This window comes from Ovis canadensis, chromosome 23 (assembly GCF_042477335.2).
Source record: "Ovis canadensis isolate MfBH-ARS-UI-01 breed Bighorn chromosome 23, ARS-UI_OviCan_v2, whole genome shotgun sequence".
NCBI lineage: Eukaryota > Metazoa > Chordata > Mammalia > Artiodactyla > Bovidae > Ovis > Ovis canadensis.
Genome location: NC_091267.1, coordinates 1917978 through 1987795, shown reverse-complemented (window position 1 = coordinate 1987795; position 69818 = coordinate 1917978).

Genomic DNA, 69818 nt, shown 5'->3' with positions numbered 1-69818 from the left:
AACCTGAGGATTCCTCTCCAGTGCTGACATGGATCTTGGGGTACTTCTGGAGTCTCCCCAGGGGAATCAGTCCTCGTCTCGAATGCGGGCATGCACTTGCGCTTTCCTCCAGAGCGGTAGCAGCAGTGTCACGCAGTCCGCCGCGTGGATCAAAGGATCTATGGTTTTCCCTCGAGTCTTTCCCACGAGGCTTTCCCACGAGGCTTTCCCACAGGGCTGTCCCACGTGCACACGTGGTGGGAGTCGATCCTCGGCTTGAACGTCAAGGCAGTGCAGGGAAAACAGGTTCCTCTGGAATGGACTGACACATCTGGGGGACTCTTGGAATGGTGGCATGACCCTGGAGTTCCTCTCGCCTTTCCTGTGGAGAGCGCCTCCTCTTGAGATGCGACGGGAACGCCGGGAATTCTTTCCCTACGAAACAGGGAAAGGATCCCTCATATCGAGCTAGGAGGCGGAAACGGGGCTCCCCTGGATGTGTGCGGGACACCACGTGCTTCCTCTCGAGTGCAGACGGGTATGTCGGGGAACTTCTTGAGTTGCAGCAAGGGTGTGAAGGACCCTTTGGAAGTTCCAGTGGTTAGATGTGATTGGCCTCGAGAAGCCTCAGCGGAAATGGGCCTCATCTCGCCTGGAGGGCAAAACCTCCTGGATTTTCTCGATTTGCGGCAGGTGCTCTCGACTTACGACGGGGACCTCAGGGACCCGCTCTGGTGGCCTCAGGAAAGGCCAGTCCCCATGCGAGTTCCTCGGGGGCCTCTCGGGATTCCTCTCCCGTCGATGCCGGGGCCTAAGACCTTGTGTGGAGTCGGGGCCGGAACCTGAGGATTCCTCTCCAGTGCTGACATGGATCTTGGGGTACTTCTGGAGTCTCCCCAGGGGAGTCAGTCCTCGTCTCGAATGCGGGCATGCACTTGGCTTTCCTCCAGAGCGGTAGCAGCGGTGTCACGCAGTCCGCCGCGTGGATCAAAGGATCTATGGTTTTCCCTCGAGTCTTTCCCACGAGGCTTTCCCACGAGGCTTTCCCACAGGGCTGTCCCACGTGCACACGTGGTGGGAGTCGATCCTCGGCTTGAACGTCAAGGCAGTGCAGGGAAAACAGGTTCCTCTGGAATGGACTGACACATCTGGGGGACTTTTGGAATGGTGTCACGACCCTGGAGTTCCTCTCGCCTTTCCTGTGGAGAGCGCCTCCTCTTGAGATGCGACGGGAACGCCGGGAATTCTTTCCCTACGAAACAGGGAAAGGATCCCTCATCTCGAGCTAGGAGGCGGAAACGGGGCTCCCCTGGATGTGTGCGGGACCCCACGTGCTTCCTCTCGAGTGCAGACGGGTATGTCGGGGAACTTCTAGAATTGCAGCAATGGTGTGAAGGACCTTTTGGAAGTTCCATGGTTAGATGTGATTGGCCTCGAGAAGCCTCAGCAGAAATGGGCCTCATCTCGCTGGAGGGCAAAACCTCCTGGATTTTGTCGAGTTGCGGCAGGTGCTCTCGACTTACGACGGGGACCTCAGGGACCCGCTCTGGTGGCCTCAGGAAAGGCCAGTCCCCATGCGAGTTCCTCGGGGGCGTCTCGGGATTCCTCTCCCGTCGATGCCGGGGCCTAAGACCTTGTGTGGAGTCGGGGCCGGAACCTGAGGATTCCTCTCCAGTGCTGACATGGATCTTGGGGTACTTCTGGAGTCTCCCCAGGGGAGTCAGTCCTTGTCTCGAATGCGGGCATGCATTGCGCTTTTCTCCAGAGCGGTAGCAGCAGTGTCACGCAGTCCGCCGTGTGGATCAAAGGATCTATGTTTTTCCCTCGAGTCTTTCCCACGAGGCTTTCCCACGAGGCTTTCCCACAGGGCTGTCCCACGTGCACACGTGGTGGGAGTCGATCCTCGGCTTGAACGTCAAGGCAGTGCAGGGAAAACAGGTTCCTCTGGAATGGACTGACACATCTGGGGGACTCTTGGAATGGTGTCACGACCCTGGAGTTCCTCTCGCCTTTCCTGTGGAGAGCGCCTCCTCTTGAGATGCGACGGGAACGCCGGGAATTCTTTCCCTACGAAACAGGGAAAGGATCCCTCATCTCGAGCTAGGAGGCGGAAACGGGGCTCCCCTGGATGTGTGCGGGACCCCACGTGCTTCCTCTCGAGTGGAGACGGGTATGTCGGGGAACATCTTGAGTTGCAGCAAGGGTGCGAAGGACTCTTTGGAAGTTCCAGTGGTTAGACGTGATTGGCCTCGAGAAGCCTCAGCGGAAATGGGCCTCATCTCGCCTGGAGGGCAAAACCTCCTGGATTTTCTCGAGTTGCGGCAGGTGCTCTCGACTTACGACGGGGACCTCAGGGACCCGCTCTGGTGGCCTCAGGAAAGGCCAGTCCCCATGCGAGTTCCTCGGGGGCCTCTCGGGATTCCTCTCCCGTCGATGCCGGGGCCTAAGACCTTGTGTGGAGTCGGGGCCGGAACCTGAGGATTCCTCTCCAGTGCTGACATGGATCTTGGGGTACTTCTGGAGTCTCCGCAGGGGGGTCAGTTCTCGTCTCGAATGCGGGCATGCACTTGCGCTTTCCTCCAGAGCGGTAGCAGCAGTGTCACGCAGTCCGCCGCGTGGATCAAAGGATCTATGGTTTTCCCTCGAGTCTTTCCCACGAGGCTTTCCCACGAGGCTTTCCCACAGGGCTGTCCCACGTGCACACGTGGTGGGAGTCGATCCTCGGCTTGAACGTCAAGGCAGTGCAGGGAAAACAGGTTCCTCTGGAATGGACTGACACATCTGGGGGACTCTTGGAATGGTGGCATGACCCTGGAGTTCCTCTCGCCTTTCCTGTGGAGAGCGCCTCCTCTTGAGATGCGACGGGAACGCCGGGAATTCTTTCCCTACGAAACAGGGAAAGGATCCCTCATATCGAGCTAGGAGGCGGAAACGGGGCTCCCCTGGATGTGTGCGGGACACCACGTGCTTCCTCTCGAGTGCAGACGGGTATGTCGGGGAACTTCTTGAGTTGCAGCAAGGGTGTGAAGGACCCTTTGGAAGTTCCAGTGGTTAGATGTGATTGGCCTCGAGAAGCCTCAGCGGAAATGGGCCTCATCTCGCCTGGAGGGCAAAACCTCCTGGATTTTCTCGATTTGCGGCAGGTGCTCTCGACTTACGACGGGGACCTCAGGGACCCGCTCTGGTGGCCTCAGGAAAGGCCAGTCCCCATGCGAGTTCCTCGGGGGCCTCTCGGGATTCCTCTCCCGTCGATGCCGGGGCCTAAGACCTTATGTGGAGTCGGGGCCGGAACCTGAGGATTCCTCTCCAGTGCTGACATGGATCTTGGGGTACTTCTGGAGTCTCCCCAGGGGAGTCAGTCCTCGTCTCGAATGCGGGCATGCACTTGGCTTTCCTCCAGAGCGGTAGCAGCGGTGTCACGCAGTCCGCCGCGTGGATCAAAGGATCTATGGTTTTCCCTCGAGTCTTTCCCACGAGGCTTTCCCACGAGGCTTTCCCACAGGGCTGTCCCACGTGCACACGTGGTGGGAGTCGATCCTCGGCTTGAACGTCAAGGCAGTGCAGGGAAAACAGGTTCCTCTGGAATGGACTGACACATCTGGGGGACTTTTGGAATGGTGTCACGACCCTGGAGTTCCTCTCGCCTTTCCTGTGGAGAGCGCCTCCTCTTGAGATGCGACGGGAACGCCGGGAATTCTTTCCCTACGAAACAGGGAAAGGATCCCTCATCTCGAGCTAGGAGGCGGAAACGGGGCTCCCCTGGATGTGTGCGGGACCCCACGTGCTTCCTCTCGAGTGCAGACGGGTATGTCGGGGAACTTCTTGAATTGCAGCAATGGTGTGAAGGACCTTTTGGAAGTTCCAGTGGTTAGATGTGATTGGCCTCGAGAAGCCTCAGCAGAAATGGGCCTCATCTCGCTGGAGGGCAAAACCTCCTGGATTTTGTCGAGTTGCGGCAGGTGCTCTCGACTTACGACGGGGACCTCAGGGACCCGCTCTGGTGGCCTCAGGAAAGGCCAGTCCCCATGCGAGTTCCTCGGGGGCGTCTCGGGATTCCTCTCCCGTCGATGCCGGGGCCTAAGACCTTGTGTGGAGTCGGGGCCGGAACCTGAGGATTCCTCTCCAGTGCTGACATGGATCTTGGGGTACTTCTGGAGTCTCCCCAGGGGAGTCAGTCCTTGTCTCGAATGCGGGCATGCATTGCGCTTTTCTCCAGAGCGGTAGCAGCAGTGTCACGCAGTCCGCCGTGTGGATCAAAGGATCTATGGTTTTCCCTCGAGTCTTTCCCACGAGGCTTTCCCACGAGGCTTTCCCACAGGGCTGTCCCACGTGCACACGTGTTGGGAGTCGATCCTCGGCTTGAACGTCAAGGCAGTGCAGGGAAAACAGGTTCCTCTGGAATGGACTGACACATCTGGGGGACTCTTGGAATGGTGTCACGACCCTGGAGTTCCTCTCGCATTTCCTGTGGAGAGCGCCTCCTCTTGAGATGCGACGGGAACGCCGGGAATTCTTTCCCTACGAAACAGGGAAAGGATCCCTCATCTCGAGCTAGGAGGCGGAAACGGGGCTCCCCTGGATGTGTGCGGGACCCCACGTGCTTCCTCTCGAGTGGAGACGGGTATGTCGGGGAACATCTTGAGTTGCAGCAAGGGTGCGAAGGACTCTTTGGAAGTTCCAGTGGTTAGACGTGATTGGCCTCGAGAAGCCTCAGCGGAAATGGGCCTCATCTCGCCTGGAGGGCAAAACCTCCTGGATTTTCTCGAGTTGCGGCAGGTGCTCTCGACTTACGACGGGGACCTCAGGGACCCGCTCTGGTGGCCTCAGGAAAGGCAAGTCCCCATGCGAGTTCCTCGGGGGCCTCTCGGCATTCCTCCCCCGTCGATGCCGGGGCCTAAGACCTTGTGTGGAGTCGGGGCCGGAACCTGAGGATTCCTCTCCAGTGCTGACATGGATCTTGGGGTACTTCTGGAGTATCCCCAGGGGAGTCAGTCCTCGTCTCGAATGCGGGCATGCACTTGCGCTTTCCTCCAGAGTGGTAGCAGCAGTGTCACGCAGTCCGCCGGGTGGATCAAAGGATCTATGGTTTTCCCTCGAGTCTTTCCCACGAGGCTTTCCCACGAGGCTTTCCCACAGGGCTGTCCCACGTGCACACGTGGTGGGAGTCGATCCTCGGCTTGAACGTCAAGGCAGTGCAGGGAAAACAGGTTCCTCTCGAATGGACTGACACATCAGGGGGACTCTTGGAATGGTGGCACGACCCTGGAGTTCCTCTCGCCTTTCCTGTGGAGAGCGTCTCCTCTTGAGATGCGACGGGAACACCGGGAATTCGTTCCCTACGAAACAAGGAAAGGATCCCTCATCTCGAGCAAGGAGGAGGAAACGGAGCTATCCTGGATGTGTGCGGGACACCACGTGCTTCCTCTCGAGTGGAGACGGGTATGTCGGGGAACTTCTTGAGTTGCAGCAAGGGTGCGAAGGACCCTTTGGAAGTTCCAGTGGTTAGACGTGATTAGCCTCGAGAAGCCTCAGCGGAAATGGTCCTCATCTCGCCTGGAGGGCAAAACCTCCTGCATTTTCTCGAGTTGCGGCAGGTGCTCTCGACTTACGACTGGGACCTCAGGGACCCGCTCTGGTGGCCTCAGGAAAGGCCAGTCCCCATACGAGTTCCTCGGGGGCCTCTCGGGATTCTTCTCCCGTCGATGCCGGGGCCTAAGACCTTGTGTGGTGTCGGGGCCGGAACCTGAGGATTCCTCTCCAGTGCTGACATGGATCTTGGGGTACTTCTGGAGTATCCCCAGGGGAGTCAGTCCTCGTCTCGAATGCGGGCATGCACTTGCGCTTTCCTCCAGTGCGGTAGCAGCAGTGTCACGCAGTCCGCCGCGTGGATCAAAGGATCTATGTTTTTCCCTCGAGTCTTTCCCAAGAGGCTTTCCCACGAGGCTTTCCCACGAGGCTTTCCCACAGGGCTGTCCCACGTGCACACGTGGTGGGAGTCGATCCTCGGCTTGAACGTCAAGGCAGTGAAAGGAAAACAGGTTCCTCTTGAATGGACTGACATTTCTGGGGGACTCTTGGAATGGTGGCACGACCCTGGAGTTCCTCTCGCCTTTCCTGTGGAGAGCGCCTCCTCTTGAGATGCGACGGGAACGCCGGGAATTCTTTCCCTACGAAACAGGGAAAGGATCCCTGATCTCGAGCTAGGAGGCGGAAACGGGGCTCCCCTGGATGTGTGCGGGACACCACGTGCTTCCTCTCGAGTGGAGACGGGTATGTCGGGGAACTTCTTGAGTTGCAGCAAGGGTTTGAAGGACCCTTTGGAAGTTCCAGTGGTTAGATGTGATTGGCCTCGAGAAGCCTCAGCGGAAATGGGCCTCATCTCGCCTGGAGGGCAAAACCTCCTGGATTTATTCGAGTTGCGGCAGGTGCTCTCGACTTACGACCGGGACCTCAGGGACCCGCTCTGGTGGCCTCAGGAAAGGCCAGTCCCCATGCGAGTTCCTCGGGGGCCTCTCCGGATTCCTCTCCCGTCGATGCCGGGGCCTAAGACCTTGTGTGGAGTCGGGGCCGGAACCTGAGGATTCCTCTCCAGTGCTGACATGGATCTTGGGGTACTTCTGGAGTCTCCCCAGGGGAGTCAGTCCTCGTCTCGAATGCGGGCATGCACTTGCGCTTTCCTCCAGAGCGGTGGCAGCAGTGTCACGCAGTCCGCCGCGTGGATCAAAGGATCTATGGTTTTCCCTCGAGTCTTTCCCACGAGGCTTTCCCACGAGGCTTTCCCACAGGGCTGTCCCACGTGCACACGTGGTGGGAGTCGATCCTCGGCTTGAACGTCAAGGCAGTGCAGGGAAAACAGGTTCCTCTGGAATGGACTGACACATCTGGGGGACTCTTGGAATGGTGTCACGACCCTGGAGTTCCTATCGCCTTTCCTGTGGAGAGCGCCTCCTCTTGAGATGCGACGGGAACGCCGGGAATTCTTTCCCTACGAAACAGGAAAAGGATCCATCATCTCGAGCTAGGAGGCGGAAACGGGGCTCCCCTGGATGTGTGCGGGACCCCACGTGCTTCCTCTCGAGTGGAGACGGGTATTTCGGGGAACTTCTTGAGTTGCAGCAATGGTGTGAAGGACCCTTTGGAAGTCCAGTGGTTAGATGTGATTGGCCTCGAGAAGCCTCAGCGGAAATGGGCCTCATCTCGCCTGGAGGGCAAAACCTCCTGGATTTTCTCGATTTGCGGCAGGTGCTCTCGACTTACGACGGGGACCTCAGGGACCCGCTCTGGTGGCCTCAGGAAAGGCCAGTCCCCATGCGAGTTCCTCAGGGGCCTCTCGGGATTCCTCTCCCGTCGATGCTGGGGCCTAAGACCTTGTGTGGATTCGGGGCCGGAACCTGAGGATTCCTCTCCAGTGCTGACATGGATCTTGGGGTACTTCTGGAGTCTCCCCAGGGGAGTCAGTCCTCGTCTCGAATGCGGGCATGCAGTTGCGCTTTCCTCCAGAGCGGTAGCAGCAGTGTCACGCAGTCCGCCGCGTGGATCAAAGGATCTATGGTTTTCCCTCGAGTCTTTCCCACGAGGCTTTCCCACGAGGCTTTCCCACAGGGCTGTCCCACGTGCACACGTGGTGGGACTCGATCCTCGGCTTGAACGTCAAGGCAGTGCAGGGAAAACAGGTTCCTCTGGAATGGACTGACACATCTGGGGGACTCTTGGAATGGTGGCACGACCCTGGAGTTCCTCTCGCCTTTCCTGTGGAGAGAGCCTCCTCTTGAGATGCGACGGGAACGCCGGGAATTCTTTCCCTTCGAAACAGGGAAAGGATCCCTCATCTCGAGCTAGGAGGCGGAAACGGGGCTCCCCTGGATGTGTGCGGGACCCCACGTGCTTCCTCTCGAGTGGAGACGGGTATGTCGGGGAACTTCTTGAGTTGCAGCAAGGGTGTGAAGGACCCTTTGGAAGTTCCAGTGGTTAGATGTGATTGGCCTCGAGAAGCCTCAGCGGAAATGGGCCTCTTCTCGCCTGGAGGGCAAAACCTCCTGGATTTTCTCGAGTTGCGGCAGGTGCTCTCGACTTACGACGGGGACCTCAGGGACCCGCTCTGGTGGCCTCAGGAAAGGCCAGTCCCCATGCGAGTTCCTCTGGGGATTCCTCTCCCGTCGATGCCGGGGCCTAAGCCCCTGTGTGGAGTAGGGCCGGAACCTGAGGATTCCTCTCCAGTGCTGACATGGATCTTGGGGTACTTCTGGAGTCTCCCCAGGGGAGTCAGTCCTCGTCTCGAATGCGGGCATGCACTTGCGCTTTCCTCCAGAGCGGTAGCAGCAGTGTCAGGCAGCCCGCCGCGTGGATCAAAGGATCTATGGTTTTCCCTCGAGTCTTTCCCACGAGGCTTTCCCACGAGGCTTTCCCACAGGGCTGTCCCATGTGCACACGTGTTGGGAGTCGATCCTCGGCTTGAACATCAAGGCAGTGCAGGGAAAACAGGTTCCTCTGTAATGGACTGACACATCTGGGGGTCTCTTGGAATGGTGGCACGACCCTGGAGTTCCTCTCCCCTTTCCTGTGGAGAGCGCCTCCTCTTGAGATGCGACGGGAACGCCGGGAATTCTTTCCCTACGAAACAGGGAAAGGATCCCTCATCTCGAGCTAGCAGGGGGAAACGGGGCTCCCCTGGATGTGTGCGGGACCCCACGTGCTTCCTCTCGAGTGGAGACGGGTATGTCGGGGAAATTCTTGAGTTGCAGCAAGGGTGTGAAGGACCCTTTGGATGTTCCAGTGGTTAGACGTGATTAGCCTCGAGAAGCCTCAGCGGAAATGGGCCTCATCTCGCCTGGAGGGCAAAACCTCCTGGATTTTCTCGAGTTGCGGCAGGTGCTCTCGACTTACGACGGGGACCTCAGGGACCCGCTCTGGTGGCCTCAGGAAAGGCCAGTCCCCATGCGAGTTCCTCTGGGGATTCCTCTCCCGTCGATGCCGGGGCCTAAGCCCCTGTGTGGAGTTGGGGCCGGAACCTGAGGTTTCCTCTCCAGTGCTGACATGGATCTTGGGGTACTTCTGGAGTCTCCCCAGGGGAGTCAGTCCTCGTCTCGAATGCGGGCATGCACTTGCGCTTTCCTCCAGAGCGGTAGCAGCAGTGTCACGCAGTCCGCCGCGTGGATCAAAGGATCTATGGTTTTCCCTCGAGTCTTTCCCACGAGGCTTTCCCACGAGGCTTTCCCACAGTGCTGTCCCACGTGCACACGTGGTGGGAGTGGATCCTCGGCTTGAACGTCAAGGAAGTGCAGGGAAAACAGGTTCCTCTGGAATGGACTGACACATCTGGGGGACTCTTGGAATGGTGGCACGACCCTGGAGTTCCTCTCGCCTTTCCTGTGGAGAGCGCCTCCTCTTGAGATGCGACGGGAACGCCGGGAATTCTTTCCTACGAAACAGGGAAGGATCCCTCATCTCGAGCTAGGAGGCGGAAACGGGGCTCCCCTGGATGTGTGAGGGACCCCACGTGCTTCCTCTCGAGTGGAGACGGGTATGTCGGGGAACTTCTTGAGTTGCAGCAATGGTGTGAAGGACCCTTTGGAAGTTCCAGTGGTTAGATGTGATTGGCCTCGAGAAGCCTCAGCGGAAATGGGCCTCATCTCGCCTGGAGGGCAAAACCTCCTGGATTTTCTCGAGTTGCGGCAGGTGCTCTCGACTTACGACGGGGACCTCAGGGACCCGCTCTGGTGGCCTCAGGAAAGGCCAGTCCCCATGCGAGTTCCTCGGTGGCGTCTCGGGATTCCTCTCCCGTCGATGCCGGGGCCTAAGACCTTGTGTGGAGTCGAGGCCGGAACCTGAGGATTACTCTCCAGTGCTGACATGGATCTTGGGGTACTTCTGGAGTCTTCCCAGGGGAGTCAGTCCTCGTCTCGAATGCGGGCATGCACTTGCGCTTTCCTCCAGAGCGGTAGCAGCTGTGTCACGCAGTCCGCCGCGTGGATCAAAGGATCTATGGTTTTCCCTCGAGTCTTTCCCACGAGGCTTTCCCACGAGGCTTTCCCACAGGGCTGTCCCACGTGCACACGTGGTGGGAGTCGATCCTCGGCTTGAACGTCAAGGCAGTGCAGGGAAAACAGGTTCCTCTGGAATGGACTGACACATCTGTGGGACTCTTGGAATGGTGTCTCGACCCTGGAGTTCCTCTCGCCTTTCCTGTGGAGAGCGCCTCCTCTTGAGATGCGACTGGAACGCCGGGAATTCTTTCCCTACGAAACAGGGAAGGATCCCTCATCTCGAGCTAGGAGGCGGAAACGGGGCTCCCCTGGATGTGTGCGGGACCCACGTGCTTCCTCTCGAGTGGAGACGGGTATGTCGGGGAACTTCTTGATTTGCAGCAAGGGTGTGAAGGACCCTTTGGAAGTTCCAGTGGTTAGATGTGATTGGCCTCGAGAAGCCTCAGCGGAAATGGGCCTCATCTCGCCTGGAGGGCAAAACCTCCTGGATTTTCTCGAGTTGCGTCAGGTTCTCTCGACTTACGACGGGGACCTCAGGGACCCGCTCTGGTGGCCTCAGGAAAGGCCAGTCCCCATGCGAGTTCCTCGGGGGCCTCTGGGGATTCCTCTCCCGTCGATGCCGGGGCCTAAGTCCTTGTGTGGAGTCGGGGTCGGAACCTGAGGATTCCTCTCCAGTGCTGACATGGATCTTGGGGTACTTCTGGAGTCTCCCCAGGGGAGTCAGTCTTCGTCTCGAATGCGGGCATGCACTTGCGCTTTCCTCCAGAGCGGTAGCAGCAGTGTCACGTAGTCCGCCGCGTGGATCAAAGGATCTATGGTTTTCCCTCGAGTCATTCCCACGAGGCTTTCCCACGAGGCTTTCCCACAGGGCTGTCCCACGTGCACACGTGGTGGGAGTCGATCCTTGGCTTGAAAGTCAAGGCAGTGCAGGGAAAACAGATTCCTCTGGAATGGACTGACACATCTGGGGGACTCTTGGAATGGTGGCACGACCCTGGAGTTCCTCTCGCCTTTCCTGTGGAGAGCGCCTCCTCTTGAGATGCGACAGGAACGCCGGGAATTCTTTCCCTACGAAACAGGGAAAGGATCCCTCATCTCGAGGTAGGAGTCGGAAACGGAGCTCCCCTGGATGTGGGCGGGACACCACGTGCTTCCTCTCGAGTGGAGACGGGTATGTCGGGGAACTTCTTGAGTTGCAGCAAGGGTGTGAAGGACCCTTTGGAAGTTCCAGTGGTTAGACGTGATTAGCCTCGAGAAGCCTCAGCGGAAATGGGCCTCATCTCGCCTGGAGGGCAAAACCTCCTGGACTTTCTCGAGTTGCGGCAGGTGCTCTCGACTTACGACGGGGACCTCAGGGACCCGCTCTGGTGGCCTCAGGAAAGGCCAGTCCCCATGCGAGGTCCTCGGGGGCCTCTCGGGATTCCTCTCCCGTCGATGCCGGGGCCTAAGACCTTGTGTGGAGTCGGGACCGGAACCTGAGGATTCCTCTCCAGTGCTGACATGGATCTTGGGGTACTTCTGGAGTCTCCCCAGGGGAGTCAGTCCTCGTCTCGAATGCGGGCATGCACTTGCGCTTTCCTCCAGAGCGGTAGCAGCAGTGTCACGCAGTCCGCCGCGTGGATCAAAGGATCTATGGTTTTCCCTCGAGTCTTTCCCACGAGGCTTTCCCACGAGGCTTTCCCACAGGGCTGTCCCACGTGCACACGTGGTGGGAGTCGATCCTCGGCTTGAACGTCAAGGCAGTGCAGGGAAAACAGGTTCCTCTGGAATGGACTGACATATCTGGGGGACTCTTGGAATGGTGGCACGACCCTGGAGTTCCTCTCGCCTTTCCTGTGGAGAGCGCCTCGTCTTGAGATGCGACGGGAACGCCGGGAATTCTTTCCCTACGAAACAGGGAAAGGATCCCTCATCTCGAGCTAGGAGGCGGAAACGGGGCTCCCCTGGATGTGTGCGGGACCCCACGTGCTTCCTCTCGACTGGAGACGGGTATGTCGGGGACCTTCTTGAGTTGCAGCAATGGTGTGAAGGACCCTTTGGAAGTTCCAGTGGTTAGATGTGATTGGCCTCGAGAAGCCTCAGCGGAAATGGGCCTCATCTCGCCTGGAGGGCAAAACCTCCTGGATTTTCTCGAGTTGCGGCAGGTGCTCTCGACTTACGACGGGGACCTCAGGGACCCGCTCTGGTGGCCTCAGGAAAGGCCAGTCCCCATGCGAGTTCCTCGGGGGCGTCTCGGGATTCCTCTACCGTCGATGCCGGGGCCTAAGACCTTGTGTGGAGTCGGGGCCGGAACCTGAGGATTCCTCTCCAGTGCTGACATGGATCTTGGGGTACTTCTGGAGTCTCCCCAGGGGAGTCAGTCCTCGTCTCGAATGCGGGCATGCAGTTGCGCTTTCCTCCAGAGCGGTAGCAGCAGTGTCACGCACTCCGCCGCGTGGATCAAAGGATCTATGGTTTTCCCTCGAGTCTTTCCCACGAGGCTTTCCCACGAGGCTTTCCTACAGGGCTGTCCCACGTGCACACGTGGTGGGAGTCGATCCTCGGCTTGAACGTCAAGGCAGTGCAGGGAAAACAGGTTCCTCTGGAATGGACTGACACATCTGTGGGACTCTTGGAATGGTGTCTCGACCCTGGAGTTCCTCTCGCCTTTCCTGTGGAGAGCGCCTCCTCTTGAGATGCGACTGGAACGCCGGGAATTCTTTCCCTACGAAACAGGGAAGGATCCCTCATCTCGAGCTAGGAGGCGGAAACGGGGCTCACCTGGATGTGTGAGGGACCCACGTGCTTTCTCTCGAGTGGAGACGGGTATGTCGGGGAACTTCTTGAGTTGCAGCAAAGGTGTGAAGGACCCTTTGGAAGTTCCAGTGGTTAGATGTGATTGGCCTCGAGAAGCCTCAGCGGAAATGGGCCTCATCTCGCCTGGAGGGCAAAACCTCCTGGATTTTCTCGAGTTGCGTCAGGTTCTCTCGACTTACGACTGGGACCTCAGGGACCCGCTCAGGTGGCCTCAGGAAAGGCCAGTCCCCATGCGAGTTCCTCGGGGGCCTCTCGGGATTCCTCTCCCGTCGATGCCGGGGCCTAAGACCTTGTGTGGAGTTGGAGCCGGAACCTGAGGATTCCTCTCCAGTGCTGACATGGATCTTGGGGTACTTCTGGAGTTTCCCCAGGGGAGTCAGTCCTCGTCTCGAATGCGGGCATGCACTTGCGCTTTCCTCCAGAGCGGTAGCAGCAGTGTCACGCAGTCCGCCGCGTGGATCAAAGGATCTATGGTTTTCCCTCGAGTCTTTCCCACGAGGCTTTCCCACGAGGCTTTCCCACAGTGCTGTCCCACGTGCACACGTGGTGGGAGTGGATCCTCGGCTTGAACGTCAAGGCAGTGCAGGGAAAACAGGTTCCTCTGGAATGGACTGACACATCTGGGGGACTCTTGGAATGGTGGCACGACCCTGGAGTTCCTCTCGCCTTTCCTGTGGAGAGCGCCTCCTCTTGAGATGCGACGGGAACGCCGGGAATTCTTTCCCTACGAAACAGGGAAGGATCCCTCATCTCGAGCTAGGAGGCGGAAACGGGGCTTCCCTGGATGTGTGATGGACCCCACGTGCTTCCTCTCGAGTGGAGACGGGTATGTCGGGGAACTTCTTGAGTTGCAGCAATGGTGTGAAGGACCCTTTGGAAGTTCCAGTGGTTAGATGTGATTGGCCTCGAGAAGCCTCAGCGGAAATGGGCCTCATCTCGCCTGGAGGGCAAAACCTCCTGGATTTTCTCGAGTTGCGGCAGGTGCTCTCGACTTACGACGGGGACCTCAGGGACCCGCTCTGGTGGCCTCAGGAAAGGCCAGTCCCCATGCGAGTTCCTCGGGGGCGTCTCGGGATTCCTCTCCCGTCGATGCCGGGGCCTAAGACCTTGTGTGGAGTCGGGGCCGGAACCTGAGGATTACTCTCAAGTGCTGACATGGATCTTGGGGTACTTCTGGAGTCTCCCCAGGGGAGTCAGTCCTCGTCTCGAATGCGGGCATGCACTTGCGCTTTCCTCCAGAGCGGTAGCAGCAGTGTCACGCAGTCCGCCGCGTGGATCAAAGGATCTATGGTTTTCCCTCGAGTCTTTCCCACGAGGCTTTCCCACGAGGCTTTCCCACAGGGCTGTCCCACGTGCACACGTGGTGGGAGTCGATCCTCGGCTTGAACGTCAAGGCAGTGCAGGGAAAACAGGTTCCTCTGGAATGGACTGACACATCTGTGGGACTCTTGGAACGGTGTCTCGACCCTGGAGTTCCTCTCGCCTTTCCTGTGGAGAGCGCCTCCTCTTGAGATGCGACTGGAACGCCGGGAATTCTTTCCCTACGAAACAGGGAAGGATCCCTCATCTCGAGCTAGGAGGAGGAAACGGGGCTCACCTGGATGTGTGAGGGACCCACGTGCTTCCTCTCGAGTGGAGACGGGTATGTCGGGGAACTTCTTGAGTTGCAGCAAGGGTGTGAAGGACCCTTTGGAAGTTCCAGTGGTTAGATGTGATTGGCCTCGAGAAGCCTCAGCGGAAATGGGCCTCATCTCGCCTGGAGGGCAAAACCTCCTGGATTTTCTCGAGTTGCGTCAGGTTCTCTCGACTTACGACGGGGACCTCAGGGACCCGCTCAGGTGGCCTCAGGAAAGGCCAGTCCCCATGCGAGTTCCTCGGGGGCCTCTCGGGATTCCTCTCCCGTCGATGCCGGGGCCTAAGACCTTGTGTGGAGTCGGGGCCGGAACCTGTGGATTCCTCTCCAGTGCTGACATGGATCTTGGGGTACTTCTGGAGTCTCCCCAGGGGAGTCAGTCCTCGTCTCGAATGCGGGCATGCACTTGCGCTTTCCTCCAGAGCGGTAGCAGCAGTGTCACGCAGTCCTCCGCGTGGATCAAAGGATCTATGGTTTTCCCTCGAGTCTTTCCCACGAGGCTTTCCCACGAGGCTTTCCCACAGGGCTGTCCCACGTGCACACGTGGTGGGAGTCGATCCTCGGCTTGAACGTCAAGGCAGTGCAGGGAAAACAGGTTCCTCTGGAATGGACTGACACATCTGGGGGACTCTTGGAATGGTGGCACGACCCTTTAGTTCCTCTCGCCTTTCCTGTGGAGAGCGCCTCCTCTTCAGATGCGACGGGAACGCCGGGAATTCTTTCCCTACGAAACAGGGAAAGGATCTCTCATCTCGAGCTAGGAGGCGAATCAGGGCTCCCCTGGATGTGTGCGGGACACCACGTGCTTCCTCTCGAGTGGAGACGGGTATGTCGGGGAACTTCTTGAGTTGCAGCAATGGTGTGAAGGACCCTTTGGAAGTTCCAGTGGTTAGATGTGATTGGCCTCGAGAAGCCTCAGCGGAAATGGGCCTCATCTCGCCTGGAGGGCAAAACCTCCTGGATTTTCTCGAGTTGCGGCAGGTGCTCTCGACTTTCGAAGGGGACCTCAGGGACCCGCTCTGGTGGCCTCAGGAAAGGCCAGTCCCCATGCGAGTTCCTAGGGGGCGTCTCGGGATTCCTCTCCCGTCGATGCCGAGGCCGAAGACCCTGTGTGGAGTCGGGGCCGGAACCTGAGGATTCCTCTCCAGTGCTGACATGGATCTTGGGGTACTTCTGGAGTCTCCCCAGGGGCGTCAGTCCTCGTCTCGAATGCGGGCATGCACTTGCGCTTTCCTCCAGAGCGGTAGCAGCAGTGTCACGCAGTCCGCCGCGTGGATCAAAGGATCTATGGTTTTCCCTCGAGTCTTTCCCACGAGGCTTTCCCACGAGGCTTTCCCACAGGGCTGTCCCACGTGCACACGTGGTGGGAGTCGATCCTCGGCTTGAACGTTAAGGCAGTGCAGGGAAAACATGTTCCTCTGGAATGGACTGACATATCTGGGGGACTCTTTGAATGGTGGCACGACGCTGGAGTCCTCTCGCCTTTCCTTTGGAGAGCGCCTCCTCTTGAGATGCGACGGGAACGCCGGGAATTCTTTCCCTACGAAACAGGGAAAGGATCCCTCATCTCGAGCTAGGAGGCGGAAACGGGGCTCCCCTGGATGTGTGCGGGACCCTCGTGCTTCCTCTCGAGTGGAGACGGGTATGTCGGGGAACTTCTTGAGTTGCAGCAAGGGTGCGAAGGACCCTTTGGAAGATCCATTGATTAGACGTGATTAGCCTCGAGAAGCCTCAGCGGAAATGGGCCTCATCTCGCCTGGAGGGCAAAACCTCCTGGATTTTCTCCAGTTGCGGCAGGTGCTCTCGACTTACGACCGGGACCTCAGGGACCCGCTCTGGTGGCCTCAGGAAAGGCCAGTCCCCATGCGAGTTCCTCGGGGGCCTCTCGGGATTCCTCTCCCGTCGATGCCGGGGCCTAAGACCTTGTGTGGAGTCGGGGCCGGAACCTGCGGATTCCTCTCCAGTGCTGACATGGATTTTGGGGTACTTCTGGAGTCTCCCTAGGGGAGTCAGTCCTCGTCTCGAATGCGGGCATGCACTTGCGCTTTCCTCCAGAGCGGTAGCAGCAGTGTCACGCAGTCCGCCGCTTGGATCACAGGATCTATTGTTTTCCCTCGTGTCTTTCCCACGAGGCTTTCCCACGAGGCTTTCCCACAGGGCTGTCCCACGTGCACACGTGGTGGGAGTGGATCCTCGGCTTGAACGTCAAGGCAGTGCAGGGAAAACAGGTTCCTCTGGAATGGACTGACACATCTGAGGGACTCTTGGAATGGTGGCAGGACCCTGGAGTTCCTCTCGCCTTTCCTGTGGAGAGCGCCTCCTCTTGAGATGCGACGGGAACGCCGGGAATTCTTTCCCTACGAAACAGGGAAAGGATCCCTCATCTCGAGCTAGGAGTCGGAAACGGGGCTCCCCTGGATGTGTGCGGGACCCCACGTGCTTCCTCTCGAGTGGAGACGGGTATGTAGGGGAACTTCTTGAGTTGCAGCCAGGGTGTGAAGGACCCTTTGGAAGTTCCAGTGGTTAGAAGTGATTAGCCCCGAGAAGCCTCAGCGGAAATGGGCCTCATCTCGCCTGGAGGGCAAAACCTCCTGGATTTTCTCGAGTTGCGGCAGGTACTCTCGACTTACGACGGGGACCTCAGAGACCCGCTCTGGTGGCCTCAGGAAAGGCCAGTCCCCATGCGAGTTACTCGGGTCCTCTCGGGATTCCTCTCCCGTCGATGCTGGGGCCTAAGACCTTGTGTGGAGTCGGGTCCAGAACCTGAGGATTCCTCTCCAGTGCTGACATGGATCTTGGGGTACTTCTGGAGTCTCCCCAGGGGAGTCAGTCCTCGTCTCGAATGCGGGCATGCACTTGCGCTTTCTTCCAGAGCGGTAGCAGCAGTGTCACGCAGTCCACCGCGTGGATGAAAGGATCTATGGTTTTCCCTCGAGTCTTACCCACGAGGCTTTCCCACGAGGCTTTCCCACAGGGCTGTCCCACGTGCACACGTGGTGGGAGTCGATCCGCGGCTTGAACGTCAAGGCAGTGCAGGGAAAACAGGTTCCTCTGGAATGGACTGACACATCTGGGGGTCTCTTGGAATGGTGCCACGACCCTGGAGTTCCTCTCGCCTTTCCTGTGGAGAGCGCCTCCTCTTGAGATGCGACGGGAACGCCGGGAATTCTTTCCCTACGAAACAGGGAAAGGATCCCTCATCTCGAGCTAGGAGGCGGAAACCGGGCTCCCCTGGATGTGTGCGGGACACCACGTGCTTCCTCTCGAGTGCAGACGGGTATGTCGGGGAACTTCTTGAGTTGCAGCAAGGGTGTGAAGGACCCTTTGGAAGTTCCAGTGGTTAGATGTGATTGGCCTCGAGAAGCCTCAGCGGAAATGGGCCTCATCTCGCCTGGAGGTGAAAACCTCCTGGATTTTCTCGAGTTGCGGCAGGTGCTCTCGACTTACGACGGGGACCTCAGGGACCCGCTCTGGTGGCCTCAGGAAAGGCCAGTCCCCATGCGAGTTCCTCGGGGGCCTCTCGGGATTCCTCTCCCGTCGATGCCGGGGCCTAAGACCTTGTGTGGAGTCGGGGCCGGAACCTGAGGATTCCTCTCCAGTGCTGACATGGATCTTGGGGTACTTCTGGAGTCTCCCCAGGGGAGTCAGTCCTCGTCTCGAATGCGGGCATGCACTTGCGCTTTCCTCCAGAGCGGTAGCAGCAGTGTCACGCAGTCCGCCGCGTGGATCAAAGGATCTATGGTTTTCCCTCGAGTCTTTCCCACGAGGCTTTCCCACGAAGCTTTCACACAGGGCTGTCCCACGTGCACACGTGGTGGGAGTCGATCCTCGGCTTGAACGTCAAGGCAGTGCAGGGAAAACAGGTTCCTCTGGAATGGACTGACACATCTGGGGGACTCTTGGAATGGTGGCATGACCCTGGAGTTCCTCTCGCCTTTCCTGTGAAGAGCGCCTCCTCTTGAGATGCGACGGGAACGCCGGGAATTCTTTCCCTACGAAACAGGGAAAGGATCCCTCATCTCGAGCTAGGAGGCGGAAACGGGGCTCCCCTGGATGTGTGCGGGACACCACGTGCTTCCTCTCGAGTGCAGACGGGTATGTCGGGGAACTTCTTGAGTTGCAGCAAGGGTGTGAAGGACCCTTTGGAAGTTCCAGTGGTTAGATGTGATTGGCCTCGAGAAGCCTCAGCGAAAATGGGCCTCATCTCGCCTGGAGGGCAAAACCTCCTGGATTTTCTCGAGTTGCGGCAGGTGCTCTCGACTTACGACGGGGACCTCAGGGACCCGCTCTGGTGGCCTCAGGAAAGGCCAGTCCCCATGCGAGTTCCTCGGGGGCCTCTCGGGATTCCTCTCCCGTTCGTGCCGGGGCCTAAGACCTTGTGTGGAGTCGGGGTCGGAACCTGAGGATTCCTCTCCAGTGCTGACATGGATCTTGGGGTACTTCTGGAGTCTCCCCAGGGGAGTCAGTCCTCGTCTCGAATGCGGGCATGCACTTGCGCTTTCCTCCAGAGCGGTAGCAGCAGTGTCACGCAGTCCGCCGCCTGGATCAAAGGATCTATGGTTTTCCCTCGAGTCTTTCCCACGAGGCTTTCCCACGAGGCTTTCCCACAGGGCTGTCCCACGTGCACACGTGGTGGGAGTCGATCCTCGGCTTGAACGTCAAGGCAGTGCAGGGAAAACAGGTTCCTCTGGAATGGACTGACACATCTGGGGGACTCTTGGAATGGTGGCACGACCCTGGAGTTCCTCTCGCCTTTCCTGTGGAGAGCGCCTCCTCTTGAGATGCGACGGGAATGCCGAGAATTCTTTCCCTTCGAAACAGGGAAAGGATCCCTCATCTCGAGCTAGGAGGCGGAAACGGGGCTCCCCTGGATGTGTGCGGGACACCACCTGCTTCCTCTCGAGTGCAGACGGGTATGTCGTGGAACTTCTTGAGTTGCAGCAAGGGTGTGAAGGACCCTTTGGAAGTTCCAGTGGTTAGATGTGATTGGCCTCGAGAAGCCTCAGCGGAAATTGGCCTCATCTCGCCTGGAGGGCAAAACCTCCTGAATTTTCTCGAGTTGCGGCAGGTGCTCTCGACTTACGACGGGGACCTCAGGGACCCGCTCTGGTGGCCTCAGGAAAGGCCAGTCCCCATGCAAGTTCCTCTGGGGCCTCTCGGGATTCCTCTCCCGTCCATGCCGGGGCCTAAGACCTTGTGTGGAGTCGGGGCCGGAACCTGAGGATTCCTCTCCAGTGCTGACATGGATCTTGGGGTACTTCTGGAGTCTCCCCAGGGGAGTCAGTCCTCGTCTCGAATGCGGGCATGCACTTGCGCTTTCCTCCAGAGCGGTAGCAGCAGTGTCACGCAGTCCGCCGCGTGGATCAACGGATCTATGTTTTTCCCTCGAGTCTTTCCCACGAGGCTTTCCCACGAGGCTTTCCCACAGGGCTGTCCCACGTGCACACGTGGTGGGAGTCGATCTTCGGCTTGAACGTCAAGGCAGTGCAGGGAAAACAGGTTCCTCTGGAATGGACTGACACATCTGGGGGGCTCTTGGAATGGTGGCACGACCCTGGAGTTCCTCTCGCCTTTCCTGTGGAGAGCGCCTCCTCTTGAGATGCGACGGGAACGCCGGGAATTCTTTCCCTACGAAACAGGGAAAGGATCCCTCATCTCGAGCTAGGAGGCGGAAACGGGGCTCCCCTGGATGTGTGCGGGACCCACGTGCTTCCTCTCGAGTGGAGACGGGTATGTCGGGGAACTTCTTGAGTTGCAGCAATGGTGTGAAGGACCCTTTGGAAGTTCCAGTGGTTAGACGAGATTAGCCTCGAGAAGCCTCAGCGGAAATGGGCCTCATCTCTCCTGGAGGTGAAAACCTCCTGGATTTTCTCGAGTTGCGGCACGTGCTCTCGACTTACGACGGGGATCTCAGGGATCCGCTCTGGTGGCCTCAGGAAAGGCCAGTCCCCATGCGAGTTCCTCGGGGGCCTCTCGGGATTCCTCTCCCGTCGATTCCGGGGCCTAAGACCTTGTGTGGAGTCGGGGCCGGAACCTGAGGATTCCTCTCCAGTGCTGACATGGATCTTGGGGTACTTCTGGAGTCTCCCCAGGGGAGTCAGTCCTCCTCTCGAATGCGGGCATGCACTTGCGCTTTCCTTCAGAGCGGTAGCAGCAGTGTCACGCAGTCCGCCGCGTGGGTCAAAGGATCTATGGTTTTCCCTCGAGTCTTTCCCACGAGTCTTTCCCAAGAGGCTTTCCCACAGGGCTGTCCCACGTGCAAACGTGGTGGGAGTCGATCCTCGGCTTGAACGTCAAGGCAGTGCAGGGAACACAGGTTCCTCTGGAATGGACTGACACATCTGGGGGACTCTTGGAATGGTGGCACGACCCTGGAGTTCCTCTCGGCTTTCCTGTGGAGAGCGCCTCCTCTTGAGATGCGACGGGAACGCCGGGAATTCTTTCCCTACGAAACAGGGAACGGATCCCTCATCTCGAGCTAGGAGGCGGAAACGGAGCTCCCCTGGATGTGTGCGGGACCCCACGTGCTTCCTCTCGAGTGGAGACGGGTATGTCGGGGAACTTCTTGAGTTGCAGCAACGGTGTGAAGGACCCTTTGGAAGTTCCAGTGGTTAGATGTGATTGGCCTCGAGAAGCCTCAGCGGAAATGGGCCTCATCTCGCCTGGAGGGCAAAACCTCCTGGATTTTCTCGAGTTGCGGCAGGTGCTCTCGACTTACGAAGGGGACCTCAGGGAACCGCTCTGGTGGCCTCAGGAAAGGCCAGTTCCCATGCGAGTTCCTCGGGGGCCTCTCGGGATTCCTCTCCCGTCGATGCCGGGGCCTAAGACCTTGTGTGGAGTCGGGGCCGGAACCTGAGGATTCCTCTCCAGTGCTGACATGGATCTTGGGGTACTTCTTGAGTCTCCCCAGGGGAGACAGTCCTCGTCTCGAATGCGGGCATGCACTTGCGCTTTCCTCCAGAGCGGTAGCAGCAGTGTCACGCAGTCCGCCGCGTGGATCAAAGGATCTATGGTTTTCCCTCGAGTCTTTCCCACGAGGTTTTCCCACGAGGCTTTCGCACAGGGCTGTCCCACGTGCACACGTGGTGGGAGTCGATCCTCGGCTTGAACGTCAAGGCAGTGCAGGGAAAACAGGTTACTCTGGAATGGACTGACACATCTGGGGGACTCTTGGAATGGTGGCATGACCCTGGAGTTCCTCTCGCCTGTCCTGTGGAGAGCGCCTCCTCTTGAGATGCGACGGGAACGCCGGGAATTCTTTCCCTACGAAACAGGGAAAGGATCCCTCATCTCGAGCTAGGAGGCGGAAACCGGGCTCCCCTGGATGTGTGCGGGACACCACGTGCTTCCTCTCGAGTGCAGACGGGTATGTCGGGGAACTTCTTGAGTTGCAGCAAGGGTGTGAAGGACCCTTTGGAAGTTCCAGTGGTTAGATGTGATTGGCCTCGAGAAGCCTCAGCGGAAATGGGCCTCATCTCGCCTGGAGGTGAAAACCTCCTGGATTTACTCGAGTTGCGGCAGGTGCTCTCGACTTACGACGGGGACCTCAGGGACCCGCTCTGGTGGCCTCAGGAAAGGCCAGTCCCCATGCGAGTTCCTCGGGGGCCTCTCGGGATTCCTCTCCCGTCGATGCCGGGGCCGAAGACCTTGTGTGGAGTCGGGGCCGGAACCTGAGGATTCCTCTCCAGTGCTGACATGGATCTTGGGGTACTTCTGGAGTCTCCCCAGGGGAGTCAGTCCTCGTCTCGAATGAGGGCATGCACTTGCGCTTTCCTCCAGAGCGGTAGCAGCAGTGTCACGCAGTCCGCCGCGTGGATCAAAGGATCTATGGTTTTCCCTCGAGTCTTTCCCACGAGGCTTTCCCACGAGGCTTTCCCACAGGGCTGTCCCACGTGCACACGTGGTTGGAGTCGATCCTCGGCTTGAACGTCAAGGCAGTGCAGGGAAAACAGGTTCCTCTGGAATGGACTGACACATCTGGGGGTCTCTTGGAATGGTGCCACGACCCTGGAGTTCCTCTCGCCTTTCCTGTGGAGAGCGCCTCCTCTTGAGATGCGCCGGGAACGCCGGGAATTCTTTCCCTACGAAACAGGGAAAGGATCCCTCATCTCGAGCTAGGAGGCGGAAACGGGGCTCCCCTGGATGTGTGCGGGACCCCACGTGCTTCCTCTCGAGTGGAGACGGGTATGTCGGGGAACTTCTTGAGTTGCAGCAAGGGTGTGAAGGACCCTTTGGAAGTTCCAGTGGTTAGATGTGATTAGCCTCGAGAAGCCTCAGCGGAAATGGGCCTCATCTCGCCTGGAGGGCAAAACCTCCTGGATTTTCTCGAGTTGCGGCAGGTGCTCTCGACTTACGACGGGGACGTCAGGGACCCGCTCTGGTGGCCTCAGGAAAGGCCAGTCCCCATGCGAGTTCCTCGGGGGCCTCTCGGGATTCCTCTCCCGTCGATGCCGGGGCCTAAGACCTTGTGTGGAGTCGGGGCCGGAACCTGAGGATTCCTCTCCAGTGCTGACATGGATCTTGGGGTACTTCTGGAGTCTCCCCAGGGGAGTCAGTCCTCGTCTCGAATGCGGGCATGCACTTGCGCTTTCCTCCAGAGCGGTAGCAGCAGTTTCACGCAGTCCGCCGCGTGGATCAAAGGATCTATGGTTTTCCCTCCAGTCTTTCCCACGAGGCTTTCCCACGAGGCTTTCCCACAGGGCTGTCCCACGTGCACACGTGGTGGGAGTCGATCCTCGGCTTGAACGTCAAGGCAGTGCAGGGAAAACAGGTTCCTCTGGAATGGACTGACACATCTGGGGGACTCTTGGAATGGTGTCTCGACCCTGGAGTTCCTCTCTCCTATCCTGTGGAGAGCGCCTCCTCTTGAGATGCGACGGGAACGCCGGGAATTCTTTCCCTACGAAACAGGGAAAGGATCCCTCATCTCGAGCTAGGAGGCGGAAACGGGGCTCCCCTGTATGTGTGCGGGACCCCACTTGCTTCCTCTCGAGTGGAGACGGGTATGTCGGGGAACTTCTTGAGTTGCAGCAAGGGTGTGAAGGACCCTTTGGAAGTTAAAGTGGTTAGACGTGATTAGCCTCGAGAAGCCTCAGCGGAAATGGGCCTCATCTCGCCTGGAGGGCAAAACCTCCTGGATTTTCTCGAGTTGCGGCAGGTGCTCTCGACTTACGACGGGGACCTCAGGGACCCGCTCTGGTGACCTCAGGAAAGGCCAGTCCCCATGCGAGTTCCTCGGGGGCCTCTCGGGATTCCTCTCCCGTCGATGCCGGGGCCTAAGACCTTGTGTGGAGTCAGGGCCGGAACCTGAGGATTCCTCTCCAGTGCTGACATGGATCTTGGGGTACTTCTGGAGTCTCCCCAGGGGAGTAAGTCCTCGTCTCGAATGCGGGCATGCACTTGCGCTTTCCTCCAGAGCGGAAGCAGCAGTGTCACGCAGTCCGCCGCCTGGATCAAAGTATCTATGGTTTTCCCTCGAGTCTTTCCCACGAGGCTTTCCCACGAGGCTTTCCCACAGGGCTGTCCCACGTGCACACGTGGTGGGAGTGGATCCTCGGCTTGAACGTCAAGGCAGTGCAGGGAAAACAGGTTCCTCTGGAATGGACTGACACATCTGGGGGACTCTTGGAATGGTGGCACGACCCTGGAGTTCCTCTCGCCTTTCCTGTGGAGAGCGCCTCCTCTTGAGATGCGACGGGAATGCCGGGAATTCTTTCCCTACGAAACAGGGAAAGGATCCCTCATCTCGAGCTAGGAGGCGGAAACCGGGCTCCCCTGGATGTGTGCGGGACCCCACGTGCTTCCTCTCGAGTGGAGACGGGTATGTCGGGGAACTTCTTGAGTTGCAGCAAGGGTGTGAAGGACCCTTTGGAAGTTCCAGTGGTTAGACGTGATTAGCCTCGAGAAGCCTCAGCGGAAATGGGCCTCATCTCGCCTGGAGGGCAAAACCTCCTGGATTTTCTCGAGTTGCGGCAGGTGCTCTCGACTTACGACGGGGACGTCAGGGACCCGCTCTGGTGGCCTCAGGAAAGGCCAGTCCCCATGCGAGTTCCTCGGGGGCCTCTCGGGATTCCTCTCCCGTCGATGCCGGGGCCTAAGACCTTGTGTGGAGTCGGGGCCGGAACCTGAGGATTCCTCTCCAGTGCTGACATGGATCTTGGGGTACTTCTGGAGTCTCCCCAGGGGAGTCAGTCCTCGTCTCCAATGCGGGCATGCACTTGCGCTTTCCTCCAGAGCGGTAGCAGCAGTGTCACGCAGTCCGCCGCGTGGATCAAAGGATCTATGGTTTTCCCTCGAGTCTTTCCCACGAGGCTTTCCCACGAGGCTTTCCCACAGGGCTGTCCCACGTGCACACGTGGTGGGAGTCGATCCTCGGCTTGAACGTCAAGGCAGTGCAGGGAAAACAGGTTCCTCTGGAATGGACTGACACATCTGGGGGACTCTTGGAATGGTGTCTCGACCCTGGAGTTCCTCTCTCCTATCCTGTGGAGAGCGCCTCCTCTTGAGATGCGACGGGAACGCCGGGAATTCTTTCCCTACGAAACAGGGAAAGGATCCCTCATCTCGAGCTAGGAGGCGGAAACGGGGCTCCCCTGGATGTGTGCGGGACCCCACTTGCTTCCTCTCGAGTGGAGACGGGTATGTCGGGGAACTTCTTGAGTTGCAGCAAGGGTGTGAAGGACCCTTTGGAAGTTAAAGTGGTTAGACGTGATTAGCCTCGAGAAGCCTCAGCGGAAATGGGCCTCATCTCGCCTGGAGGGCAAAACCTCCTGGATTTTCTCGAGTTGCGGCAGGTGCTCTCGACTTACGACGGGGACCTCAGGGACCCGCTCTGGTGACCTCAGGAAAGGCCAGTCCCCATGCGAGTTCCTCGGGGGCCTCTCGGGATTCCTCTCCCGTCGATGCCGGGGCCTAAGACCTTGTGTGGAGTCGGGCCGGAACCTGAGGATTCCTCTCCAGTGCTGACATGGATCTTGGGGTACTTCTGGAGTCTCCCCAGGGGAGTAAGTCCTCGTCTCGAATGCGGGCATGCACTTGCGCTTTCCTCCAGAGCGGTAGCAGCAGTGTCACGGAGTCCGCCGCCTGGATCAAAGGATCTATGGTTTTCCCTCGAGTCTTTCACACGAGGCTTTCCCACGAGGCTTTCCCACAGGGCTGTCCCACGTGCACACGTGGTGGGAGTGGATCCTCGGCTTGAACGTCAAGGCAGTGCAGGGAAAACAGGTTCCTCTGGAATGGACTGACACATCTGGGGGACTCTTGGAATGGTGGCACGACCCTGGAGTTCCTCTCGCCTTTCCTGTGGAGAGCGCCTCCTCTTGAGATGCGACAGGAATGCCGGGAATTCTTTCCCTACGAAACAGGGAAAGGATCCCTCATCTCGAGCTAGGAGGCGGAAACGGGGCTCCCCTGGATGTGTGCGGGACCCCACGTGCTTCCTCTCGAGTGGAGACGGGTATGTCGGGGAACTTCTTGAGTTGCAGCAAGGGTGTGAAGGACCCTTTGGAAGTTCCAGTGGTTAGACGTGATTAGCCTCGAGAAGCCTCAGCGGAAATGGGCCTCATCTCGCCTGGAGGGCAAAACCTCCTGGATTTTCTCGAGTTGCGGCAGGTGCTCTCGACTTACGACGGGGACCTCAGGGACCCGCTCTGGTGGCCTCAGGAAAGGCCAGTCCCCATGCGAGTTCCTCGGGGGCCTCTCGGGATTCCTCTCCCGTCGATGCCGGGGCCTAAGACCTTGTGTGGAGTCGGGGCCGGAACCTGAGGATTCCTCTCCAGTGCTGACATGGATCTTGGGGTACTTCTGGAGTCTCCCCAGGGGAGTCAGTCCTCGTCTCGAATGCGGGCATGCACTTGCGCTTCCCTCCAGAGCGGTAGCAGCAGTGTCACGCAGTCCGCCGCGTGGATCAAAGGATCTATGGTTTTCCCTCGAGTCTTTCCCACGAGGCTTTCCCACGAGGCTTTCGCACAGGGCTGTCCCACGTGCACAGGTGGTGGGAGTCGATCCTCGGCTTGAACGTCAAGGCAGTGCAGGGAAAACAGGTTCCTCTGGAATGGACTGACACATCTGGGGGACTCTTGGAATGGTGGCACGACCCTGGAGTTCCTCTCGCCTTTCCTGTGGAGAGCGCCTCCTCTTGAGATGCGACGGGAATGCCGGGAATTCTTTCCCTACGAAACAGGGAAAGGATCCCTCATCTCGAGCTAGGAGGCGGAAACGGGGCTCCCCTGGATGTGTGCGGGACCCCACGTGCTTCCTCTCGAGTGGAGACGGGTATGTCGGGGAACCTCTTGAGTTGCAGCAAGGGTGTGAAGGACCCTTTGGAAGTTCCAGTGGTTAGACGTGATTAGCCTCGAGAAGCCTCAGCGGAAATGGGCCTCATCTCGCCTGGAGGGCAAAACCTCCTGGATTTTCTCGAGTTGCGGCAGGTGCTCTCGACTTACGACGGGGACCTCAGGGACCCGCTCTGGTGGCCTCAGGAAAGGCCAGTCCCCATGCGAGTTCCTCGGGGGCCTCTCGGCATTCGTCTCCCGTCGATGCCGGGGCCTAAGACCTTGTGTGGAGTCGGGGCCGGAACCTGAGGATTCCTCTCCAGTGCTGACATGGATCTTGGGGTACTTCTGGAGTCTCCCCAGGGGAGTCAGTCCTCGTCTCGAATGCGGGCATGCACTTGCGCTTTCCTCCAGAGCGGTAGCAGCAGTGTCACGCAGTCCGCCGCGTGGATCAAAGGATCTATGGTTTTCCCTCGAGTCTTTCCCACGAGGCTTTCCCACGAGGCTTTCCCACAGGGCTGTCCCATGTGCACATGTGGTGGGAGTCGACCTCGGCTTGAACGTCAAGGCAGTGCAGGGAAAACAGGTTCCTCTGGAATGGACTGACACATCTGGGGGACTCTTGGAATGGTGCCACGACCCTGGAGTTCCTCTCGCCTTTCCTGTGGAGAACGCCTCCTCTTGAGATGCGACGGGAACGCCGGGAATTCTTTCCCTACAAAACAGGGAAAGGATCCCTCATCTCGAGCTAGGAGGCGGAAACGGAGCTCCCCTGGATGTGTGCGGGACCCCACGTGCTTCCTCTCGAGTGGAGACGGGTATGTCGGGGAACTTCTTGAGTTGCAGCAAGGGTGTGAAGGACCCTTTGGAAGTTCCAGTGGTTAGACGTGATTAGCCTCGAGAAGCCTCAGCGGAAATGGGCCTCATCTCGCCTGGAGGGCAAAACCTCCTGGATTTTCTCGAGTTGCGGCAGGTGCTCTCGACTTACGACGGGGACCTCAGGGACCCGCTCTGGTGGCCTCAGGAAAGGCCAGTCCCCATGCGAGTTCCTCGGGGGCCTCTCGGGATTCCTCTCCCGTCGATGCCGGGGCCTAAGACCTTGTGTGGAGTCGGGGCCGGAACCTGAGGATTCCTCTCCAGTGCTGACATGGATCTTGGGGTACTTCTGGAGTCTCCCCAGGGGAGTCAGTCCTCGTCTCGAATGCGGGCATGCACTTGCGCTTTCCTTCAGAGCGGTAGCAGCAGTGTCATGCAGTCCGCCGCGTGGATCAAAGGATCTATGGTTTTCCCTCGAGTCTTTCCCACGAGTCTTTCCCACGAGGCTTTCCCACAGGGCTGTCCCACGTGCACACGTGGTGGGAGTCGATCCTCGGCTTGAACGTCAAGGCAGTGCAGGGAAAACAGGTTCCTCTGGAATGGACTGACACATCTGGGGGACTCTTGGAATGGTGTCTCGACCCTGGAGTTCCTCTCGCCTTTCCTGTGGAGAGCGCCTCCTCTTGAGATGCGACGGGAACGCCGGGAATTCTTTCCCTACGAAACAGGGAAAGGATCCCTCATCTCGAGCTAGGAGACGGAAACGGGGCTCCCCTGGATGTGTGCGGGACACCACGAGCTTCCTCTCGAGTGGAGACGGGTATGTCGGGGAACTTCTTGAGTTGCAGCAAGGGTGTGAAGGACCCTTTGGAAGTTCCAGTGGTTAGACGTGATTAGCCTCGAGAAGCCTCAGCGGAAATGGGCCTCATCTCGCCTGGAGGGCAAAACCTCCTGGATTTTCTCGAGTTGCGGCAGGTGCTCTCGACTTACGACGGGGACCTCAGGGACCCGCTCTGGTGGCCTCAGGAAAGGCCAGTCCCCATGCGAGTTCCTCGGGGGCCTCTCGGGATTCCTCTCCCGTCGATGCCGGGGCCTAAGACCTTGTGTGGAATCTGGGCCGGAACCTGAGGATTCCTCCCCAGTGCTGACATGGATCTTGGGGTACTTCTGGAGTCTCCCCAGGGGAGTCAGTCCTCGTCTCGAATGCGGGCATGCACTTGTGCTTTCCTCCAGAGCGGTAGCAGCAGTGTCACGCAGTCCGCCGCGTGGATCAAAGGATCTATGGTTTTCCCTCGAGTCTTTCCCACGAGGCTTTCCCACGAGGCTTTCCCACAGGGCTGTCCCACGTGCACACGTGGTGGGAGTCGATCCTCGGCTTGAACGTCAAGGCAGTGCAGGGAAAACAGGTTCCTCTGGAATGGACTGACACATCTGGGGGTCTCTTGGAATGGTGCCAAGACCCTGGAGTTCCTCTCGCCTTTACTGTGGAGAGCGCCACCTCTTGAGATACGACGGGAACGCCGGGAATTCTTTCCCTACGAAACAGGGAAAGGATCCCTCATCTCGAGCTAGGAGGCGGAAAAGGGGCTCCCCTGGATGTGTGCGGGACCCCACGTGCTTCCTCTCGAGTGGAGACGGGTATGTCGGGGAACTGCTTCAGTTGCAGCAAGGGTGTGAAGGACCCGTTGGAAGTTCAAGTGGTTAGATGTGATTAGCCTCGAGAAGCCTCAGCGGAAATGGGCCTCATCTCGCCTGGAGGGCAAAACCTCCTGGATTTTCTCGAGTTGCGGCAGGTGCTCTCGACTTACGATGGGGACCTCAGGGACCCGCTCTGGTGGCCTCAGGAAAGGCCAGTCCCCATGCGAGTTCCTCGGGGGCCTCTCGGGATTCCTCTCCCGTCGATGCCGGGGCCTAAGACCTTGTGTGGAGTCGGGGCCGGAACCTGAGGATTCCTCTCCAGTGCTGACATGGATCTTGGGGTACTTCTGGAGTCTCCCCAGGGGAGTCAGTCCTCGTCTCGAATGCGGGCATGCACTTGCGCTTTCCTCCAGAGCGGTAGCAGCATTGTCACGCAGTCCGCCGCGTGGATCAAAGGATCTATGGTTTTCCCTCGAGTCTTTCCCACGAGGCTTTCCCACGAGGCTTTCCCACAGGGCTGTCCCACGTGCACACGTGGTGGGAGTCGATCCTCGGCTTGAACGTCAAGGCAGTGCAGGGAAAACAGGTTCCTCTGGAATGGACTGACACATCTGGGGGACTCTTCGAATGGTGGCATGATCCTGGAGTTCCTTTCGCCTTTCCTGTGGAGAGCGCCTCCTCTTGAGATGCGACGGGAACGCCGGGAATTCTTTCCCTACGAAACAGGGAAAGTATCCCTCATCTCGAGCTAGGAGGCGGAAACGGGGCTCCCCTGGATGTGTGCGGGTCACCACGTGTTTCCTCTGGAGTGGAGACGGGTATGTCGGGGAACTTCTTGAGTTGCAGCAAGGGTGTGAAGGACCCTTTGGAAGTTCCAGTGGTTAGAGGTGATTGGCCTCGAGAAGCCTCAGCGGAAATGGGCCTCTTCTCGCCTGGAGGGCAAAACCTCCTGGATTTTATCGAGTTGCGGCAGGTGCTCTCGACTTACGACGGGGACCTCAGGGACCCGCTCTGGTGGCCTCAGGAAAGGCCGGTCCCCATGCGAGTTCCTCGGGGGCCTCTCGGGATTCCTCTCCCGTCGATGCCGGGGCCTAAGTCCTTGTGTGGAGTCGGGGCCGGAACCTGAGGATACCTCTCCAGTGCTTACATGGATCTTGGGGTACTTCTGGAGTCTCCCCAGGGGAGTCAGTGCTCGTCTCGAAAGCGGGCATGCACTTGCACTTTCCTCCAGAGCGATAGCAGCAGTGTCACGCAGTCCGCCGCGTGGATCAAAGGATCTATGGTTTTCCCTCGAGTCTTTCCCACGAGGCTTTCCCACGAGGCTTTCCCACAGGGCTGTCCCACGTGCACACGTGGTGGGAGTCGATCCTCAGCTTGAACGTCAAGGCAGTGCAGGGAAAACAGGTTCCGCTGGAATGGACTGACACATCTGGGGGACTCTTGGAATGGTGGCACGACCCTGGAGTTCCTCTCACCTTTCCTGTGGAGAGCGCCTCCTCTTGAGATGCGACGGGAATGTCGGGAATTCTTTCCCCACGAAACAGGGTAAGGATCCCTCATCTCGAGCTAGGAGGCGGAAACGGGGCTCCCCTGGATGTGTGCGGGACCCCACGGGCTTCCTCTCGAGTGGAGACGGGTATGTCGAGGAACTTCTTGAGTTGCAGCAAGGGTGTGAAGGACCCTTTGGAAGTTTCAGTGGTTAGATGTGATTGGCCTCGAGAAGCCTCAGCGGAAATGGGCCTCATCTCGCCTGGAGGGCAAAACCTCCTGGATTTTCTCGAGTTGCGGCAGGTGCTCTCGACTTACGACGGGGACCTCAGGGACCCGCTCTGGTGGCCTCAGGAAAGGCCAGTCCCCATGCGAGTTCCTCGGGGGCCTCTCGGGATTCCTCTCCCGTCGATGCCGGGGCCTAAGACCTTGTGTGGAGTCGGGGCCGGAACCTGAGGATTCCTCTCCAGTGCTGACATGGATCTTGGGGTACTTCTGGAGTCTCCCCAGGGGAGTCAGTCCTCGTCTCGAATGCGGGCATGCACTTGCGCTTTCCTCCAGAGTGGTAGCAGCAGTGTCACGCAGTCCGCCGCGTGGATCAAAGGATCTATGGTTTTCCCTCGAGTCTTTCCCACGAGGCTTTCCCATGATGCTTTCCCACAGGGCTGTCCCACGTGCACACGTGGTGGGAGTGGATCCTCGGCTTGAACGTCAAGGCAGTGCAGGGAAAACAGGTTCCTCTGGAATGGACTGACACATCTGGGGGACTCTTGGAATGGTGGCACGACCCTGGAGTTCCTCTCGCCTTTCCTGTGGAGAGCGCCTCCTCTTGAGATGCGACGGGAACGCCGGGAATTCTTTCCCTACGAAACAGGGAAAGGATCCCTCATCTCGAGCTAGGAGGCGGAAACGGGGCTCCCCTGGATGTGTGCGGGACCCCACGTGCTTCCTCTCGAGTGGAGACGGGTATGTCGGGGAACTTCTTGAGTTGCAGCAATGTTGTGAAGGACCTTTCGGAAGTTCCAGTGGTTAAATGTGATTGGCCTCGAGAAGCCTCAGCGGAAATGGGCCTCATCTCGCCTGGAGGGCAAAACCTCCTGGATTTCCTCGAGTTGCGGCAGGTGCTCTCGACTTACGACGGGGACCTCAGGGACCCGCTCTGGTGGCCTCAGGAAAGGCCAGTCCCCAAGCGAGTTCCTCGGGCGCCTCTCGGGATTCCTCTCCCGTCGATGCCGGGGCCTAAGACCTTGTGTGGAGTCGGGGCCGGAACCTGAGGATTCCTCTCCAGTGCTGACATGGATCTTGGGGTACTTCTGGAGTCTCCCCAGGGGAGTCAGTCCTCGTCTCGAATGCGGGCATGCACTTGCGCTTTCCTCCAGAGCGGTAGCAGCAGTGTCACGCAGTCCGCCGCGTGGATCAAAGGATCTATGGTTTTCCCTCGAGTCTTTCCCACGAGGCTTTCCCACGAGGCTTTCCCACAGGGCTGTCCCACGTGCACACGTGGTGGGAGTCGATCCTCGGCTTGAACGTCAAGGCAGTGCAGGGAAAACAGGTTCCTCTGGAATGGACTGACACATTTGGGGGCCTCTTGGAATGGTGGCACGACCCTGGAGTTCCTCTCGCCTTTCCTGTGGAGAGCGCCTCCTCTTGAGATGCGACGGGCACGCCGGGAATTCTTTCCCTACGAAACAGGGAAAGGATCCCTCATCTCGAGCTAGGAGGCGGAAACGGGGCTCCCCTGGATGTGTGCGGGACACCACGTGCTTCCTCTCGAGTGGAGACGGATATGTCGGGGAACTCCTTGAGTTGCAGCCAGGGTGTGAAGGACCCTTTGGAAGTTCCAGTGGTTAGACGTGATTAGCCTCGAGAAGCCTCAGCGGAAATGGGCCTCATCTCGCCTGGAGGGCAAAACCTCCTGGATTTTCTCGAGTTGCGGCAGGTGCTCTCGACTTACGACGGGGACCTAAGGGACCCGCTCTGGTGGCCTCAGGAAAGGCCAGTCCCCATGCGAGTTCCTCGGGGGCCTCTCGGGATTCCTCTCCCGTCGATGCCGGGGCCTAAGACCTTGTGTGGAGTCGGGGCCGGAACCTGAGGATTCCTCTCCAGTGCTGACATGGATCTTGGGGTACTTCTGGAGTCTCCCCAGGGGAGTCAGTCCTCGTCTCGAATGCGGGCATGCACTTGCGCTTTCCTCCAGAGCGGTAGCAGCAGTGTCACGCAGTCCGCCGCGTGGATCAAAGGATCTATGGTTTTCCCTCGAGTCTTTCCCACGAGGCTTTCCCACGGGGCTTTCCCACAGGGCTGTCCCACGTGCACACGTGGTGGGAGTGGATCCTCGGCTTGAACGTCAAGGCAGTGCAGGGAAAACAGGTTCCTCTGGAATGGACTGACACATCTGGGGGACTCTTGGAATGGTGGCACGACCCTGGAGTTCCTCTCGCCTTTCCTGTGGAGAGCGCCTCCTCTTGAGATGCGACGGGAACGCCGGGAATTCTTTCCCTACAAAACAGGGAAAGGATCCCTCATCTAGAGCTAGGAGGCGGAAACGGGGCTCCCCTGGATGTGTGCGGGACCCCACATGCTTCCTCTCGAGTGGAGACGGGTATGTCGGGGAACTTCTTGAGTTGCAGCAAGGGTGTGAAGGACCCTTTGGAAGTTCCAGTGGTTAGACGTGATTCGCCTCGAGAAACCTCAGCGGAAATGGGCCTCATCTCGCCTGGAGGGCAAAACCTCCTGGATTTTCTCGAGTTGCGGCAGGTGCTCTCGACTTACGACGCGGACCTCAGGGACCCGCTCTGGTGGCCTCAGGAAAGGCCAGTCCCCATGCGAGTTCCTCGGGGGCCTCTCGGGATTCCTCTCCCGTCGATGCCGGGGCCTAAGACCTTGTGTGGAGTCGGGGCCGGAACCTGAGGATTCCTCTCCAGTGCTGACATGGATCTTGGGGTACTTCTGGAGTCTCCCCAGGGGAGTCAGTCCTCGTCTCGAATGCGGGCATGCACTTGCGCTTCCCTCCAGAGCGGTAGCAGCAGTGTCACGCAGTCCGCCGCGTGGATCAAAGGATCTATGGTTTTCCCTCGAGTCTTTCCCACGAGGCTTTCCCACGAGGCTTTCCCACAGGGCTGTCCCACGTGCACACGTGGTGGGAGTCGATCCTCAGCTTGAACGTCAAGGCAGTGCAGGGAAAACAGGTTCCGCTGGAATGGACTGACACATCTGGGGGACTCTTGGAATGGTGTCTCGACCCTGGAGTTCCTCTCACCTTTCCTGTGGAGAGCGCCTCCTCTTGAGATGCGACGGGAACGTCGCGAATTCTTTCCCCACGAAACAGGGTACGGATCCCTCATCTCGAGCTAGGAGGCGGAAACGGGGCTCCCCTGGATGTGTGCGGGACCCCACGTGCTTCCTCTCGAGTGGAGACGGGTATGTCGGGGAACTTCTTGAGTTGCAGCAATGGTGTGAAGGACCCTTTGGAAGTTCCAGTGGTTAGATGTGATTGGCCTCGAGAAGCCTCAGCGGAAATGGGCCTCATCTCGCCTGGAGGGCAAAACCTCCTGGATTTTCTCGAGTTGCGGCAGGTGCTCTCGACTTACGACGGGGACCTCAGGGACCCGCTCTGGTGGCCTCAGGAAAGGCCAGTCCCCATGCGAGTTCCTCGGGGGCCTCTCGGGATTCCTCTCCCGTCGATGCCCGGGCCTAAGACCTTGTGTGGAGTCGGGGCCGGAACATGAGGATTCCTCTCCTGTGCTGACATGGATCTTGGGAAACTTCTGGAGTCTCCCCAGGGGAGTCAGTCTTCGTCTCGAATGCGGGCATGCACTTGCGCTTTCCTCCAGAGCGGTAGCAGCAGTGTCACGCAGTCCGCCGGGTGGATCAAAGGATCTATGGTTTTCCCTCGCGTCTTTCCCACGAGGCTTTCCCACGAGGTTTTCCCACAGGGCTGTCCCACGTGCACACGTGGTGGGAGTCGATCCTCGGCTTGAACGTCAAGGCAGTGCAGGGAAAACAGGTTCCTTGGAATGGACTGACACATCTGGCGGACTCTTGGAATGGTGTCACGACCCTGGAGTTCCTCTCGCCTTTCCTGTGGAGAGCGCCTCCTCTTGAGATGCGACGGGAACGCCGGGAATTCTTTCCCTACAAAACAGGGAAAGGATCCCTCATCTCGAGCTAGGAGGCGTAAACGGGGCTCCCCTGGATGTGTGCGGGACCCCACGTGCTTCCTCTAGAGTGGAGACGGGTATGTCGGGGAACTTCTTGAGTTGCAGCAAGGGTGTGAAGGACCCTTTGGAAGTTCCAGTGGTTAGATGTGATTGGCCTCGAGAAGCCTCAGCGGAAATGGGCCTCATCTCGCCTGGAGGGCAAAACCTCCTGGATTTTCTCGAGTTGCGGCAGGTGCTCTCGACTTACGACGGGGACCTCAGGGACCCGCTCTGGTGGCCTCATGAAAGGCCAGTCCCCATGCGAGTTCCACAGGGGCCTCTCGGGATTCCTCTCCCGTCGATGCCGGGGCCTAAGACCTTGTGTGGAGTCAGGGCCGGAACCTGAGGATTCCTCTCCAGTGCTGACATGGATCTTGGGGTACTTCTGGAGTCTCCCCAGGGGAGTCAGTCCTCGTCTCGAATGCGGGCATGCACTTGCGCTTTCCTCCAGAGCGGTAGCAGCAGTGTCACGCAGTCCGCCGCGTGGATCAAAGGATCTATGGTTTTCCCTCGAGTCTTTCCCACGAGGCTTTCCCACGAGGCTTTCCCACAGGGCTGTCCCACGTGCACACGTGGTGGGAGTCGATCCTCGGCTTGAACGTCAAGGCAGTGCAGGGAAAACAGGTTCCTCTGGAATGGACTGACACATCTGGGGGACTCTTGGAATGGTGGCACCACCCTGGAGTTCCTCTTGCCTTTCCTGTGGAGAGCGCCTCCTGTTGAGATGCGACGGGAACGCCGAGAATTCTTTCCCTACGAAACAGGGAAAGGATCCCTCATCTCGAGCTAGGAGGCGGAAACGGGGCTCCCCTGGATGTGTGCGGGACCCCACGTGCTTCCTCTCGAGTGGAGACGGGTATGTCGGGGAACTTCTTGAGTTGCAGCAATGTTGTGAAAGACCCTTTGGAAGTTCCAGTGGTTAGATGTGATTGGCCTCGAGAAGCCTCAGCGGAAATGGGCCTCTTATCGCCTGGAGGGCAAAACCTCCTGGATTTTCTCGAGTTGCGGCAGGTGCTCTCGACTTACGACGGGGACCTCAGGGACCCGCTCTGGTGGCCTCAGGAAAGGCCGGTCCCCATGAGAGTTCCTCGGGGGCCTCTCGGGATTCCTCTCCCGTCGATGCCGGGGCCTAAGACCTTGTGTGGAGTCGGGGCCGGAACCTGAGGATACCTCTCCAGTGCTTACATGGATCTTGGGGTACTTCTGGAGTCTCCCCAGGGGAGTCAGTGCTCGTCTCGAAAGCGGGCATGCACTTGCACTTTCCTCCAGAGCGGTAGCAGCAGTGTCACGCAGTCCGCCGCGTGGATCAAAGGATCTATGGTTTTCCCTCGAGTCTTTCCCACGAGGCTTTCCCACGAGGCTTTCCCACAGGGCTGTCCCACGTGCACACGTGGTGGGAGTCGATCCTCAGCTTGAACGTCAAGGCAGTGCAGGGAAAACAGGTTCCGCTGGAATGGACTGACACATCTGGGGGACTCTTGGAATGGTGTCTCGACCCTGGAGTTCCTCTCACCTTTCCTGTGGAGAGCGCCTCCTCTTGAGATGCGACGGGAACGTCGCGAATTCTTTCCCCACGAAACAGGGTAAGGATCCCTCATCTCGAGCTAGGAGGCGGAAACGGGGCTCCCCTGGATGTGTGCGGGACCCCACGTGCTTCCTCTCGAGTGGAGACGGGTATGTCGGGGAACTTCTTGAGTTGCAGCAATGGTGTGAAGGACCCTTTGGAAGTTCCAGTGGTTAGATGTGATTGGCCTCGAGAAGCCTCAGCGGAAATGGGCCTCATCTCGCCTGGAGGGCAAAACCTCCTGGATTTTCTCGAGTTGCGGCAGGTGCTCTCGACTTACGACGGGGACCTCAGGGACCCGCTCTGGTGGCCTCAGGAAAGGCCAGTCCCCATGCGAGTTCCTCGGGGGCCTCTCGGGATTCCTCTCCCGTCGATGCCGGGGCCTAAGACATTGTGTGGAGTCGGGGCCGGAACATGAGGATTCCTCTCCTGTGCTGACATGGATCTTGGGAAACTTCTGGAGTCTCCCCAGGGGAGTCAGTCTTCGTCTCGAATGCGGGCATGCACTTGCGCTTTCCTCCAGAGCGGTAGCAGCAGTGTCACGCAGTCCGCCGGGTGGATCAAAGGATCTATGGTTTTCCCTCGCGTCTTTCCCACGAGGCTTTCCCACGAGGTTTTCCCACAGGGCTGTCCCACGTGCACACGTGGTGGGAGTCGATCCTCGGCTTGAACGTCAAGGCAGTGCAGGGAAAACAGGTTCCTCTGGAATGGACTGACACATCTGGCGGACTCTTGGAATGGTGTCACGACCCTGGAGTTCCTCTCGCCTTTCCTGTGGAGAGCGCCTCCTCTTGAGATGCGACGGGAACGCCGGGAATTCTTTCCCTACAAAACAGGGAAAGGATCCCTCATCTCGAGCTAGGAGGCGTAAACGGGGCTCCCCTGGATGTGTGCGGGACCCCACGTGCTTCCTCTAGAGTGGAGACGGGTATGTCGGGGAACTTCTTGAGTTGCAGCAAGGGTGTGAAGGACCCTTTGGAAGTTCCAGTGGTTAGATGTGATTGGCCTCGAGAAGCCTCAGCGGAAATGGGCCTCATCTCGCCTGGAGGGCAAAACCTCCTGGATTTTCTCGAGTTGCGACAGGTGCTCTCGACTTACGACGGGGACCTCAGGGACCCGCTCTGGTGGCCTCATGAAAGGCCAGTCCCCATGCGAGTTCCACAGGGGCCTCTCGGGATTCCTCTCCCGTCGATGCCGGGGCCTAAGACCTTGTGTGGAGTCAGGGCCGGAACCTGAGGATTCCTCTCCAGTGCTGACATGGATCTTGGGGTTCTTCTGGAGTCTCCCCAGGGGAGTCAGTCCTCGTCTCGAATGCGGGCATGCACTTGCGCTTTCCTCCAGAGCGGTAGCAGCAGTGTCACGCAGTCCGCCGCGTGGATCAAAGGATCTATGGTTTTCCCTCGAGTCTTTCCCACGAGGCTTTCCCACGAGGCTTTCCCACAGGGCTGTCCCACGTGCACACGTGGTGGGAGTCGATCCTCGGCTTGAACGTCAAGGCAGTGCAGGGAAAACAGGTTCCTCTGGAATGGACTGACACATCTGGGGGACTCTTGGAATGGTGTCTCGACCCTGGAGTTCCTCTCGCCTTTCCTGTAGAGAGCGCCTCCTCTTGAGATGCGACGGGAACGCCGGGAATTCTTTCCCTACAAAACAGGGAAAGGATCCCTCATCTCGAGCTAGGAGGCGGAAACGGGCTCCCCTGGATGTGTGCGGGAACCCACGTGCTTCCTCTCGAGTGGAGACGGGTATGTCGGGGAACTTCTTGAGTTGCAGCAATGGTGTGAAGGACCCTTTGGAAGTTCCAGTGGTTAGATGTGATTGGCCTCGAGAAGCCTCAGCGGAAATGGGCCTCATCTCGCCTGGAGGGCAAAACCTCCTGGATTTTCTCGAGTTGCGGCAGGTGCTCTCGACTTACGACGGGGACCTCAGGGACCCGCTCTGGTGGCCTCAGGAAAGGCCAGTCCCCATGCGAGTTCCTCGGGGGCCTCTCGGGATTCCTCTCCCGTCGATGCCGGGGCCTAAGACCTTGTGTGGAGTCGGGGCCGGAACATGAGGATTCCTCTCCAGTGCTGACATGGATCTTGGGAAACTTCTGGAGTCTCCCCAGGGGAGTCAGTCTTCGTCTCGAATGCGGGCATGCACTTGCGCTTTCCTCCAGAGCGGTAGCAGCAGTGTCACGCAGTCCGCCGGGTGGATCAAAGGATCTATGGTTTTCCCTCGAGTCTTTCCCACGAGGCTTTCCCACGAGGTTTTCCCACAGGGCTGTCCCACGTGCACACGTGGTGGGAGTCGATCCTCGGCTTGAACGTCAAGGCAGTGCAGGGAAAACAGGTTCCTCTGGAATGGACTGACACATCTGGCGGACTCTTGGAATGGTGTCACGACCCTGGAGTTCCTCTCGCCTTTCCTGTGGAGAGCGCCTCCTCTTGAGATGCGACGGGAACGCCGGGAATTCTTTCCCTACGAAACAGGGAAAGGATCCCTCATCTCGAGCTAGGAGGCGTAAACGGGGCTCCCCTGGATGTGTGCGGGACCCCACGTGCTTCCTCTCGAGTGGAGACGGGTATGTCAGGGAACTTCTTGAGTTGCAGCAAGGGTGTGAAGGACCCTTTGGAAGTTCCAGTGGTTAGATGTGATTGGCCTCGAGAAGCCTCAGCGGAAATGTGCCTCATCTCGCCTGGAGGGCAAAACCTTCTGGATTTTCTCGAGTTGCGGCAGGTGCTCTCGACTTACGACGGGGACCTCAGGGACCCGCTCTGGTGGCCTCAGGAAAGGCCAGTCCCCATGCGAGTTCCTCGGGGGCCTCTCGGGATTCCTCTCCCGTCGATGCCGGGGCCTAAGACGTTGTGTGGAGTCGGGGCCGGAACCTGAGGATTCCTCTCCAGTGCTGACATGGATCTTGGGGTACTTCTGGAGTCTCCCCAGGGGAGTCAGTCCTCGTCTCGAATGCGGGCATGCACTTGCGCTTTCCTCCAGAGCGGTAGCAGCAGTGTCACGCAGTCCGCCGCGTGGATCAAAGGATCTATGGTTTTCCCTCGAGTCTTTCCCACGAGGCTTTCCCCCGAGGCTTTCCCACAGGGCTGTCCCACGTGCACACGTGGTGGGAGTCGATCCTCGGCTTGAACGTCAAGGCAGTGCAGGGAAAACAGGTTCCTCTGGAATGGGCTGATACATCTGGGGGACTCTCGGAATGGTGGCACGACCCTGGAATTCCTCTCGCCTTTCCTGTGGAGAGCGCCTCCTCTTGAGATGCGACGGGAACGCCGGGAATTCTTTCCCTACGAAACAGGGAAAGGATCCCTCATTTCGAGCTAGGAGGCGGAAACGGGGCTCCCCTGGATGTGTGCGGGACACCACGTGCTTCCTCTCGAGTGGAGACGGGTATGTCGGGGAACTTCTTGAGTTGCAGCAAGGGTGTGAAGGACCCTTTGGAAGTTCCAGTGGTTAGATGTGATTGGACTCGAGAAGCCTCAGCGGAAATGGGCCTCATCACGCCTGGAGGGCAAAACCTCCTGGATTTTCTCGAGTTGCGGCAGGTGCTCTCGACTTACGACGGGGACATCAGGGACCCGCTCTGGTGGGCTCAGGAAAGGCCAGTCCCCATGCGAGTTCCTCGGGGGCGTCTCGGGATTCCTCTCCCGTCGATGCCGGGGCCTAAGACCTTGTGTGGAGTCGGGGCCGGAACCTGAGGATTCCTCTCCAGTGCTGACATGGATCTTGGGGTACTTCTGGAGTCTCCCCAGGGGAGTCAGTCCTCGTCTCGAATGTGGGCATGCACTTGCGCTCTCCTCCAGTGCGGTAGCAGCAGTGTCACGCAGTCCGCCGCGTGGATCAAAGGATCTATGGTTTTCCCTCGAGTCTTTCCCACGAGGCTTTCCCACGAGGCTTTCCCACAGGGCTGTCCCACGTGCACACCTGGTGGGAGTCTTTCCTCGGCTTGAACGTCAAGGCAGTGCAGGGAAAACAGGTTCCTCTGGAATGGGCTGACACATCTGGGGGACTCTTGGAATGGTACACGACCCTGGAGTTCCTCTCGCCTTTCCTGTGGAGAGCGCCTCCTCTTGAGATGCGACGGGAACGCCGGGAATTCTTTCCCTACGAAACAGGGAAAGGATCCCTCATCTCGAGCTAGGAGGCGGAAACGGGGCTCCCCTGGATGTGTGCGGGGCCCCATGTGCTTCCTCTCGAGTGGAGACGGGTATGTCGGGGAACTTCTTGAGTTGCAGCAAGGGTGTGAAGGACCCTTTGGAAGTTCCAGTGGTTAGACGTGATTAGCCTCGAGAAGCCTCAGCGGAAATGGGCCTCATCTCGCCTGGAGGGCAAAACCTCCTGGATTTTCTCGAGTTGCGGCAGGTGCTCTCGACTTACGACGGGGACCTCAGGGACCCGCTCTGGTGGCCTCAGGAAAGGCCAGTCCCCATGCGAGTTCCTCGGGGGCCTCTCGGGATTCCTCTCCCGTCGATGCCAGGGCCTAAGACCTTGTGTGGAGTCTGGGCCGGAACCTGAGTATTCCTCCCCAGTGCTGACATGGATCTTGGGGTACTTCTGGAGTCTCCTCAGGGGAGTCAGTCCTCGTCTCGAATGCGGGCATGCACTTGCGCTTTCCTCCAGAGCGGTAGCAGCAGTGTCACGCAGTCCGCCGCGTGGATCAAAGGATCTATGGTTTTCCCTCGAGTCTTTCCCACGAGGCTTTCCCACGAGGCTTTCCCACAGGGCTGTCCCCCGTGCACACGTGGTGGGAGTCGATCCTCGGCTTGAACGTCAAGGCAGTGCAGGGAAAACAGGTTCCTCTGGAATGGACTGACACATCTGGGGGTCTCTTGGAATGGTGCCACGACCCTGGAGTTCCTCTTGCCTTTACTGTGGAGAGCGCCACCTCTTGAGATACGACGGGAACGCCGGGAATTCTTTCCCTACGAAACAGGGAAAGGATCCCTCATCTCGAGCTAGGAGGCGGAAAAGGGGCTCCCCTGGATGTGTGCGGGACCCCACGTGCTTCCTCTCGAGTGGAGACGGGTATGTCGGGGAACTGCTTCAGTTGCAGCAAGGGTGTGAAGGACCCGTTGGAAGTTCAAGTGGTTAGATGTGATTAGCCTCGAGAAGCCTCAGCGAAAATGGGCCTCATCTCGCCTGGAGGGCAAAACCTCCTGGATTTTCTCGAGTTGCGGCAGGTGCTCTCGACTTACGACGGGGACCTCAGGGACCCGCTCTGGTGGCCTCAGGAAAGGCCAGTCCCCATGCGAGTTCCTCGGGGGCCTCTCGGGATTCCTCTCCCGTCGATGCCGGGGCCTAAGACCTTGTGTGGAGTCGGGGCCGGAACCTGAGGATTCCTCTCCAGTGCTGACATGGATCTTGGGGTACTTCTGGAGTCTCCCCAGGGGAGTCAGTCCTCGTCTCGAATGCGGGCATGCACTTGCGCTTTCCTCCAGAGCGGAAGCAGCATTGTCACGCAGTCCGCCGCGTGGATCAAAGGATCTATGGTTTTCCCTCGAGTCTTTCCCACGAGGCTTTCCCACGAGGCTTTCCCACAGGGCTGTCCCACGTGCACACGTGGTGGGAGTCGATCCTCGGCTTGAACGTCAAGGCAGTGCAGGGAAAACAGGTTCCTCTGGAATGGACTGACACATCTGGGGGACTCTTCGAATGGTGGCATGACCCTGGAGTTCCTCTCGCCTTTCCTGTGGAGAGCGCCTCCTCTTGAGATGCGACGGGAACGCCGGGAATTCTTTCCCTACGAAACAGGGAAAGGATCCCTCATCTCGAGCTAGGAGGCGGAAACCGGGCTCCCCTGGATGTGTGCGGGACACCACGTGCTTCCTCTCGAGTGGAGACGGGTATGTCGGGGAACTTCTTGAGTTGCAGCAAGGGTGTGAAGGACCCTTTGGAAGTTCCAGTGGTTAGAGGTGATTGGCCTCGAGAAGCCTCAGCGGAAATGGGCCTCTTCTCGCCTGGAGGGCAAAACCTCCTGGATTTTCTCGAGTTGCGGCAGGTGCTCTCGACTTACGACGGGGACCTCAGGGACCCGCTCTGGTGGCCTCAGGAAAGGCCGGTCCCCATGCGAGTTCCTCGGGGGCCTCTCGGGATTCCTCTCCCGTCGATGCCGGGGCCTAAGACCTTGTGTGGAGTCGGGGCCTGAACCTGAGGATACCTCTCCAGTGCTTACATGGATCTTGGGGTACTTCTGGAGTCTCCCCAGGGGAGTCAGTGCTCGTCTCGAATGCGGGCATGCACTTGCGCTTTCCTCCAGAGCGGTAGCAGCAGTGTCACGCAGTCCGCCGCGTGGATCAAAGGATCTATGGTTTTCCCTCGAGTCTTTCCCACGAGGCTTTCCCACGAGGCTTTCCCACAGGGCTGTCCCACGTGCACACGTGGTGGGAGTCGATCCTCGGCTTGAACGTCAAGGCAGTGCAGGGAAAACAGGTTCCTCTGGAATGGACTGACACATCTGGGGGACTCTTGGAATGGTGTCACGACCCTGGAGTTCCTCTCGCCTTTCCTGTGGAGAGCGCCTCCTCTTGAGATGCGACGGGAACGCCGGGAATTCTTTCCCTACGAAACAGGGAAAGGATCCCTCATCTCGAGCTAGGAGGCGGAAACGGGGCTCCCCTGGATGTGTGCGGGACCCCACGTGCTTCCTCTCGAGTGGAGACGGGTATGTCGGGGAACTTCTTGAGTTGCAGCAATGTTGTGAAGGACCCTTTGGAAGTTCCAGTGGTTAAATGTGATTGGCCTCGAGAAGCCTCAGCGGAAATGGGCCTCATCTCGCCTGGAGGGCAAAACCTCCTGGATTTCCTCGAGTTGCGGCACGTGCTCTCGACTTACGACGGGGACCTCAGGGACCCGCTCTGGTGGCCTCAGGAAAGGCCAGTCCCCATGCGAGTTCCTCGGGCGCCTCTCGGGATTCCTCTCCCGTCGATGCCGGGGCCTAAGACCTTGTGTGGAGTCGGGGCCGGAACCTGAGGATTCCTCTCCAGTGCTGACATGGATCTTGGGGTACTTCTGGAGTCTCCCCAGGGGAGTCAGTCCTCGTCTCGAATGCGGGCATGCACTTGCGCTTTCCTCCAGAGCGGTAGCAGCAGTGTCACGCAGTCCGCCGCGTGGATCAAAGGATCTATGGTTTTCCCTCGAGTCTTTCCCACGAGGCTTTCCCACGAGGCTTTCCCACAGGGCTGTCCCACGTGCACACGTGGTGGGAGTCGATCCTCGGATTGAACGTCAAGGCAGTGCAGGGAAAACAGGTTCCTCTGGAATGGACTGACACATTTGGGGGCCTCTTGGAATGGTGGTACGACCCTGGAGTTCCTCTCGCCTTTCCTGTGGAGAGTGCCTCCTCTTGAGATGCGACGGGCACGCCGGGAATTCTTTCCCTACGAAACAGGGAAAGGATCCCTCATCTCGAGCTAGGAGGCGGAAACGGGGCTCCCCTGGATGTGTGCGGGACACCACGTGCTTCCTCTCGAGTGGAGACGGATATGTCGGGGAACTCCTTGAGTTGCAGCCAGGGTGTGAAGGACCCTTTGGAAGTTCCAGTGGTTAGACGTGATTAGCCTCGAGAAGCCTCAGCGGAAATGGGCCTCATCTCGCCTGGAGGGCAAAACCTCCTGGATTTTCTCGAGTTGCGGCAGGTGCTCTCGACTTACGACGGGGACCTCAGGGACCCGCTCTGGTGGCCTCAGGAAAGGCCAGTCCCCATGCGAGTTCCTCGGGGGCCTCTCGGGATTCCTCTCCCGTCGATGCCGGGGCCTAAGACCTTGTGTGGAGTCGGGGCCGGAACATGAGGATTCCTCTCCAGTGCTGACATGGATCTTGGGAAACTTCTGGAGTCTCCCCAGGGGAGTCAGTCCTCGTCTCGAATGCGGGCATGCACTTGCGCTTTCCTCCAGAGCGGTAGCAGCAGTGTCACGCAGTCCGCCGCCTGGATCAAAGGATCTATGGTTTTCCCTCGAGTCTTTCCCACGAGGCTTTCCCACGAGGCTTTCCCACAGGGCTGTCCCACGTGCACACGTGGTGGGAGTGGATCCTCGGCTTGAACGTCAAGGCAGTGCAGGGAAAACAGGTTCCTCTGGAATGGACTGACACATCTGGGGGACTCTTGGAATGGTGTCTCGACCCTGGAGTTCCTCTCGCCTTTCCTGTGGAGAGCGCCTCCTCTTGAGATGCGACGGGAACGCCGGGAATTCTTTCCCTACGAAACAGGGAAAGGATCCCTCATCTCGAGCTAGGAGGCGGAAACGGGGCTCCCCTGGATGTGTGCGGGACCCCACGTGCTTCCTCTTGAGTGGAGACGGGTATGTCGGGGAACTTCTTGAGTTGCAGCAAGGGTGTGAAGGACCCTTTGGAAGTTCCAGTGGTTAGACGTGATTAGGCTCGAGAAGCCTCAGCGGAAATGGGCCTCATCTCGCCTGGAGGGCAAAACCTCCTGGATTTTCTCGAGTTGCGGCAGGTGCTCTCGACTTACGACGGGGACCTCAGGGACCCGCTCTGGTGGCCTCAGGAAAGGCCAGTCCCCATGCGAGTTCCTCGGGGGCCTCTCGGGATTCCTCTCCCGTCGATGCCGGGGCCTAAGACCTTGTGTGGAGTCGGGGCCGGAACCTGAGGATTCCTCTCCAGTGCTGACATGGATCTTGGGGTACTTCTGGAGTCTCCCCAGGGGAGTCAGTCCTCGTCTCGAATGTGGGCATGCACTTGCGCTTTCCTCCAGAGCGGTAGCAGCAGTGTCACGCAGTCCGCCGCGTTGATCAAAGGATCTATGGTTTTCCCTCGAGTCTTTCCCACGAGGCTTTCCCACGAGGCTTTCCCACAGGGCTGTCCCACGTGCACACGTGGTGGGAGTCGATCCTCGGCTTGAACGTCAAGGCAGTGCAGGGAAAACAGGTTCCTCTGGAATGGACTGACACATCTGGGGGACTCTTGGAATGTTGGCACGACCCTTCAGTTCCTCTCGCCTTTCCTGTGGAGAGCGCCTCCTCTTGAGATGCGACGGGAACGCCGGGAATTCTTTCCCTACGAAACAGGGAAAGGATCCCTCATCTCGAGCTAGGAGGCGGAAACGGGGCTCCCCTGGATGTGTGCGGGACACCACGTGCTTCCTCTCGAGTGCAGACGGGTATGTCGGGGAACTTCTTGAGTTGCAGCAAGGGTGTGAAAGACCCTTTGGAATTTCCAGTGGTTAGATGTGATTGGCCTCGAGAAGCCTCAGCGGAAATGGGCCTCATCTCGCCTGGAGGGCAAAACCTCCTGGATTTTCTCGAGTTGCGGCAGGTGCTCTCGACTTACGACGGGGACCTCAGGGATCCGCTCTGGTGGCCTCAGGAAAGGCAAGTCCCCATGCGAGTTCCTCGGGGGCCTCTCGGGATTCCTCTCCCGTCGATGCCGGGGCCTAAGACCTTGTGTGGAGTCGGGGCCGGAACCTGAGGATTCCTCTCCAGTGCTGACATGGATCTTGGGGTACTTCTGGAGTCTCCCCAGGGGAGTCAGTCCTCGTCTCGAATTCGGGCATGCACTTGCGCTTTCCTCCAGAGCGGTAGCAGCAGTGTCACGCAGTCCGCCGCGTGGATCAAAGGATCTATGGTTTTCCCTCGAGTCTTTCCCACGAGGCTTTCCCACGAGGCTTTCCCACAGGGCTGTCCCACGTGCACACGTGGTGGGAGTCGATCCTCGGCTTGAAAGTCAAGGCAGTGCAGGGAAAACAGGTTCCTCTGGAATGGACTGACACATCTGGGGGACTCTTGGAATGGTGGCACGACCCTGGAGTTCCTCTCGCCTTTCCTGTGGAGAGCGCCTCCTCTTGAGATGCGACGGGAACGCCGGGAATTCTTTCCCTACGAAACAGGGAAAGGATCCCTCATCTCGAGCTAGGAGGCGGAAACGGGTCTCCCCTGGATGTGTGCGGGACCCCACGTGCTTCCTCTCGAGTGGAGACGGGTATGTCGGGGAACTTCTTGAGTTGCAGCAATGTTGTGAAGGACCCTTTGGAAGTTCCAGTGGTTAAATGTGATTGGCCTCGAGAAGCCTCAGCGGAAATGGGCCTCATCTCGCCTGGAGGGCAAAACCTCCTGGATTTCCTCGAGTTGCGGCACGTGCTCTCGACTTACGACGGGGACCTCAGGGACCCGCTCTGGTGGCCTCAGGAAAGGCCAGTCCCCATGCGAGTTCCTCGGGCGCCTCTCGGGATTCCTCTCCCGTCGATGCCGGGGCCTAAGACCTTGTGTGGAGTCGGGGCCGGAACCTGAGGATTCCTCTCCAGTGCTGACATGGATCTTGGGGTACTTCTGGAGTCTCCCCAGGGGAGTCAGTCCTCGTCTCGAATGCGGGCATGCACTTGCGCTTTCCTCCAGAGCGGTAGCAGCAGTGTCACGCAGTCCGCCGCGTGGATCAAAGGATCTATGGTTTTCCCTCGAGTCTTTCCCACGAGGCTTTCCCACGAGGCTTTCCCACAGGGCTGTCCCACGTGCACACGTGGTGGGAGTCGATCCTCGGCTTGAACGTCAGGGCAGTGCAGGGAAAACAGGTTCCTCTGGAATGGACTGACACATTTGGGGGCCTCTTGGAATGGTGGTACGACCCTGGAGTTCCTCTCGCCTTTCCTGTGGAGAGCGCCTCCTCTTGAGATGCGACGGGCACGCCGGGAATTCTTTCCCTACGAAACAGGGAAAGGATCCCTCATCTCGAGCTAGGAGGCGGAAACGGGGCTCCCCTGGATGTGTGCGGGACACCACGTGCTTCCTCTCGAGTGGAGACGGATATGTCGGGGAACTCCTTGAGTTGCAGCCAGGGTGTGAAGGACCCTTTGGAAGTTCCAGTGGTTAGACGTGATTAGCCTCGAGAAGCCTCAGCGGAAATGGGCCTCATCTCGCCTGGAGGGCAAAACCTCCTGGATTTTCTCGAGTTGCGGCAGGTGCTCTCGACTTACGACGGGGACCTCAGGGACCCGCTCTGGTGGCCTCAGGAAAGGCCAGTCCCCATGCGAGTTCCTCGGGGGCCTCTCGGGATTCCTCTCCCGTCGATGCCTGGGCCTAAGACCTTGTGTGGAGTCGGGGCCGGAACATGAGGATTCCTCTCCAGTGCTGACATGGATCTTGGGAAACTTCTGGAGTCTCCCCAGGGGAGTCAGTCCTCGTCTCGAATGCGGGCATGCACTTGCGCTTCCCTCCAGAGCGGTAGCAGCAGTGTCACGCAGTCCGCCGCGTGGATCAAAGGATCTATGGTTTTCCCTCGAGTCTTTCCCACGAGGCTTTCCCACGAGGCTTTCGCACAGGGCTGTCCCACGTGCACAGGTGGTGGGAGTCGATCCTCGGCTTGAACGTCAAGGCAGTGCAGGGAAAACAGGTTCCTCTGGAATGGACTGACACATCTGGGGGACTCTTGGAATGGTGGCACGACCCTGGAGTTCCTCTCGCCTTTCCTGTGGAGAGCGCCTCCTCTTGAGATGCGACGGGAATGCCGGGAATTCTTTCCCTACGAAACAGGGAAAGGATCCCTCATCTCGAGCTAGGAGGCGGAAACGGGGCTCCCCTGGATGTGTGCGGGACCCCACGTGCTTCCTCTCGAGTGGAGACGGGTATGTCGGGGAACCTCTTGAGTTGCAGCAAGGGTGTGAAGGACCCTTTGGAAGTTCCACTGGTTAGACGTGATTAGCCTCGAGAAGCCTCAGCGGAAATGGGCCTCATCTCGCCTGGAGGGCAAAACCTCCTGGATTTTCTCGAGTTGCGGCAGGTGCTCTCGACTTACGACGGGGACCTCAGGGACCCGCTCTGGTGGCCTCAGGAAAGGCCAGTCCCCATGCGAGTTCCTCGGGGGCCTCTCGGCATTCGTCTCCCGTCGATGCCGGGGCCTAAGACCTTGTGTGGAGTCGGGGCCGGAACCTGAGGATTCCTCTCCAGTGCTGACATGGATCTTGGGGTACTTCTGGAGTCTCCCCAGGGGAGTCAGTCCTCGTCTCGAATGCGGGCATGCACTTGCGCTTTCCTCCAGAGCGGTAGCAGCAGTGTCACGCAGTCCGCCGCGTGGATCAAAGGATCTATGGTTTTCCCTCGAGTCTTTCCCACGAGGCTTTCCCACGAGGCTTTCCCACAGGGCTGTCCCATGTGCACATGTGGTGGGAGTCGATCCTCGGCTTGAACGTCAAGGCAGTGCAGGGAAAACAGGTTCCTCTGGAATGGACTGACACATCTGGGGGACTCTTGGAATGGTGCCACGACCCTGGAGTTCCTCTCGCCTTTCCTGTGGAGAACGCCTCCTCTTGAGATGCGACGGGAACGCCGGGAATTCTTTCCCTACAAAACAGGGAAAGGATCCCTCATCTCGAGCTAGGAGGCGGAAACGGGGCTCCCCTGGATGTGTGCGGGACCCCACGTGCTTCCTCTCGAGTGGAGACGGGTATGTCGGGGAACTTCTTGAGTTGCAGCAAGGGTGTGAAGGACCCTTTGGAAGTTCCAGTGGTTAGACGTGATTAGCCTCGAGAAGCCTCAGCGGAAATGGGCCTCATCTCGCCTGGAGGGCAAAACCTCCTGGATTTTCTCGAGTTGCGGCAGGTGCTCTCGACTTACGACGGGGACCTCAGGGACCCGCTCTGGTGGCCTCAGGAAAGGCCAGTCCCCATGCGAGTTCCTCGGGGGCCTCTCGGGATTCCTCTCCCGTCGATGCCGGGGCCTAAGACCTTGTGTGGAGTCGGGGCCGGAACCTGAGGATTCCTCTCCAGTGCTGACATGGATCTTGGGGTACTTCTGGAGTCTCCCCAGGGGAGTCAGTCCTCGTCTCGAATGCGGGCATGCACTTGCGCTTTCCTTCAGAGCGGTAGCAGCAGTGTCATGCAGTCCGCCGCGTGGATCAAAGGATCTATGGTTTTCCCTCGAGTCTTTCCCACGAGTCTTTCCCACGAGGCTTTCCCACAGGGCTGTCCCACGTGCACACGTGGTGGGAGTCGATCCTCGGCTTGAACGTCAAGGCAGTGCAGGGAAAACAGGTTCCTCTGGAATGGACTGACACATCTGGGGGACTCTTGGAATGGTGTCTCGACCCTGGAGTTCCTCTCGCCTTTCCTGTGGAGAGCGCCTCCTCTTGAGATGCGACGGGAACGCCGGGAATTCTTTCCCTACGAAACAGGGAAAGGATCCCTCATCTCGAGCTAGGAGACGGAAACGGGGCTCCCCTGGATGTGTGCGGGACACCACGAGCTTCCTCTCGAGTGGAGACGGGTATGTCGGGGAACTTCTTGAGTTGCAGCAAGGGTGTGAAGGACCCTTTGGAAGTTCCAGTGGTTAGACGTGATTAGCCTCGAGAAGCCTCAGCGGAAATGGGCCTCATCTCGCCTGGAGGGCAAAACCTCCTGGATTTTCTCGAGTTGCGGCAGGTGCTCTCGACTTACGACGGGGACCTCAGGGACCCGCTCTGGTGGCCTCAGGAAAGGCCAGTCCCCATGCGAGTTCCTCGGGGGCCTCTCGGGATTCCTCTTCCGTCGATGCCGGGGCCTAAGACCTTGTGTGGAATCTGGGCCGGAACCTGAGGATTCCTCCCCAGTGCTGACATGGATCTTGGGGTACTTCTGGAGTCTCCCCAGGGGAGTCAGTCCTCGTCTCGAATGCGGGCATGCACTTGTGCTTTCCTCCAGAGCGGTAGCAGCAGTGTCACGCAGTCCGCCGCGTGGATCAAAGGATCTATGGTTTTCCCTCGAGTCTTTCCCACGAGGCTTTCCCACGAGGCTTTCCCACAGGGCTGTCCCACGTGCACACGTGGTGGGAGTCGATCCTCGGCTTGAACGTCAAGGCAGTGCAGGGAAAACAGGTTCCTCTGGAATGGACTGACACATCTGGGGGTCTCTTGGAATGGTGCCAAGACCCTGGAGTTCCTCTCGCCTTTACTGTGGAGAGCGCCACCTCTTGAGATACGACGGGAACGCCGGGAATTCTTTCCCTACGAAACAGGGAAAGGATCCCTCATCTCGAGCTAGGAGGCGGAAAAGGGGCTCCCCTGGATGTGTGCGGGACCCCACGTGCTTCCTCTCGAGTGGAGACGGGTATGTCGGGGAACTGCTTCAGTTGCAGCAAGGGTGTGAAGGACCCGTTGGAAGTTCAAGTGGTTAGATGTGATTAGCCTCGAGAAGCCTCAGCGGAAATGTGCCTCATCTCGCCTGGAGGGCAAAACCTCCTGGATTTTCTCGAGTTGCGGCAGGTGCTCTCGACTTACGATGGGGACCTCAGGGACCCGCTCTGGTGGCCTCAGGAAAGGCCAGTCCCCATGCGAGTTCCTCGGGGGCCTCTCGGGATTCCTCTCCCGTCGATGCCGGGGCCTAAGACCTTGTGTGGAGTCGGGGCCGGAACCTGAGGATTCCTCTCCAGTGCTGACATGGATCTTGGGGTACTTCTGGAGTCTCCCCAGGGGAGTCAGTCCTCGTCTCGAATGCGGGCATGCACTTGCGCTTTCCTCCAGAGCGGTAGCAGCATTGTCACGCAGTCCGCCGCGTGGATCAAAGGATCTATGGTTTTCCCTCGAGTCTTTCCCACGAGGCTTTCCCACGAGGCTTTCCCACAGGGCTGTCCCACGTGCACACGTGGTGGGAGTCGATCCTCGGCTTGAACGTCAAGGCAGTGCAGGGAAAACAGGTTCCGCTGGAATGGACTGACACATCTGGGGGACTCTTGGAATGGTGGCACGACCCTGGAGTTCCTCTCGCCTTTCCTGTGGAGAGCGCCTCCTCTTGAGATGCGACGGGAATGTCGGGAATTCTTTCCCCACGAAACAGGGTAAGGATCCCTCATCTCGAGCTAGGAGGCGGAAACGGGGCTCCCCTGGATGTGTGCGGGACCCCACGGGCTTCCTCTCGAGTGGAGACGGGTATGTCGAGGAACTTCTTGAGTTGCAGCAAGGGTGTGAAGGACCCTTTGGAAGTTTCAGTGGTTAGATGTGATTGGCCTCGAGAAGCCTCAGCGGAAATGGGCCTCATCTCGCCTGGAGGGCAAAACCTCCTGGATTTTCTCGAGTTGCGGCAGGTGCTCTCGACTTACGACGGGGACCTCAGGGACCCGCTCTGGTGGCCTCAGGAAAGGCCAGTCCCCATGCGAGTTCCTCGGGGGCCTCTCGGGATTCCTCTCCCGTCGATGCCGGGGCCTAAGACCTTGTGTGGAGTCGGGGCCGGAACCTGAGGATTCCTCTCCAGTGCTGACATGGATTTGGGGTACTTCTGGAGTCTCCCCAGGGGAGTCAGTCCTCGTCTCGAATGCGGGCATGCACTTGCGCTTTCCTCCAGAGCGGTAGCAGCAGTGTCACGCAGTCCGCCGCGTGGATCAAAGGATCTATGGTTTTCCCTCGAGTCTTTCCCACGAGGCTTTCCCATGATGCTTTCCCACAGGGCTGTCCCACGTGCACACGTGGTGGGAGTGGATCCTCGGCTTGAACGTCAAGGCAGTGCAGGGAAAACAGGTTCCTCTGGAATGGACTGACACATCTGGGGGACTCTTGGAATGGTGGCACGACCCTGGAGTTCCTCTCGCCTTTCCTGTGGAGAGCGCCTCCTCTTGAGATGCGACGGGAACGCCGGGAATTCTTTCCCTACGAAACAGGGAAAGGATCCCTCATCTCGAGCTAGGAGGCGGAAACGGGGCTCCCCTGGATGTGTGCGGGACCCCACGTGCTTCCTCTCGAGTGGAGACGGGTATGTCGGGGAACTTCTTGAGTTGCAGCAATGTTGTGAAGGACCTTTCGGAAGTTCCAGTGGTTAAATGTGATTGGCCTCGAGAAGCCTCAGCGGAAATGGGCCTCATCTCGCCTGGAGGGCAAAACCTCCTGGATTTCCTCGAGTTGCGGCAGGTGCTCTCGACTTACGACGGGGACCTCAGGGACCCGCTCTGGTGGCCTCAGGAAAGGCCAGTCCCCAAGCGAGTTCCTCGGGCGCCTCTCGGGATTCCTCTCCCGTCGATGCCGGGGCCTAAGACCTTGTGTGGAGTCGGGGCCGGAACCTGAGGATTCCTCTCCAGTGCTGACATGGATCTTGGGGTACTTCTGGAGTCTCCCCAGGGGAGTCAGTCCTCGTCTCGAATGCGGGCATGCACTTGCGCTTTCCTCCAGAGCGGTAGCAGCAGTGTCACGCAGTCCGCCGCGTGGATCAAAGGATCTATGGTTTTCCCTCGAGTCTTTCCCACGAGGCTTTCCCACGAGGCTTTCCCACAGGGCTGTCCCACGTGCACACGTGGTGGGAGTCGATCCTCGGCTTGAACGTCAAGGCAGTGCAGGGAAAACAGGTTCCTCTGGAATGGACTGACACATTTGGGGGCCTCTTGGAATGGTGGCACGACCCTGGAGTTCCTCTCGCCTTTCCTGTGGAGAGCGCCTCCTCTTGAGATGCGACGGGCACGCCGGGAATTCTTTCCCTACAAAACAGGGAAAGGATCCCTCATCTCGAGCTAGGAGGCGGAAACGGGGCTCCCCTGGATGTGTGCGGGACACCACGTGCTTCCTCTCGAGTGGAGACGGATATGTCGGGGAACTCCTTGAGTTGCAGCCAGGGTGTGAAGGACCCTTTGGAAGTTCCAGTGGTTAGACGTGATTGGTCTCGAGAAGCCTCAGCGGAAATGGGCCTCATCTCGCCTGGAGGGCAAAACCTCCTGGATTTTCTCGAGTTGCGGCAGGTGCTCTCGACTTACGACGGGGACCTAAGGGACCCGCTCTGGTGGCCTCAGGAAAGGCCAGTCCCCATGCGAGTTCCTCGGGGGCCTCTCGGGATTCCTCTCCCGTCGATGCCGGGGCCTAAGACCTTGTGTGGAGTCGGGGCCGGAACCTGAGGATTCCTCTCCAGTGCTGACATGGATCTTGGGGTACTTCTGGAGTCTCCCCAGGGGAGTCAGTCCTCGTCTCGAATGCGGGCATGCACTTGCGCTTTCCTCCAGAGCGGTAGCAGCAGTGTCACGCAGTCCGCCGCGTGGATCAAAGGATCTATGGTTTTCCCTCGAGTCTTTCCCACGAGGCTTTCCCACGGGGCTTTCCCACAGGGCTGTCCCACGTGCACACGTGGTGGGAGTCGATCCTCGGCTTGAACGTCAAGGCAGTGCAGGGAAAACAGGTTCCTCTGGAATGGACTGACACATCAGGGGGACTCTTGGAATGGTGTCTCGACCCTGGAGTTCCTCTCGCCTTTCCTGTAGAGAGCGCCTCCTCTTGAGATGCGACGGGAACGCCGGGAATTCTTTCCCTACAAAACAGGGAAAGGATCCCTCATCTCGAGCTAGGAGGCGGAAACGGGGCTCCCCTGGATGTGTGCGGGAACCCACGTGCTTCCTCTCGAGTGGAGACGGGTATGTCGGGGAACTTCCTGAGTTGCAGCAATGGTGTGAAGCACCCTTTGGAAGTTCCAGTGGTTAGATGTGATTGGTCTCGAGAAGTCTCAGCGGAAATGGGCCTCATCTCGCCTGGAGGGCAAAACCTCCTGGATTTTCTCGAGTTGCGGCAGGTGCTCTCGACTTACGACGGGGACCTCAGGGACCCGCTCTGGTGGCCTCAGGAAAGGCCAGTCCCCATGCGAGTTCCTCGGGGGCCTCTCGGGATTCCTCTCCCGTCGATGCCGGGGCCTAAGACCTTGTGTGGAGTCGGGGCCGGAACCTGAGGATTCCTCTCCAGTGCTGACATGGATCTTGGGAAACTTCTGTAGTCTCCCCAGGGGAGTCAGTCCTCGTCTCGAATGCGGGCATGCACTTGCGCTTTCCTCCAGAGCGGTAGCAGCAGTGTCACGCAGTCCGCCGCGTGGATCAAAGGATCTATGGTTTTCCCTCGATTCTTTCCCACGAGGCTTTCCCACGAGGCTTTCCCACAGGGCTGTCCCACGTGCACACGTGGTGGGAGTGGATCCTCGGCTTGAACGTCAAGGCAGTGCAGGGAAAACAGGTTCCTCTGGAATGGACTGACACATCTGGGGGACTCTTGGAATGGTGGCACGACCCTGGAGTTCCTCTCGCCTTTCCTGTGGAGAGCGCCTCCTCTTGAGATGCGACGGGAACGCCGGGAATTCTTTCCCTACAAAACAGGGAAAGGATCCCTCATCTAGAGCTAGGAGGCGGAAACGGGGCTCCCCTGGATGTGTGCGGGACCCCACATGCTTCCTCTCGAGTGGAGACGGGTATGTCGGGGAACTTCTTGAGTTGCAGCAAGGGTGTGAAGGACCCTTTGGAAGTTCCAGTGGTTAGACGTGATTCGCCTCGAGAAGCCTCAGCGGAAATGGGCCTCATCTCGCCTGGAGGGCAAAACCTCCTGGATTTTCTCGAGTTGCGGCAGGTGCTCTCGACTTACGACGCGGACCTCAGGGACCCGCTCTGGTGGCCTCAGGAAAGGCCAGTCCCCATGCGAGTTCCTCGGGGGCCTCTCGGGATTCCTCTCCCGTCGATGCCGGGGCCTAAGACCTTGTGTGGAGTCGGGGCCGGAACCTGAGGATTCCTCTCCAGTGCTGACATGGATCTTGGGGTACTTCTGGAGTCTCCCCAGGGGAGTCAGTCCTCGTCTCGAATGCGGGCATGCACTTGCGCTTCCCTCCAGAGCGGTAGCAGCAGTGTCACGCAGTCCGCCGCGTGGATCAAAGGATCTATGGTTTTCCCTCGAGTCTTTCCCACGAGGCTTTCCCACGAGGCTTTCCCACAGGGCTGTCCCACGTGCACACGTGGTGGGAGTCGATCCTCAGCTTGAACGTCAAGGCAGTGCAGGGAAAACAGGTTCCGCTGGAATGGACTGACACATCTGGGGGACTCTTGGAATGGTGTCTCGACCCTGGAGTTCCTCTCACCTTTCCTGTGGAGAGCGCCTCCTCTTGAGATGCGACGGGAACGTCGCGAATTCTTTCCCCACGAAACAGGGTACGGATCCCTCATCTCGAGCTAGGAGGCGGAAACGGGGCTCCCCTGGATGTGTGCGGGACCCCACGTGCTTCCTCTCGAGTGGAGACGGGTATGTCGGGGAACTTTTTGAGTTGCAGCAATGGTGTGAAGGACCCTTTGGAAGTTCCAGTGGTTAGATGTGATTGGCCTCGAGAAGCCTCAGCGGAAATGGGCCTCATCTCGCCTGGAGGGCAAAACCTCCTGGATTTTCTCGAGTTGCGGCAGGTGCTCTCGACTTACGACGGGGACCTCAGGGACCCGCTCTGGTGGCCTCAGGAAAGGCCAGTCCCCATGCGAGTTCCTCGGGGGCCTCTCGGGATTCCTCTCCCGTCGATGCCGGGGCCTAAGACCTTGTGTGGAGTCGGGGCCGGAACATGAGGATTCCTCTCCTGTGCTGACATGGATCTTGGGAAACTTCTGGAGTCTCCCCAGGGGAGTCAGTCTTCGTCTCGAATGCGGGCATGCACTTGCGCTTTCCTCCAGAGCGGTAGCAGCAGTGTCACGCAGTCCGCCGGGTGGATCAAAGGATCTATGGTTTTCCCTCGCGTCTTTCCCACGAGGCTTTCCCACGAGGTTTTCCCACAGGGCTGTCCCACGTGCACACGTGGTGGGAGTCAATCCTCGGCTTGAACGTCAAGGCAGTGCAGGGAAAACAGGTTCCTCTGGAATGGACTGACACATCTGGTGGACTCTTCGAATGGTGGCATGACCCTGGAGTTCCTCTCGCCTTTCCTGTGGAGAGCGCCTCCTCTTGAGATGCGACGGGAACGCCGGGAATTCTTTCCCTACGAAAAAGGGAAAGGATCCCTCATCTCGAGCTAGGAGGCGGAAACGGGGCTCCCCTGGATGTGTGCGGGACCCCACGTGCTTCCTCTCGAGTGGAGACGGGTAAGTCGGGGAACTTCTTGAGTTGCAGCAAGGGTGTGAAGGACCCTTTGGAAGTTTCAGTGGTTAGATGTGATTGGCCTCGAGAAGCCTCAGCGGAAATGGGCCTCATCTCGCCTGGAGGGCAAAACCTCCTGGATTTTCTCGAGTTGCGGCAGGTGCTCTCGACTTACGACGGGGACCTCAGGGACCCGCTCTGGTGGCCTCAGGAAAGGCCAGTCCCCATGCGAGTTCCTCGGGGGCCTCTCGGGATTCCTCTCCCGTCGATGCCGGGGCCTAAGACCTTGTGTGGAGTCGGGGCCGGAACCTGAGGATTCCTCTCCAGTGCTGACATGGATCTTGGGGTACTTCTGGAGTCTCCCCAGGGGAGTCAGTCCTCGTCTCGAATGCGGGCATGCACTTGCGCTTTCCTCCAGAGCGGTAGCAGCAGTGTCACGCAGTCCGCCGCGTGGATCAAAGGATCTATGGTTTTCCCTCGAGTCTTTCCCACGAGGCTTTCCCACAGGGCTGTCCCACGTGCACACGTGGTGGGAGTCGATCCTCGGCTTGAACGTCAAGGCAGTGCAGGGAAAACAGGTTCCTCTGGAATGGACTGACACATCTGGGGGACTCTTGGAATGGTGTCTCGACCCTGGAGTTCCTCTCGCCTTTCCTGTACAGAGCGCCTCCTCTTGAGATGCGACGGGAACGCCGGGAATTCTTTCCCTACAAAACAGGGAAAGGATCCCTCATCTCGAGCTAGGAGGCGGAAACGGGGCTCCCCTGGATGTGTGTGGGAACCCACGTGCTTCCTCTCGAGTGGAGACGGGTATGTCGGGGAACTTCTTGAGTTGCAGCAATGGTGTGAAGGACCCTTTGGAAGTTCCAGTGGTTAGATGTGATTGGCCTCGAGAAGCCTCAGCGGAAATGGGCCTCATCTCGCCTGGAGGGCAAAACCTCCTGGATTTTCTCGAGTTGCGGCAGGTGCTCTCGACTTACGACGGGGACCTCAGGGACCCGCTCTGGTGGCCTCAGGAAAGGCCAGTCCCCATGCGAGTTCCTCGGGGGCCTCTCGGGATTCCTCTCCCGTCGATGCCGGGGCCTAAGACCTTGTGTGGAGTCGGGGCCGGAACATGAGGATTCCTCTCCAGTGCTGACATGGATCTTGGGAAACTTCTGGAGTCTCCCCAGGGGAGTCAGTCTTCGTCTCGAATGCGGGCATGCACTTGCGCTTTCCTCCAGAGCGGTAGCAGCAGTGTCACGCAGTCCGCCGGGTGGATCAAAGGATCTATGGTTTTCCCTCGCGTCTTTCCCACGAGGCTTTCCCACGAGGTTTTCCCACAGGGCTGTCCCACGTGCACACGTGTTGGGAGTCGATCCTCGGCTTGAACGTCAAGGCAGTGCAGGGAAAACAGGTTCCTCTGGAATGGACTGACACATCTGGCGGACTCTTGGAATGGTGTCACGACCCTGGAGTTCCTCTCGCCTTTCCTGTGGAGAGCGCCTCCTCTTGAGATGCGACGGGAACGCCGGGAATTCTTTCCCTACGAAACAGGGAAAGGATCCCTCATCTCGAGCTAGGAGGCGTAAACGGGGCTCCCCTGGATGTGTGCGGGACCCCACGTGCTTCCTCTCGAGTGGAGACGGGTATGTCGGGGAACTTCTTGAGTTGCAGCAAGGGTGTGAAGGACCCTTTGGAAGTTCCAGTGGTTAGATGTGATTGGCCTCGAGAAGCCTCAGCGGAAATGTGCCTCATCTCGCCTGGAGGGCAAAACCTCCTGGATTTTCTCGAGTTGCGGCAGGTGCTCTCGACTTACGACGGGGACCTCAGGGACCCGCTCTGGTGGCCTCAGGAAAGGCCAGTCCCCATGCGAGTTCCTCGGGGGCCTCTCGGGATTCCTCTCCCGTCGATGCCGGGGCCTAAGACCTTGTGTGGAGTCGGGGCCGGAACCTGAGGATTCCTCTCCAGTGCTGACATGGATCTTGGGGTACTTCTGGAGTCTCCCCAGGGGAGTCAGTCCTCGTCTCGAATGCGGGCATGCACTTGCGCTTTCCTCCAGAGCGGTAGCAGCAGTGTCACGCAGTCCGCCGCGTGGATCAAAGGATCTATGGTTTTCCCTCGAGTCTTTCCCACGAGGCTTTCCCACGAGGCTTTCCCATAGGGCTGTCCCACGTGCACACGTGGTGGGAGTCGATCCTCGGCTTGAACGTCAAGGCAGTGCAGGGAAAACAGGTTCCTCTGGAATGGACTGACACATCTGGGGGACTCTTGGAATGGTGTCACGACCCTGGAGTTCCTCTTGCCTTTCCTGTGGAGAGCGCCTCCTGTTGAGATGCGACGGGAACGCCGAGAATTCTTTCCCTACGAAACAGGGAAAGGATCCCACATCTCGAGCTAGGAGGCGGAAACGGGGCTCCCCTGGATGTTTGCGGGACCCACGTGCTTCCTCTCGAGTGGAGACGGGTATGTCGGGGAACTTCTTGAGTTGCAGCAAGGGTGTGAAGGACCCTTTGGAAGTTCCAGTGGTTAGATGTGATTGGCCTCGAGAAGCCTCAGCGGAAATGGGCCTCATCTCGCCTGGAGGGCAAAACCTCCTGGATTTTCTCGAGTTGCGGCAGGTGCTCTCGACTTACGATGGGAACTCAGGGACCCGCTCTGGTGGCCTCAGGAAAGGCCAGTCCCCATGCGAGTTCCTCGGTGGCCTCTCGGGATTCCTCTCCCGCCGATGCCGGGGCCTAAGACCTTGTGTGGAGTCGGGGCCGGAACCTGAGGATTCCTCTCCAGTGCTGACATGGATCTTGGGGTACTTCTGGAGTCTCCCCAAGGAAGTCAGTCCTCGTCTCGAATGCGGGCATGCACATGCGCTTTCCTCCAGAGCGGTAGCAGCAGTGTCACGCAGTCCGCCGCGTGGATCAAAGGATCTATGGTTTTCCCTCGAGTCTTTCCCACGAGGCTTTCCCCCGAGGCTTTCCCACAGGGCTGTCCCACGTGCACACGTGGTGGGAGTCGATCCTCGGCTTGAACGTCAAGGCAGTGCAGGGAAAACAGGTTCCTCTGGAATGGGCTGATACATCTGGGGGACTCTCGGAATGGTGGCACGACCCTGGAGTTCCTCTCGCCTTTCCTGTGGAGAGCGCCTCCTCTTGAGATGCGACGGGATCGCCGGGAATTCTTTCCCTACGAAACAGGGAAAGGATCCCTCATCTCGAGCTAGGAGGCGGAAACGGGGCTCCCCTGGATGTGTGCGGGACCCCACGTGCTTCCTCTCGAGTGGAGACGGGTATGTCGGGGAACTTCTTGAGTTGCAGCAAGGGTGTGAAGGACCCTTTGGAAGTTCCATTGGTTAGATGTGATTGGACTCGAGAAGCCTCAGCGGAAATGGGCCTCATCACGCCTGGAGGGCAAAACCTCCTGGATTTTCTCGAGTTGCGGCAGGTGCTCTCGACTTACGACGGGGATCTCAGGGACCCGCTCTGGTGGCCTCAGGAAAGGCCAGTCCCCATGCGAGTTCCTCGGGGGCCTCTCGGGATTCCTCTCCCGTCGATGCCGGGGCCTAAGACCTTGTGTGGAGTCGGGGCCGGAACCTGAGGATTCCTCTCCAGTGCTGACATGGATCTTGGGGTACTTCTGGAGTCTCCCCAGGGGAGTCAGTCCTCGTCTCGAATGCGGGCATGCACTTGCGCTCTCCTCCAGAGCGGTAGCAGCAGTGTCACGCAGTCCGCCGCGTGGATCAAAGGATCTATGGTTTTCCCTCGAGTCTTTCCCACGAGGCTTTCCCACGAGGCTTTCCCACAGGGCTGTCCCACGTGCACACGTGGTGGGAGTCGATCCTCGGCTTGAACGTCAAGGCAGTGCAGGGAAAACAGGTTCCTCTGGAATGGGCTGACACATCTGGGGGACTCTTGGAATGGTGGCACGACCCTGGAGTTCCTCTCGCCTTTCCTGTGGAGAGCGCCTCCTCTTGAGATGCGCCGGGAACGCCGGGAATTCTTTCCCTACGAAACAGGGAAAGGATCCCTCATCTCGAGCTAGGAGGCGAAACGGGGCTCCCCTGGATGTGTGCGGGACACCACGTGCTTCCTCTCCAGTGGAGACGGGTACGTCGGGGAACTTCTTGAGTTGCAGCAAGGGTGTGAAGGACCCTTTGGAAGTTCCAGTGGTTAGATGTGATTAGCCTCGAGAAGCCTCAGCGGAAATGGGCCTCATCTCGCCTGGAGGGCAAAACCTCCTGGATTTTCTCGAGTTGCGGCAGGTGCTCTCGACTTACGACGGGGACCTCAGGGACCCGCTCTGGTGGCCTCAGGAAAGGCCAGTCCCCATGCGAGTTCCTCGGGGGCCTCTCGGGATTCCTCTCCCGTCGATGCCGGGGCCTAAGACCTTGTGTGGAGTCGGGGCCGGAACCTGAGGATTCCTCTCCAGTGCTGACATGGATCTTGGGGTACTTCTGGAGTCTCCCCAGGGGAGTCAGTCCTCGTCTCGAATGCGGGCATGCACTTGCGCTTTCCTCTAGAGCGGTAGCAGCAGTGTCACGCAGTCCGCCGCGTGGATCAAAGGATCTATGGTTTTCCCTCGAGACTTTCCCACGAGGCTTTCCCACGAGGCTTTCCCACAGGGCTGTCCCACGTGCACACGTGGTGGGAGTCGATCCTCGGCTTGAACGTCAAGGCAGTGCAGGGAAAACAGGTTCCTCTGGAATGGACTGACACATCGGGGGACTCTTGGAATGGTGTCACGACCCTGGAGTTCCTCTCGCCTTTCCTGTGGAGAGCGCCTCCTCTTGAGATGCGACGGGAACGCCGGGAATTCTTTCCCTACGAAACAGGGAAAGGATCCCTCATCTCGAGCTAGGAGGCGGAAACGGGGCTCCCCTGGATGTGTGCGGGACCCCACGTGCTTCCTCTCGAGTAGAGACGGGTATGTCGGGGAACTTCTTGAGTTGCAGCAATGGTGTGAAGGACCCTTTGGAAGTTTCAGTGGTTAGATGTGATTGGACTCGTGAAGCCTCAGCGGAAATGGGCCTCGTCACGCCTAGAGGGCAAAACCTCCTGGATTTTCTCGAGTTGCGGCAGGTGCTCTCGACTTACGACGGGGACCTCAGGGACCCGCTCTGGTGGCCTCAGGAAAGGCCAGTCCCCATGCGAGTTCCTCGGGGGCCTCTCGGGATTCCTCTCCCGTCGATGCCGGGGCCTAAGACCTTGTGTGGAGTCGGGGCCGGAACCTGAGGATTCCTCTCCAGTGCTGACATGGATCTTGGGGTACTTCTGGAGTCTCCCCAGGGGAGTCAGTCCTCGTCTCGAATGCGGGCATGCACTTGCGCTTTCCTCCAGCGCGGTAGCAGCAGTGTCACGCAGTCCGCCGCGTGGATCAAAGGATCTATGGTTTTCCCTCGAGTCTTTCCCACCGGGCTTTCCCACGAGGCTTTCCCACAGGGCTGTCCCACGTGCACACCTGGTGGGAGTCTTTCCTCGGCTTGAACGTCAAGGCAGTGCAGGGAAAACAGGTTCCTCTGGAATGGGCTGACACATCTGGGGGACTCTTGGAATGGTGGCACGACCCTGGAGTTCCTCTCGCCTTTCCTGTGGAGAGCGCCTCCTCTTGAGATGCGACGGGAACGCCGGGAATTCTTTCCCTACGAAACAGGGAAAGGATCCCTCATCTCGAGCTAGGAGGCGAAACGGGGCTCCCCTGGATGTGTGCGGGACACCACGTGCTTCCTCTCTAGTGGAGACGGGTATGTCGGGGAACTTCTTGAGTTGCAGCAAGGGTGTGAAGGACCCTTTGGAAGTTCCAGTGGTTAGATGTGATTGGCCTCGAGAAGCCTCAGCGGAAATGGGCCTCATCTCGCCTGGAGGGCAAAACCTCCTGGATTTTCTCGAGATGCGGCAGGTGCTCTCGACTTACGACGGGGACCTCAGGGAACCCCTCTGGTGGCCTCAGGAAAGGCCAGTCCCCATGCGAGTTCCTCGGGGGCGTCTCGGGATTCCTCTCCCGTCGATGCCGGGGCCTAAGACCTTGTGTGGAGTCGGGGCCGGAACCTGAGGATTCCTCTCCAGTGCTGACATGGATCTTGGGGTACTTCTGGAGTCTCCCCAGGGGAGTCAGTCCTCGTCTCGAATGCGGGCATGCACTTGCGCTTTCCTCCAGAGCGGTAGCAGCAGTGTCACGCAGTCCGCCACGTGGATCAAAGGATCTATGGTTTTCCCTCGAGTCTTTCCCACGAGGCTTTCCCACGAGGCTTTCCCACAGGGCTGTCCCAAGTGCACACGTGGTGGGAGTCGATCCTCGGCTTGAACGTCAAGGCAGTGCAGGGAAAACAGGTTCCTCTGGAATGGACTGACACATCTGGCGGACTCTTGGAATGGTGTCACGACCCTGGAGTTCCTCTCGCCTTTCCTGTGGAGAGCGCCTCCTCTTGAGATGCGACGGGAACGCCGGGAATTCTTTCCCTACGAAACAGGGAAAGGATCCCTCATCTCGAGCTAGGAGGCGTAAACGGGGCTCCCCTGGATGTGTGCGGGACCCCACGTGCTTCCTCTCGAGTGGAGACGGGTATGTCGGGGAACTTCTTGAGTTGCAGCAAGGGTGTGAAGGACCCTTTGGAAGTTCCAGTGGTTAGATGTGATTGGCCTCGAGAAGCCTCAGCGGAAATGTGCCTCATCTCGCCTGGAGGGCAAAACCTCCTGGATTTTCTCGAGTTGCGGCAGGTGCTCTCGACTTACGACGGGGACCTCAGGGACCCGCTCTGGTGGCCTCAGGAAAGGCCAGTCCCCATGCGAGTTCCTCGGGGGCCTCTCGGGATTCCTCTCCCGTCGATGCCGGGGCCTAAGACGTTGTGTGGAGTCGGGGCCGGAACCTGAGGATTCCTCTCCAGTGCTGACATGGATCTTGGGGTACTTCTGGAGTCTCCCCAGGGGAGTCAGTCCTCGTCTCGAATGCGGGCATGCACTTGCGCTTTCCTCCAGAGCGGTAGCAGCAGTGTCACGCAGTCCGCCGCGTGGATCAAAGGATCTATGGTTTTCCCTCGAGTCTTTCCCACGAGGCTTTCCCACGAGGCTTTCCCACAGGGCTGTCCCACGTGCACACGTGGTGGGAGTCGATCCTCGGCTTGAACGTCAAGGCAGTGCAGGGAAAACAGGTTCCTCTGGAATGGACTGACACATCTGGGGGACTCTTGGAATGGTGTCACGACCCTGGAGTTCCTCTTGCCTTTCCTGTGGAGAGCGCCTCCTGTTGAGATGCGACGGGAACGCCGAGAATTCTTTCCCTACGAAACAGGGAAAGGATCCCTCATCTCGAGCTAGGAGGCGGAAACGGGGCTCCCCTGGATGTTTGCGGGACCCACGTGCTTCCTCTCGAGTGGAGACGGGTATGTCGGGGAACTTCTTGAGTTCCAGCAAGGGTGTGAAGGACCCTTTGGAAGTTCCAGTGGTTAGATGTGATTGGCCTCGAGAAGCCTCAGCGGAAATGGGCCTCATCTCGCCTGGAGGGCAAAACCTCCTGGATTTTCTCGAGTTGCGGCAGGTGCTCTCGACTTACGATGGGAACTCAGGGACCCGCTCTGGTGGCCTCAGGAAAGGCCAGTCCCCATGCGAGTTCCTCGGGGGCCTCTCGGGATTCCTCTCCCGTCGATGCCGGGGCCTAAGACCTTGTGTGGAGTCGGGGCCGGAACCTGAGGATTCCTCTCCAGTGCTGACATGGATCTTGGGGTACTTCTGGAGTCTCCCCAAGGAAGTCAGTCCTCGTCTCGAATGCGGGCATGCACATGCGCTTTCCTCCAGAGCGTTAGCAGCAGTGTCACGCAGTCCGCCGCGTGGATCAAAGGATCTATGGTTTTCCCTCGAGTCTTTCCCACGAGGCTTTCCCCCGAGGCTTTCCCACAGGGCTGTCCCACGTGCACACGTGGTGGGAGTCGATCCTCGGCTTGAACGTCAAGGCAGTGCAGGGAAAACAGGTTCCTCTGGAATGGGCTGATACATCTGGGGGACTCTCGGAATGGTGTCACGACCCTGGAGTTCCTCTCGCCTTTCCTGTGGAGAGCGCCTCCTCTTGAGATGCGACGGGAACGCCGGGAATTCTTTCCCTACGAAACAGGGAAAGGATCCCTCATCTCGAGCTAGGAGGCGGAAACGGGGCTCCCCTGGATGTGTGCGGGACACCACGTGCTTCCTCTCGAGTGGAGACGGGTATGTCGGGGAACTTCTTGAGTTGCAGCAAGGGTGTGAAGGACCCTTTGGAAGTTCCAGTGGTTAGATGTGATTGGACTCGAGAAGCCTCAGCGGAAATGGGCCTCATCACGCCTGCAGGGCAAAACCTCCTGGATTTTCTCGAGTTGCGGCAGGTGCTCTCGACTTACGACGGGGACATCAGGGACCCGCTCTGGTGGCCTCAGGAAAGGCCAGTCCCCATGCGAGTTCCTCGGGGGCCTCTCGGGATTCCTCTCCCGTCGATGCCGGGGCCTAAGACCTTTTGTGGAGTCGGGGCCGGAACCTGAGGATTCCTCTCCAGTGCTGACATGGATCTTGGGGTACTTCTGGAGTCTCCCCAGGGGAGTCAGTCCTCGTCTCGAATGCGGGCATGCACTTGCGCTTTCCTCCAGCGCGGTAGCAGCAGTGTCACGCAGTCCGCCGCGTGGATCAAAGGATCTATGGTTTTCCCTCGAGTCTTTCCCACGTGGCTTTCCCACGAGGCTTTCCCACAGGGCTGTCCCACGTGCACACGTGGTGGGAGTCGATCCTCGGCTTGAACGTCAAGGCAGTGAAGGGAAAACAGGTTCCTCTGGAATGGACTGACACATCTGGGGGACTCTTGGAATGGTGGCATGACTCTGGAGTTCCTCTCGCCTTTCCTGTGGAGAGCGCCTCCTCTTGAGATGCGACTGAAACGCCGGGAATTCTTTCCCTACGAAACAGGGAAGGATCCCTCATCTCGAGCTAGGAGGCGGAAACGGGGCTCCCCTGGATGTGTGCGGGACCCCACGTGCTTCCTCTCGAGTGGAGACGGGTATGTCGGGGAACTTCTTGAGTTGCAGCAATGGTGTGAAGGACCCTTTGGAAGTTCCAGTGGTTAGATGTGATTGGCCTCCAGAAGCCTCAGCGGAAATGGGCCTCATCTCGCCTGGAGGGCAAAACCTCCTGGATTTTCTCGAGTTGCGGCAGGTGCTCTCGACTTACGACGGGGACCTCAGGGACCCGCTCTGGTGGCCTCAGGAAAGGCCAGTCCCCATGCAAGTTCCTCGGGGGCCTCTCGGGATTCCTCTCCCGTCGATGCCGGGGCCTAAGACCTTGTGTGGATTCCGGGCCGGAACCTGAGGATTCCTCTCCAGTGCTGACATGGATCTTGGGGTACTTCTGGAGTCTCCCCAGGGGAGTCAGTTCTCGTCTCGAATGCGGGCATGCACTTGCGCTTTCCTCCAGAGCGGTAGCAGCAGTGTCACGCAGTCCGCCGCGTGGATCAAAGGATCTATGGTTTTCCCTCGAGTCTTTCCCACGAGGCTTTCCCACGAGGCTTTCCCACAGGGCTGTCCCTCGTGCACACGTTGTGCGAGTCGATCCTCGGCTTGAACGTCAAGGCAGTGCAGGGAAAACAGGTTCCTCTGGAATGGACTGACACATCTGGGGGACTCTTGGAATGGTGTCTCGACCCTGGAGTTCCTCTCGCCTTTCCTGAGGAGAGCGTCTCCTCTTGAGATGCGACGGGAACGCCGGGAATTCTTTCCCTACGAAACAGGGAAAGGATCCCTCATCTCGAGCTAGGAGGCGGAAACGGGGCTCCCCTGGATGTGTGCGGGACACCACGTGCTTCCTCTCGAGTGGAGACGGGTATGTCGGGGAACTTCTTGAGTTGCAGCAAGGGTGTGAAAGACCCTTTGGAAGTTCCAGTGGTTAGATGTGATTGGCCTCGAGAAGCCTCAGCGGAAATGGGCCTCATCTCGCCTGTAGGGCAAAACCTCCTGGATTTTCTCGAGTTGCGGCAGGTGCTCTCGACTTACGACGGGGACCTCAGGGACCCGCTCTGGTGGGCTCAGGAAAGGCCAGTCCCCATGCGAGTTCCTCGGGGGCGTCTCGGGATTCCTCTCCCGTCAATGCCGGGGCCTAAGACCTTGTGTGGAGTCGGGGCCGGAACCTGAGGATTCCTCTCCAGTGCTGACATGGATCTTGGGGTACTTCTGGAGTCTCCCCAGGGGAGTCAGTCCTCGTCTCGAATGCGGGCATGCACTTGCGCTTTCCTCCAGAGCGGTAGCAGCAGTGTCACGCAGTCCGCCGCGTGGATCAAAGGATCTATGGTTTTCCCTCGAGTCTTTCCCACGAGGCTTTCCCACGAGGCTTTCCCACAGGGCTGTCCCACGTGCACACGTGGTGGGAGTCGATCCTCGGCTTGAACGTCAAGGCAGTGCAGGGAAAACAGGTTCCTCTGGAATGGACTGACACATCTGGGGGACTCTTGGAATGGTGTCACGACCCTGGAGTTCCTCTCGCCTTTCCTGTGGAGAGCGCCTCCTCTTGAGATGCGACTGAAACGCCGGGAATTCTTTCCCTACGAAACAGGGAAGGATCCCTCATCTCTAGCTAGGAGGCGGAAACGGGGCTCCCCTGGATTTGTGAGGGACCCCACTTGCTTCCTCTCGAGTGGAGACGGGTATGTCGGGGAACTTCTTGAGTTGCAGCAATGGTGTGAAGGACCCTTTGGAAGTTCCAGTGGTTAGATGTGATTGGCCTCGAGAAGCCTCAGCGGAAATGTGCCTCATCTCGCCTGGAGGGCAAAACCTCCTGGATTTTCTCGAGTTGCGGCAGGTGCTCTCGACTTACGACGGGGACCTCAGGGACCCGCTCTGGTGGCCTCAGGAAAGGCCAGTCCCCATGCGAGTTCCTCGGGGGCCTCTCGGGATTCCTCTCCCGTCGATGCCGGGGCCTAAGGCGTTGTGTGGAGTCGGGGCCGGAACCTGAGGATTCCTCTCCAGTGCTGACATGGATCTTGGGGTACTTCTGGAGTCTCCCCAGGGGAGTCAGTCCTCGTCTCGAATGCGGGCATGCACTTGCGCTTTCCTCCAGAGCGGTAGCAGCAGTGTCACGCAGTCCGCCGCGTGGATCAAAGGATCTATGGTTTTCCCTCGAGTCTTTCCCACGAGGCTTTCCCACGAGGCTTTCCCACAGGGCTGTCCCACGTGCACACGTGGTGGGAGTCGATCCTCGGCTTGAACGTCAAGGCAGTGCAGGGAAAACAGGTTCCTCTGGAATGGACTGACACATCTGGGGGACTCTTGGAATGGTGTCACGACCCTGGAGTTCCTCTTGCCTTTCCTGTGGAGAGCGCCTCCTGTTGAGATGCGACGGGAACGCCGAGAATTCTTTCCCTACGAAACAGGGAAAGGATCCCTCATCTCGAGCTAGGAGGCGGAAACGGGGCTTCCCTGGATGTTTGCGGGACCCACGTGCTTCCTCTCGAGTGGAGACGGGTATGTCGGGGAACTTCTTGAGTTGCAGCAAGGGTGTGAAGGACCCTTTGGAAGTTCCAGTGGTTAGATGTGATTGGCCTCGAGAAGCCTCAGCGGAAATGGGCCTCATCTCGCCTGGAGGGCAAAACCTCCTGGATTTTCTCGAGTTGCGGCAGGTGCTCTCGACTTACGATGGGAACTCAGGGACCCGCTCTGGTGGCCTCAGGAAAGGCCAGTCCCCATGCGAGTTCCTCGGGGGCCTCTCGGGATTCCTCTCCCGTCGATGCCGGGGCCTAAGACCTTGTGTGGAGTCGGGGCCGGAACCTGAGGATTCCTCTCCAGTGCTGACATGGATCTTGGGGTACTTCTGGAGTCTCCCCAAGGAAGTCAGTCCTCGTCTCGAATGCGGGCATGCACATGCGCTTTCCTCCAGAGCGGTAGCAGCAGTGTCACGCAGTCCGCCGCGTGGATCAAAGGATCTATGGTTTTCCCTCGAGTCTTTCCCACGAGGCTTTCCCCCGAGGCTTTCCCACAGGGCTGTCCCACGTGCACACGTGGTGGGAGTCGATCCTCGGCTTGAACGTCAAGGCAGTGCAGGGAAAACAGGTTCCTCTGGAATGGACTGACACATCTGGGGGACTCTTGGAATGGTGTCACGACCCTGGAGTTCCTCTCGCCTTTCCTGTGGAGAGCGCCTCCTCTTGAGATGCGACTGAAACGCCGGGAATTCTTTCCCTACGAAACAGGGAAGGATCCCTCATCTCGAGCTAGGAGGCGGAAACGGGGCTCCCCTGGATGTGTGCGGGACCCCACGTGCTTCCTCTCGAGTGGAGACGGGTATGTCGGGGAACTTCTTGAGTTGCAGCAATGGTGTGAAGGACCCTTTGGAAGTTCCAGTGGTTAGATGTGATTGGCCTCCAGAAGCCTCAGCGGAAATGGGCCTCATCTCGCCTGGAGGGCAAAACCTCCTGGATTTTCTCGAGTTGCGGCAGGTGCTCTCGACTTACGACGGGGACCTCAGGGACCCGCTCTGGTGGCCTCAGGAAAGGCCAGTCCCCATGCAAGTTCCTCGGGGGCCTCTCGGGATTCCTCTCCCGTCGATGCCGGGGCCTAACACCTTGTGTGGATTCCGGGCCGGAACCTGAGGATTCCTCTCCAGTGCTGACATGGATCTTGGGGTACTTCTGGAGTCTCCCCAGGGGAGTCAGTCCTCGTCTCGAATGCGGGCATGCACTTGCGCTTTCCTCCAGAGCGGTAGCAGCAGTGTCACGCAGTCCGCCGCGTGGATCAAAGGATCTATGGTTTTCCCTCGAGTCTTTCCCACGAGGCTTTCCCACGAGGCTTTCCCACAGGGCTGTCCCTCGTGCACACGTTGTGCGAGTCTATCCTCGGCTTGAACGTCAAGGCAGTGCAGGGAAAACAGGTTCCTCTGGAATGGACTGACACATCTGGGGGACTCTTGGAATGGTGTCTCGACCCTGGAGTTCCTCTCGCCTTTCCTGAGGAGAGCGCCTCCTCTTGAGATGCGACGGGAACGCCGGGAATTCTTTCCCTACGAAACAGGGAAAGGATCCCTCATCTCGAGCTAGGAGGCGGAAACGGGGCTCCCCTGGATGTGTGCGGGACACCACGTGCTTCCTCTCGAGTGCAGACGGGTATGTCGGGGAACTTCTTGAGTTGCAGCAAGGGTGTGAAAGACCCTTTGGAAGTTCCAGTGGTTAGATGTGATTGGCCTCGAGAAGCCTCAGCGGAAATGGGCCTCATCTCGCCTGGAGGGCAAAACCTCCTGGATTTTCTCGAGTTGCGGCAGGTGCTCTCGACTTACGACGGGGACCTCAGGGACCCGCTCTGGTGGGCTCAGGAAAGGCCAGTCCCCATGCGAGTTCCTCGGGGGCGTCTCGGGATTCCTCTCCCGTCGATGCCGGGGCCTAAGACCTTGTGTGGAGTCGGGGCCGGAACCTGAGGATTCCTCTCCAGTGCTGACATGGATCTTGGGGTACTTCTGGAGTCTCCCCAGGGGAGTCAGTCCTCGTCTCGAATGCGGGCATGCACTTGCGCTTTCCTCCAGAGCGGTAGCAGCAGTGTCACGCAGTCCGCCGCGTGGATCAAAGGATCTATGGTTTTCCCTCGAGTCTTTCCCACGAGGCTTTCCCACGAGGCTTTCCCACAGGGCTGTCCCACGTGCACACGTGGTGGGAGTCGATCCTCGGCTTGAACGTCAAGGCAGTGCAGGGAAAACAGGTTCCTCTGGAATGGACTGACACATCTGGGGGACTCTTGGAATGGTGTCACGACCCTGGAGT